Below are 72,089 nucleotides of genomic sequence, written 5' to 3'. Positions count from 1 at the left end.
GCAGTAATGCACATCTGAATGTGTTAGAAGAGTTTTGCATGAATTATTATGTTAGAGTCTCAAAGCTCTGAAAACAGCGTTTCTGCTACGGACAAACCTGGTTTGATGCAATGTTACTGAAACTCCGTCAAACATTAAAAAATTGTCAAGTGCATTAATAAAATGCTGTTTGCAATGAAATAATGCACATCTGAAGGTGTTAGAAGAGATTTGCATGAATTATTATGTTAGACTCTCAAAGCTCTGAAAACAGCGTTTCTGCTCCGGACAAACCTGGTTTGATGCAATGTTACTCAAACTCTGTCAAACATTAAAAGTTTGTCATGTGCATGAATAAAATGCTGTTTGGCATGCAGTAATGCACATCTGGAGGTGTTAGAAGAGTTTTGCATGAATTATTATGTTAGAGTCTCAAAGCTCTGAAAACAGCGTTTCTGCTCCGGAGAAACCTTGTTTGATGCAATGTTACTGAAACTCTGTCAAACATTAAAAAATTGTCAAGTGCATGAATAAAATGCTGTTTGCAATGAAGTAATGCACATCTGAAGGTGTTAGAAGAGATTTGCATGAATTATTATGTTAGAGTCTCAAAGCTCTGAAAACAACGTTTCTGCTCCGGACAAACCTGGTTTGATGCAATGTTACTCAAACTCTGTCAAACATTAAAAGTTTGTCATGTGCATGAATAAAATGCTGTTTGGCATGCAGTAATGCACATCTGAAGGTGTTAGAAGAGTTTTGCATGAATTATTATGTTAGAGTGTCAAAGCTCTGAAAACAGCGTTTCTGCTCCGGACAAACCTGGTTTGATGCAATGTTACTCAAACTCTGTCAAACATTAAAAGTTTGTCATGTGCATGAATAAAATGCTGTTTGGCATGCAGTAATGCACATCTGAAGGTGTTAGAAGAGTTTTGCATGAATTATTATGTTAGAGTCTCAAAGCTCTGAAAACAGCGTTTCTGCTCCGGACAAACCTGGTTTGATGCAATGTTACTCAAACTCTGTCAAACATTAAAAAATTGTCAAGTGCATGAATAAAATGCTGTTTGCGATGCAGTAATGCACATCTGAAGGTGTTAGAAGACTTTTGCATGAATTATTATGTTAGAGTGTCAAAGCTCTGAAAACAGCGTTTCTGCTCCGGACAAACCTGGTTTGATGCAATGTTACTCAAACTCTGTCAAACATTAAAAGTTTGTCATGTGCATGAATAAAATGCTGTTTGGCATGCAGTAATGCACATCTGAAGGTGTTAGAAGAGTTTTGCATGAATTATTATGTTAGAGTCTCAAAGCTCTGAAAACAGCGTTTTTGCTCCGGACAAACCTGGTTTGATGCAATGTTACTCAAACTCTTTCAAACATTAAAAAATTGTCAAGTGCATGAATAAAATGCTGTTTGCAATGAAGTAATGCACATCTGAAGGTGTTAGAAGAGATTTGCATGAATTATTATGTTAGAGTCTCAAAGCTCTGAAAACAGCGTTTCTGCTCCGGACAAACCTGGTTTGATGCAATGTTACTCAAACTCTGTCAAACATTAAAAGTTTGTCATGTGCATGAATAAAATGCTGTTTGGCATGCAGTAATGCACATCTGAAGGTGTTAGAAGAGTTTTGCATGAATTATTATGTTAGAGTCTCAAAGCTCTGAAAACAGCGTTTTTGCTCCGGACAAACCTGGTTTGATGCAATGTTACTCAAACTCTTTCAAACATTAAAAAATTGTCAAGTGCATGAATAAAATGCTGTTTGCAATGAAGTAATGCACATCTGAAGGTGTTAGAAGAGATTTGCATGAATTATTATGTTAGAGTCTCAAAGCTCTGAAAACAGCGTTTCTGCTCCGGACAAACCTGGTTTGATGCAATGTTACTCAAACTCTGTCAAACATTAAAAGTTTGTCATGTGCATGAATAAAATGGTGTTTGGCATGCAGTAATGCACATCTGAATGTGTTAGAAGAGTTTTGCATGAATTATTATGTTAGAGTCTCAAAGCTCTGAAAACAGCGTTTCTGCTACGGACAAACCTGGTTTGATGCAATGTTACTCAAACTCTTTCAAACATTAAAAAATTGTCAAGTGCATGAATAAAATGCTGTTTGCAATGAAGTAATGCACATCTGAAGGTGTTAGAAGAGATTTGCATGAATTATTATGTTAGAGTCTCAAAGCTCTGAAAACAGCGTTTCTGCTCCGGACAAACCTGGTTTGATGCAATGTTACTCAAACTCTGTCAAACATTAAAAGTTTGTCATGTGCATGAATAAAATGCTGTTTGGCATGCAGTAATGCACATCTGAAGGTGTTAGAAGAGTTTTGCATGAATTATTATGTTAGAGTCTCAAAGCTCTGAAAACAGCGTTTCTGCTCCGGACAGACCTGGTTTGATGCAATGTTACTCAAACTCTGTCAAACATTAAAAGTTTGTCATGTGCATGAATAAAATGGTGTTTGGCATGCAGTAATGCACATCTGAATGTGTTAGAAGAGTTTTGCATGAATTATTATGTTAGAGTCTCAAAGCTCTGAAAACAGCGTTTCTGCTACGGACAAACCTGGTTTGATGCAATGTTACTGAAACTCCGTCAAACATTAAAAAATTGTCAAGTGCATTAATAAAATGCTGTTTGCAATGAAATAATGCACATCTGAAGGTGTTAGAAGAGATTTGCATGAATTATTATGTTAGACTCTCAAAGCTCTGAAAACAGCGTTTCTGCTCCGGACAAACCTGGTTTGATGCAATGTTACTCAAACTCTGTCAAACATTAAAAGTTTGTCATGTGCATGAATAAAATGCTGTTTGGCATGCAGTAATGCACATCTGGAGGTGTTAGAAGAGTTTTGCATGAATTATTATGTTAGAGTCTCAAAGCTCTGAAAACAGCGTTTCTGCTCCGGAGAAACCTTGTTTGATGCAATGTTACTGAAACTCTGTCAAACATTAAAAAATTGTCAAGTGCATGAATAAAATGCTGTTTGCAATGAAGTAATGCACATCTGAAGGTGTTAGAAGAGATTTGCATGAATTATTATGTTAGAGTCTCAAAGCTCTGAAAACAACGTTTCTGCTCCGGACAAACCTGGTTTGATGCAATGTTACTCAAACTCTGTCAAACATTAAAAGTTTGTCATGTGCATGAATAAAATGCTGTTTGGCATGCAGTAATGCACATCTGAAGGTGTTAGAAGAGTTTTGCATGAATTATTATGTTAGAGTGTCAAAGCTCTGAAAACAGCGTTTCTGCTCCGGACAAACCTGGTTTGATGCAATGTTACTCAAACTCTGTCAAACATTAAAAGTTTGTCATGTGCATGAATAAAATGCTGTTTGGCATGCAGTAATGCACATCTGAAGGTGTTAGAAGAGTTTTGCATGAATTATTATGTTAGAGTCTCAAAGCTCTGAAAACAGCGTTTCTGCTCCGGACAAACCTGGTTTGATGCAATGTTACTCAAACTCTGTCAAACATTAAAAAATTGTCAAGTGCATGAATAAAATGCTGTTTGCGATGCAGTAATGCACATCTGAAGGTGTTAGAAGACTTTTGCATGAATTATTATGTTAGAGTGTCAAAGCTCTGAAAACAGCGTTTCTGCTCCGGACAAACCTGGTTTGATGCAATGTTACTCAAACTCTGTCAAACATTAAAAGTTTGTCATGTGCATGAATAAAATGCTGTTTGGCATGCAGTAATGCACATCTGAAGGTGTTAGAAGAGTTTTGCATGAATTATTATGTTAGAGTCTCAAAGCTCTGAAAACAGCGTTTTTGCTCCGGACAAACCTGGTTTGATGCAATGTTACTCAAACTCTTTCAAACATTAAAAAATTGTCAAGTGCATGAATAAAATGCTGTTTGCAATGAAGTAATGCACATCTGAAGGTGTTAGAAGAGATTTGCATGAATTATTATGTTAGAGTCTCAAAGCTCTGAAAACAGCGTTTCTGCTCCGGACAAACCTGGTTTGATGCAATGTTACTCAAACTCTGTCAAACATTAAAAGTTTGTCATGTGCATGAATAAAATGCTGTTTGGCATGCAGTAATGCACATCTGAAGGTGTTAGAAGAGTTTTGCATGAATTATTATGTTAGAGTCTCAAAGCTCTGAAAACAGCGTTTCTGCTCCGGACAGACCTGGTTTGATGCAATGTTACTCAAACTCTGTCAAACATTAAAAGTTTGTCATGTGCATGAATAAAATGGTGTTTGGCATGCAGTAATGCACATCTGAATGTGTTAGAAGAGTTTTGCATGAATTATTATGTTAGAGTCTCAAAGCTCTGAAAACAGCGTTTCTGCTCCGGACAAACCTGGTTTGATGCAATGTTACTGAAACTCTGTCAAACATTAAAAAATTGTCAAATGCATGAATAAAATGCTGTTTGCAATGCAGTAATGCACATCTGAAGGTGTTAGAAGACTTTTGCATGAATTATTATGTTAGAGTGTCAAAGCTCTGAAAACAGCGTTTCTGCTCCGGACAAACCTGGTTTGATGCAATGTTACTCAAACTCTTTCAAACATTAAAAAATTGTCAAGTGCATGAATAAAATGCTGTTTGCAATGAAGTAATGCACATCTGAAGGTGTTAGAAGAGATTTGCATGAATTATTATGTTAGAGTGTCAAAGCTCTGAAAACAGCGTTTCTGCTCCGGACAAACCTGGTTTGATGCAATGTTACTCAAACTCTGTCAAACATTAAAAGTTTGTCATGTGCATGAATAAAATGCTGTTTGGCATGCAGTAATGTACATCTGAAGGTGTTAGAAGAGTTTTGCATGAATTATTATGTTAGAGTGTCAAAGCTCTGAAAACAGCGTTTCTGCTCCGGACAAACCTGGTTTGATGCAATGTTACTCAAACTCTGTCAAACATTAAAAGTTTGTCATGTGCATGAATAAAATGCTGTTTGGCATGCAGTAATGCACATCTGAAGGTGTTAGAAGAGTTTTGCATGAATTATTATGTTAGAGTCTCAAAGCTCTGAAAACAGCGTTTCTGCTCCGGACAAACCTGGTTTGATGCAATGTTACTCAAACTCTGTCAAACATTAAAAAATTGTCAAGTGCATGAATAAAATGCTGTTTGCGATGCAGTAATGCACATCTGAAGGTGTTAGAAGAGTTTTTCATAAATTATTATGTTAGAGTCTCAAAGCTCTGAAAACAGCGTTTCTGCTCCAGACAAACCTGGTTTGATGCAATGTTACTCAAACTCTGTCAAACATTAAAAGTTTGTCATGTGCATGAATAAAATGCTGTTTGGCATGCAGTAATGCACATCTGAAGGTGTTAGAAGAGTTTTGCATGAATTATTATGTTAGAGTCTCAAAGCTCTGAAAACAGCGTTTTTGCTCCGGACAAACCTGGTTTGATGCAATGTTACTCAAACTCTTTCAAACATTAAAAAATTGTCAAGTGCATGAATAAAATGCTGTTTGCAATGAAATAATGCACATCTGAAGGTGTTAGAAGAGTTTTGCATGAATTATTATGTTAGAATCTCAACGCTCTGAAAACAGCGTTTCTGCTCCGGACAAACCTGGTTTGATGCAATGTTACTGAAACTCTGTCAAACATTAAAAAATTGTCAAGTGCATGAATAAAATGCTGTTTGGCATGCAGTAATGCACATCTGAAGGTGTTAGAAGAGTTTTGCATGAATTTAATATGTTAGAGTCTCAAAGCTCTGAAAACAGCGTTTCTGCTCCGGACAAACCTGGTTTGATGCAATGTTACTGAAACTCTGTCAAACATTAAAAAATTGTCAAATGCATGAATAAAATGCTGTTTGCAATGCAGTAATGCACATCTGAAGGTGTTAGAAGACTTTTGCATGAATTATTATGTTAGAGTGTCAAAGCTCTGAAAACAGCGTTTCTGCTCCGGACAAACCTGGTTTGATGCAATGTTACTCAAACTCTGTCAAACATTAAAAGTTTGTCATGTGCATGAATAAAATGCTGTTTGGTATGCAGTAATGCACATCTGAAGGTGTTAGAAGAGTTTTGCATGAATTATTATGTTAGAGTGTCAAAGCTCTGAAAACAGCGTTTCTGCTCCGGACAAACCTGGTTTGATGCAATGTTACTCAAACTCTGTCAAACATTAAAAGTTTGTCATGTGCATGAATAAAATGCTGTTTGGCATGCAGTAATGCACATCTGAAGGTGTTAGAAAAGTTTTGCATGAATTATTATGTTAGAGTCTCAAAGCTCTGAAAACAGCGTTTTTGCTCCGGACAAACCTGGTTTGATGCAATGTTACTCAAACTCTTTCAAACATTAAAAAATTGTCAAGTGCATGAATAAAATGCTGTTTGCAATGAAGTAATGCACATCTGAAGGTGTTAGAAGAGATTTGCATGAATTATTATGTTAGAGTCTCAAAGCTCTGAAAACAGCGTTTCTGCTCCGGACAAACCTGGTTTGATGCAATGTTACTCAAACTCTGTCAAACATTAAAAGTTTGTCATGTGCATGAATAAAATGGTGTTTGGCATGCAGTAATGCACATCTGAATGTGTTAGAAGAGTTTTGCATGAATTATTATGTTAGAGTCTCAAAGCTCTGAAAACAGCGTTTCTGCTACGGACAAACCTGGTTTGATGCAATGTTACTCAAACTCTTTCAAACATTAAAAAATTGTCAAGTGCATGAATAAAATGCTGTTTGCAATGAAGTAATGCACATCTGAAGGTGTTAGAAGAGATTTGCATGAATTATTATGTTAGAGTCTCAAAGCTCTGAAAACAGCGTTTCTGCTCCGGACAAACCTGGTTTGATGCAATGTTACTCAAACTCTGTCAAACATTAAAAGTTTGTCATGTGCATGAATAAAATGCTGTTTGGCATGCAGTAATGCACATCTGAAGGTGTTAGAAGAGTTTTGCATGAATTATTATGTTAGAGTCTCAAAGCTCTGAAAACAGCGTTTCTGCTCCGGACAGACCTGGGTTTGATGCAATGTTACTCAAACTCTGTCAAACATTAAAAGTTTGTCATGTGCATGAATAAAATGGTGTTTGGCATGCAGTAATGCACATCTGAATGTGTTAGAAGAGTTTTGCATGAATTATTATGTTAGAGTCTCAAAGCTCTGAAAACAGCGTTTCTGCTACGGACAAACCTGGTTTGATGCAATGTTACTGAAACTCCGTCAAACATTAAAAAATTGTCAAGTGCATTAATAAAATGCTGTTTGCAATGAAATAATGCACATCTGAAGGTGTTAGAAGAGATTTGCATGAATTATTATGTTAGACTCTCAAAGCTCTGAAAACAGCGTTTCTGCTCCGGACAAACCTGGTTTGATGCAATGTTACTCAAACTCTGTCAAACATTAAAAGTTTGTCATGTGCATGAATAAAATGCTGTTTGGCATGCAGTAATGCACATCTGAAGGTGTTAGAAGAGTTTTGCATGAATTATTATGTTAGAGTCTCAAAGCTCTGAAAACAGCGTTTCTGCTCCGGACAAACCTGGTTTAATGCAATGTTACTGAAACTCTGTCAAACATTAAAAAATTGTCAAATGCATGAATAAAATGCTGTTTGCAATGCAGTAATGCACATCTGAAGGTGTTAGAAGAGTTTTGCATGAATTATTATGTTAGAGTGTCAAAGCTCTGAAAACAGCGTTTCTGCTCCTTACAAGCCTGGTTTGATGCAATGTTACTCAAACTCTGTCAAACATTAAAAGTTTGTCATGTGCATGAATAAAATGCTGTTTGGCATGCAGTAATGCACATCTGAAGGTGTTAGAAGAGTTTTGCATGAATTATTATGTTAGAGTCTCAAAGCTCTGAAAACAGCGTTTTTGCTCCGGACAAAGCTGGTTTGATGCAATGTTACTCAAACTCTTTCAAACATTAAAAAATTGTCAAGTGCATGAATAAAATGCTGTTTGCAATGAAGTAATGCACATCTGAAGGTGTTAGAAGAGTTTTGCATGAAATATTATGTTAGAGTCTCAAAGCTCTGAAAACAGCGTTTCTGCTCCGGAGAAACCTTGTTTGATGCAATGTTACTGAAACTCTGTCAAACATTAAAAAATTGTCAAGTGCATGAATAAAATGCTGTTTGCAATGAAGTAATGCACATCTGAAGGTGTTAGAAGAGATTTGCATGAATTATTATGTTAGAGTCTCAAAGCTCTGAAAACAACGTTTCTGCTCCGGACAAACCTGGTTTAATGCAATGTTACTCAAGCTCTGTCAAACATTAAAAGTTTGTCATGTGCATGAATAAAATGCTGTTTGGCATGCAGTAATGCACATCTGAAGGTGTTAGAAGAGTTTTGCATGAATTATTATGTTAGAGTGTCAAAGCTCTGAAAACAGCGTTTCTGCTCCGGACAAACCTGGTTTGATGCAATGTTACTCAAACTCTGTCAAACATTAAAAGTTTGTCATGTGCATGAATAAAATGCTGTTTGGCATGGAGTAATGCACATCTGAAGGTGTTAGAAGAGTTTTGCATGAATTATTATGTTAGAGTCTCAAAGCTCTGAAAACAGCGTTTCTGCTCCGGACAAACCTGGTTTGATGCAATGTTACTCAAACTCTGTCAAACATTAAAAAATTGTCAAGTGCATGAATAAAATGCTGTTTGCGATGCAGTAATGCACATCTGAAGGTGTTAGAAGACTTTTGCATGAATTATTATGTTAGAGTGTCAAAGCTCTGAAAACAGCGTTTCTGCTCCGGACAAACCTGGTTTGATGCAATGTTACTCAAACTCTGTCAAACATTAAAAGTTTGTCATGTGCATGAATAAAATGCTGTTTGGCATGCAGTAATGCACATCTGAAGGTGTTAGAAGAGTTTTGCATGAATTATTATGTTAGAGTCTCAAAGCTCTGAAAACAGCGTTTTTGCTCCGGACAAACCTGGTTTGATGCAATGTTACTCAAACTCTTTCAAACATTAAAAAATTGTCAAGTGCATGAATAAAATGCTGTTTGCAATGAAGTAATGCACATCTGAAGGTGTTAGAAGAGATTTGCATGAATTATTATTTTAGAGTCTCAAAGCTCTGAAAACAGCGTTTCTGCTCCGGACAGACCTGGTTTGATGCAATGTTACTCAAACTCTGTCAAACATTAAAAGTTTGTCATGTGCATGAATAAAATGGTGTTTGGCATGCAGTAATGCACATCTGAATGTGTTTGAAGAGTTTTGCATGAATTATTATGTTAGAGTCTCAAAGCTCTGAAAACAGCGTTTCTGCTCCGGACAAACCTGGTTTGATGCAATGTTACTGAAACTCTGTCAAACATTAAAAAATTTTCAAATGCATGAATAAAATGCTGTTTGCAATGCAGTAATGCACATCTGAAGGTGTTAGAAGACTTTTGCATGAATTATTATGTTAGAGTGTCAAAGCTCTGAAAACAGCGTTTCTGCTCCGGACAAACCTGGTTTGATGCAATGTTACTCAAACTCTGTCAAACATTAAAAGTTTGTCATGTGCATGAATAAAATGCTGTTTGGCATGCAGTAATGCACATCTGAAGGTGTTAGAAGAGTTTTGCATGAATTATTATGTTAGAGTCTCAAAGCTCTGAAAACAGCGTTTTTGCTCCGGACAAACCTGGTTTGATGCAATGTTACTCAAACTCTTTCAAACATTAAAAAATTGTCAAGTGCATGAATAAAATGCTGTTTGCAATGAAGTAATGCACATCTGAAGGTGTTAGAAGAGATTTGCATGAATTATTATGTTAGAGTCTCAAAGCTCTGAAAACAGCGTTTCTGCTCCGGACAAACCTGGTTTGATGCAATGTTACTCAAACTCTGTCAAACATTAAAAGTTTGTCATGTGCATGAATAAAATGCTGTTTGGCATGCAGTAATGCACATCTGAAGGTGTTAGAAGAGTTTTGCATGAATTATTATGTTAGAGTCTCAAAGCTCTGAAAACAGCGTTTCTGCTCCGGACAGACCTGGTTTGATGCAATGTTACTCAAACTCTGTCAAACATTAAAAGTTTGTCATGTGCATGAATAAAATGGTGTTTGGCATGCAGTAATGCACATCTGAATGTGTTAGAAGAGTTTTGCATGAATTATTATGTTAGAGTCTCAAAGCTCTGAAAACAGCGTTTCTGCTCCGGACAAACCTGGTTTGATGCAATGTTACTGAAACTCTGTCAAACATTAAAAAATTGTCAAATGCATGAATAAAATGCTGTTTGCAATGCAGTAATGCACATCTGAAGGTGTTAGAAGACTTTTGCATGAATTATTATGTTAGAGTGTCAAAGCTCTGAAAACAGCGTTTCTGCTCCGGACAAACCTGGTTTGATGCAATGTTACTCAAACTCTGTCAAACATTAAAAGTTTGTCATGTGCATGAATAAAATGCTGTTTGGCATGCAGTAATGCACATCTGAAGGTGTTAGAAGAGTTTTGCATGAATTATTATGTTAGAGTGTCAAAGCTCTGAAAACAGCGTTTCTGCTCCGGACAAACCTGGTTTGATGCAATGTTACTCAAACTCTGTCAAACATTAAAAGTTTGTCATGTGCATGAATAAAATGCTGTTTGGCATGCAGTAATGCACATCTGAAGGTGTTAGAAGAGTTTTGCATGAATTATTATGTTAGAGTCTCAAAGCTCTGAAAACAGCGTTTTTGCTCCGGACAAACCTGGTTTGATGCAATGTTACTCAAACTCTTTCAAACATTAAAAAATTGTCAAGTGCATGAATAAAATGCTGTTTGCAATGAAGTAATGCACATCTGAAGGTGTTAGAAGAGATTTGCATGAATTATTATGTTAGAGTGTCAAAGCTCTGAAAACAGCGTTTCTGCTCCGGACAAACCTGGTTTGATGCAATGTTACTCAAACTCTGTCAAACATTAAAAGTTTGTCATGTGCATGAATAAAATGCTGTTTGGCATGCAGTAATGTACATCTGAAGGTGTTAGAAGAGTTTTGCATGAATTATTATGTTAGAGTGTCAAAGCTCTGAAAACAGCGTTTCTGCTCCGGACAAACCTGGTTTGATGCAATGTTACTCAAACTCTGTCAAACATTAAAAGTTTGTCATGTGCATGAATAAAATGCTGTTTGGCATGCAGTAATGCACATCTGAAGGTGTTAGAAGAGTTTTGCATGAATTATTATGTTAGAGTCTCAAAGCTCTGAAAACAGCGTTTCTGCTCCGGACAGACCTGGTTTGATGCAATGTTACTCAAACTCTGTCAAACATTAAAAGTTTGTCATGTGCATGAATAAAATGGTGTTTGGCATGCAGTAATGCACATCTGAATGTGTTAGAAGAGTTTTGCATGAATTATTATGTTAGAGTCTCAAAGCTCTGAAAACAGCGTTTCTGCTACGGACAAACCTGGTTTGATGCAATGTTACTGAAACTCCGTCAAACATTAAAAAATTGTCAAGTGCATTAATAAAATGCTGTTTGCAATGAAATAATGCACATCTGAAGGTGTTAGAAGAGATTTGCATGAATTATTATGTTAGACTCTCAAAGCTCTGAAAACAGCGTTTCTGCTCCGGACAAACCTGGTTTGATGCAATGTTACTCAAACTCTGTCAAACATTAAAAGTTTGTCATGTGCATGAATAAAATGCTGTTTGGCATGCAGTAATGCACATCTGAAGGTGTTAGAAGAGTTTTGCATGAATTATTATGTTAGAGTCTCAAAGCTCTGAAAACAGCGTTTCTGCTCCGGACAAACCTGGTTTAATGCAATGTTACTGAAACTCTGTCAAACATTAAAAAATTGTCAAATGCATGAATAAAATGCTGTTTGCAATGCAGTAATGCACATCTGAATGTGTTAGAAGAGTTTTGCATGAATTATTATGTTAGAGTGTCAAAGCTCTGAAAACAGCGTTTCTGCTCCTTACAAGCCTGGTTTGATGCAATGTTACTCAAACTCTGTCAAACATTAAAAGTTTGTCATGTGCATGAATAAAATGCTGTTTGGCATGCAGTAATGCACATCTGAAGGTGTTAGAAGAGTTTTGCATGAATTATTATGTTAGAGTCTCAAAGCTCTGAAAACAGCGTTTTTGCTCCGGACAAAGCTGGTTTGATGCAATGTTACTCAAACTTTTTCAAACATTAAAAAATTGTCAAGTGCATGAATAAAATGCTGTTTGCAATGAAGTAATGCACATCTGAAGGTGTTAGAAGAGATTTGCATGAATTATTATGTTAGAATCTCAAAGCTCTGAAAACAGCGTTTCTGCTCCGGACAAACCTGGTTTGATGCAATGTTACTGAAACTCTGTCAAACATTAAAAAATTGTCAAGTGCATGAATAAAATGCTGTTTGGCATGCAGTAATGCACATCTGAAGGTGTTAGAAGAGTTTTGCATGAATTTAATATGTTAGAGTCTCAAAGCTCTGAAAACAGCGTTTCTGCTCCGGACAAACCTGGTTTGATGCAATGTTACTGAAACTCTGTCAAACATTAAAAAATTGTCAAGTGCATGAATAAAATGCTGTTTGGCATGCAGTAATGCACATCTGAAGGTGTTAGAAGAGTTTTGCATGAATTTAATATGTTAGAGTCTCAAAGCTCTGAAAACAGCGTTTCTGCTCCGGACAAACCTGGTTTGATGCAATGTTACTGAAACTCTGTCAAACATTAAAAAATTGTCAAATGCATGAATAAAATGCTGTTTGCAATGCAATAATGCACATCTGAAGGTGTTAGAAGACTTTTGCATGAATTATTATGTTAGAGTGTCAAAGCTCTGAAAACAGCGTTTCTGCTCCGGACAAACCTGGTTTGATGCAATGTTACTCAAACTCTGTCAAACATTAAAAGTTTGTCATGTGCATGAATAAAATGCTGTTTGGTATGCAGTAATGCACATCTGAAGGTGTTAGAAGAGTTTTGCATGAATTATTATGTTAGAGTGTCAAAGCTCTGAAAACAGCGTTTCTGCTCCGGACAAACCTGGTTTGATGCAATGTTACTCAAACTCTGTCAAACATTAAAAGTTTGTCATGTGCATGAATAAAATGCTGTTTGGCATGCAGTAATGCACATCTGAAGGTGTTAGAAGAGTTTTGCATGAATTATTATGTTAGAGTCTCAAAGCTCTGAAAACAGCGTTTCTGCTCCGGACAAACCTGGTTTAATGCAATGTTACTGAAACTCTGTCAAACATTAAAAAATTGTCAAATGCATGAATAAAATGCTGTTTGCAATGCAGTAATGCACATCTGAATGTGTTAGAAGAGTTTTGCATGAATTATTATGTTAGAGTGTCAAAGCTCTGAAAACAGCGTTTCTGCTCCTTACAAGCCTGGTTTGATGCAATGTTACTCAAACTCTGTCAAACATTAAAAGTTTGTCATGTGCATGAATAAAATGCTGTTTGGCATGCAGTAATGCACATCTGAAGGTGTTAGAAGAGTTTTGCATGAATTATTATGTTAGAGTCTCAAAGCTCTGAAAACAGCGTTTTTGCTCCGGACAAAGCTGGTTTGATGCAATGTTACTCAAACTCTTTCAAACATTAAAAAATTGTCAAGTGCATGAATAAAATGCTGTTTGCAATGAAGTAATGCACATCTGAAGGTGTTAGAAGAGATTTGCATGAATTATTATGTTAGAATCTCAAAGCTCTGAAAACAGCGTTTCTGCTCCGGACAAACCTGGTTTGATGCAATGTTACTGAAACTCTGTCAAACATTAAAAAATTGTCAAGTGCATGAATAAAATGCTGTTTGGCATGCAGTAATGCACATCTGAAGGTGTTAGAAGAGTTTTGCATGAATTTAATATGTTAGAGTCTCAAAGCTCTGAAAACAGCGTTTCTGCTCCGGACAAACCTGGTTTGATGCAATGTTACTGAAACTCTGTCAAACATTAAAAAATTGTCAAGTGCATGAATAAAATGCTGTTTGGCATGCAGTAATGCACATCTGAAGGTGTTAGAAGAGTTTTGCATGAATTTAATATGTTAGAGTCTCAAAGCTCTGAAAACAGCGTTTCTGCTCCGGACAAACCTGGTTTGATGCAATGTTACTGAAACTCTGTCAAACATTAAAAAATTGTCAAATGCATGAATAAAATGCTGTTTGCAATGCAATAATGCACATCTGAAGGTGTTAGAAGACTTTTGCATGAATTATTATGTTAGAGTGTCAAAGCTCTGAAAACAGCGTTTCTGCTCCGGACAAACCTGGTTTGATGCAATGTTACTCAAACTCTGTCAAACATTAAAAGTTTGTCATGTGCATGAATAAAATGCTGTTTGGTATGCAGTAATGCACATCTGAAGGTGTTAGAAGAGTTTTGCATGAATTATTATGTTAGAGTGTCAAAGCTCTGAAAACAGCGTTTCTGCTCCGGACAAACCTGGTTTGATGCAATGTTACTCAAACTCTGTCAAACATTAAAAGTTTGTCATGTGCATGAATAAAATGCTGTTTGGCATGCAGTAATGCACATCTGAAGGTGTTAGAAGAGTTTTGCATGAATTATTATGTTAGAGTCTCAAAGCTCTGAAAACAGCGTTTTTGCTCCGGACAAACCTGGTTTGATGCAATGTTACTCAAACTCTTTCAAACATTAAAAAATTGTCAAGTGCATGAATAAAATGCTGTTTGCAATGAAGTAATGCACATCTGAAGGTGTTAGAAGAGATTTGCATGAATTATTATGTTAGAGTCTCAAAGCTCTGAAAACAGCGTTTCTGCTCCGGACAAACCTGGTTTGATGCAATGTTACTCAAACTCTGTCAAACATTAAAAGTTTGTCATGTGCATGAATAAAATGGTGTTTGGCATGCAGTAATGCACATCTGAATGTGTTAGAAGAGTTTTGCATGAATTATTATGTTAGAGTCTCAAAGCTCTGAAAACAGCGTTTCTGCTACGGACAAACCTGGTTTGATGCAATGTTACTCAAACTCTTTCAAACATTAAAAAATTGTCAAGTGCATGAATAAAATGCTGTTTGCAATGAAGTAATGCACATCTGAAGGTGTTAGAAGAGATTTGCATGAATTATTATGTTAGAGTCTCAAAGCTCTGAAAACAGCGTTTCTGCTCCGGACAAACCTGGTTTGATGCAATGTTACTCAAACTCTTTCAAACATTAAAAAATTGTCAAGTGCATGAATAAAATGCTGTTTGCAATGAAGTAATGCACATCTGAAGGTGTTAGAAGAGATTTGCATGAATTATTATGTTAGAGTCTCAAAGCTCTGAAAACAGCGTTTCTGCTCCGGACAAACCTGGTTTGATGCAATGTTACTCAAACTCTGTCAAACATTAAAAGTTTGTCATGTGCATGAATAAAATGGTGTTTGGCATGCAGTAATGCACATCTGAATGTGTTAGAAGAGTTTTGCATGAATTATTATGTTAGAGTCTCAAAGCTCTGAAAACAGCGTTTCTGCTACGGACAAACCTGGTTTGATGCAATGTTACTCAAACTCTTTCAAACATTAAAAAATTGTCAAGTGCATGAATAAAATGCTGTTTGCAATGAAGTAATGCACATCTGAAGGTGTTAGAAGAGATTTGCATGAATTATTATGTTAGAGTCTCAAAGCTCTGAAAACAGCGTTTCTGCTCCGGACAAACCTGGTTTGATGCAATGTTACTCAAACTCTGTCAAACATTAAAAGTTTGTCATGTGCATGAATAAAATGCTGTTTGGCATGCAGTAATGCACATCTGAAGGTGTTAGAAGAGTTTTGCATGAATTATTATGTTAGAGTCTCAAAGCTCTGAAAACAGCGTTTCTGCTCCGGACAGACCTGGTTTGATGCAATGTTACTCAAACTCTGTCAAACATTAAAAGTTTGTCATGTGCATGAATAAAATGGTGTTTGGCATGCAGTAATGCACATCTGAATGTGTTAGAAGAGTTTTGCATGAATTATTATGTTAGAGTCTCAAAGCTCTGAAAACAGCGTTTCTGCTACGGACAAACCTGGTTTGATGCAATGTTACTGAAACTCCGTCAAACATTAAAAAATTGTCAAGTGCATTAATAAAATGCTGTTTGCAATGAAATAATGCACATCTGAAGGTGTTAGAAGAGATTTGCATGAATTATTATGTTAGACTCTCAAAGCTCTGAAAACAGCGTTTCTGCTCCGGACAAACCTGGTTTGATGCAATGTTACTCAAACTCTGTCAAACATTAAAAGTTTGTCATGTGCATGAATAAAATGCTGTTTGGCATGCAGTAATGCACATCTGAAGGTGTTAGAAGAGTTTTGCATGAATTATTATGTTAGAGTCTCAAAGCTCTGAAAACAGCGTTTCTGCTCCGGACAAACCTGGTTTAATGCAATGTTACTGAAACTCTGTCAAACATTAAAAAATTGTCAAATGCATGAATAAAATGCTGTTTGCAATGCAGTAATGCACATCTGAATGTGTTAGAAGAGTTTTGCATGAATTATTATGTTAGAGTGTCAAAGCTCTGAAAACAGCGTTTCTGCTCCTTACAAGCCTGGTTTGATGCAATGTTACTCAAACTCTGTCAAACATTAAAAGTTTGTCATGTGCATGAATAAAATGCTGTTTGGCATGCAGTAATGCACATCTGAAGGTGTTAGAAGAGTTTTGCATGAATTATTATGTTAGAGTCTCAAAGCTCTGAAAACAGCGTTTTTGCTCCGGACAAAGCTGGTTTGATGCAATGTTACTCAAACTCTTTCAAACATTAAAAAATTGTCAAGTGCATGAATAAAATGCTGTTTGCAATGAAGTAATGCACATCTGAAGGTGTTAGAAGAGATTTGCATGAATTATTATGTTAGAGTCTCAAAGCTCTGAAAACAGCGTTTCTGCTCCGGACAAACCTGGTTTGATGCAATGTTACTCAAACTCTGTCAAACATTAAAAGTTTGTCATGTGCATGAATAAAATGTTGTTTGGCATGCAGTAATGCACATCTGAAGGTGTTAGAAGAGTTTTGCATGAATTATTATGTTAGAGTCTCAAAGCTCTGAAAACAGCGTTTCTGCTCCGGACAGACCTGGTTTGATGCAATGTTACTCAAACTCTGTCAAACATTAAAAGTTTGTCATGTGCATGAATAAAATGCTGTTTGGCATGCAGTAATGCACATCTGGAGGTGTTAGAAGAGTTTTGCATGAATTATTATGTTAGAGTCTCAAAGCTCTGAAAACAGCGTTTCTGCTCCGGAGAAACCTTGTTTGATGCAATGTTACTGAAACTCTGTCAAACATTAAAAAATTGTCAAGTGCATGAATAAAATGCTGTTTGCAATGAAGTAATGCACATCTGAAGGTGTTAGAAGAGATTTGCATGAATTATTATGTTAGAGTCTCAAAGCTCTGAAAACAACGTTTCTGCTCCGGACAAACCTGGTTTGATGCAATGTTACTCAAACTCTGTCAAACATTAAAAGTTTGTCATGTGCATGAATAAAATGCTGTTTGGCATGCAGTAATGCACATCTGAAGGTGTTAGAAGAGTTTTGCATGAATTATTATGTTAGAGTGTCAAAGCTCTGAAAACAGCGTTTCTGCTCCGGACAAACCTGGTTTGATGCAATGTTACTCAAACTCTGTCAAACATTAAAAGTTTGTCATGTGCATGAATAAAATGCTGTTTGGCATGCAGTAATGCACATCTGAAGGTGTTAGAAGAGTTTTGCATGAATTATTATGTTAGAGTCTCAAAGCTCTGAAAACAGCGTTTCTGCTCCGGACAAACCTGGTTTGATGCAATGTTACTCAAACTCTGTCAAACATTAAAAAATTGTCAAGTGCATGAATAAAATGCTGTTTGCGATGCAGTAATGCACATCTGAAGGTGTTAGAAGACTTTTGCATGAATTATTATGTTAGAGTGTCAAAGCTCTGAAAACAACGTTTCTGCTCCGGACAAACCTGGTTTGATGCAATGTTACTCAAACTCTGTCAAACATTAAAAGTTTGTCATGTGCATGAATAAAATGGTGTTTGGCATGCAGTAATGCACATCTGAATGTGTTAGAAGAGTTTTGCATGGATTATTATGTTAGAGTCTCAAAGCTCTGAAAACAGCGTTTCTGCTACGGACAAACCTGGTTTGATGCAATGTTACTGAAACTCTGTCAAACATTAAAAAATTGTCAAGTGCATTAATAAAATGCTGTTTGCAATGAAATAATGCACATCTGAAGGTGTTAGAAGAGATTTGCATGAATTATTATGTTAGACTCTCAAAGCTCTGAAAACAGCCTTTCTGCTCCGGACAAACCTGGTTTAATGCAATGTTACTCAAACTCTGTCAAACATTAAAAGTTTGTCATGTGCATGAATAAAATGCTGTTTGGCATGCAGTAATGCACATCTGGAGGTGTTAGAAGAGTTTTGCATGAATTATTATGTTAGAGTCTCAAAGCTCTGAAAACAGCGTTTCTGCTCCGGAGAAACCTTGTTTGATGCAATGTTACTGAAACTCTGTCAAACATTAAAAAATTGTCAAGTGCATGAATAAAATGCTGTTTGCAATGAAGTAATGCACATCTGAAGGTGTTAGAAGAGATTTGCATGAATTATTATGTTAGAGTCTCAAAGCTCTGAAAACAACGTTTCTGCTCCGGACAAACCTGGTTTGATGCAATGTTACTCAAACTCTGTCAAACATTAAAAGTTTGTCATGTGCATGAATAAAATGCTGTTTGGCATGCAGTAATGCACATCTGAAGGTGTTAGAAGAGTTTTGCATGAATTATTATGTTAGAGTGTCAAAGCTCTGAAAACAGCGTTTCTGCTCCGGACAAACCTGGTTTGATGCAATGTTACTCAAACTCTGTCAAACATTAAAAGTTTGTCATGTGCATGAATAAAATGCTGTTTGGCATGCAGTAATGCACATCTGAAGGTGTTAGAAGAGTTTTGCATGAATTATTATGTTAGAGTCTCAAAGCTCTGAAAACAGCGTTTCTGCTCCGGACAAACCTGGTTTGATGCAATGTTACTCAAACTCTGTCAAACATTAAAAAATTGTCAAGTGCATGAATAAAATGCTGTTTGCGATGCAGTAATGCACATCTGAAGGTGTTAGAAGACTTTTGCATGAATTATTATGTTAGAGTGTCAAAGCTCTGAAAACAGCGTTTCTGCTCCGGACAAACCTGGTTTGATGCAATGTTACTCAAACTCTGTCAAACATTAAAAGTTTGTCATGTGCATGAATAAAATGCTGTTTGGCATGCAGTAATGCACATCTGAAGGTGTTAGAAGAGTTTTGCATGAATTATTATGTTAGAGTCTCAAAGCTCTGAAAACAGCGTTTCTGCTCCGGACAGACCTGGTTTGATGCAATGTTACTCAAACTCTGTCAAACATTAAAAGTTTGTCATGTGCATGAATAAAATGGTGTTTGGCATGCAGTAATGCACATCTGAATGTGTTAGAAGAGTTTTGCATGAATTATTATGTTAGAGTCTCAAAGCTCTGAAAACAGCGTTTCTGCTCCGGACAAACCTGGTTTGATGCAATGTTACTGAAACTCTGTCAAACATTAAAAAATTGTCAAATGCATGAATAAAATGCTGTTTGCAATGCAGTAATGCACATCTGAAGGTGTTAGAAGACTTTTGCATGAATTATTATGTTAGAGTGTCAAAGCTCTGAAAACAGCGTTTCTGCTCCGGACAAACCTGGTTTGATGCAATGTTACTCAAACTCTGTCAAACATTAAAAGTTTGTCATGTGCATGAATAAAATGGTGTTTGGCATGCAGTAATGCACATCTGAATGTGTTAGAAGAGTTTTGCATGAATTATTATGTTAGAGTCTCAAAGCTCTGAAAACAGCGTTTCTGCTACGGACAAACCTGGTTTGATGCAATGTTACTGAAACTCTGTCAAACATTAAAAAATTGTCAAGTGCATTAATAAAATGCTGTTTGCAATGAAATAATGCACATCTGAAGGTGTTAGAAGAGATTTGCATGAATTATTATGTTAGACTCTCAAAGCTCTGAAAACAGCGTTTCTGCTCCGGACAAACCTGGTTTGATGCAATGTTACTCAAACTCTGTCAAACATTAAAAGTTTGTCATGTGCATGAATAAAATGCTGTTTGGCATGCAGTAATGCACATCTGAAGGTGTTAGAAGAGTTTTGCATGAATTATTATGTTAGAGTCTCAAAGCTCTGAAAACAGCGTTTTTGCTCCGGACAAACCTGGTTTGATGCAATGTTACTCAAACTCTTTCAAACATTAAAAAATTGTCAAGTGCATGAATAAAATGCTGTTTGCAATGAAGTAATGCACATCTGAAGGTGTTAGAAGAGATTTGCATGAATTATTATGTTAGAGTCTCAAAGCTCTGAAAACAGCGTTTCTGCTCCGGACAAACCTGGTTTGATGCAATGTTACTCAAACTCTGTCAAACATTAAAAGTTTGTCATGTGCATGAATAAAATGGTGTTTGGCATGCAGTAATGCACATCTGAATGTGTTAGAAGAGTTTTGCATGAATTATTATGTTAGAGTCTCAAAGCTCTGAAAACAGCGTTTCTGCTACGGACAAACCTGGTTTGATGCAATGTTACTCAAACTCTTTCAAACATTAAAAAATTGTCAAGTGCATGAATAAAATGCTGTTTGCAATGAAGTAATGCACATCTGAAGGTGTTAGAAGAGATTTGCATGAATTATTATGTTAGAGTCTCAAAGCTCTGAAAACAGCGTTTCTGCTCCGGACAAACCTGGTTTGATGCAATGTTACTCAAACTCTGTCAAACATTAAAAGTTTGTCATGTGCATGAATAAAATGCTGTTTGGCATGCAGTAATGCACATCTGAAGGTGTTAGAAGAGTTTTGCATGAATTATTATGTTAGAGTCTCAAAGCTCTGAAAACAGCGTTTCTGCTCCGGACAGACCTGGTTTGATGCAATGTTACTCAAACTCTGTCAAACATTAAAAGTTTGTCATGTGCATGAATAAAATGGTGTTTGGCATGCAGTAATGCACATCTGAATGTGTTAGAAGAGTTTTGCATGAATTATTACGTTAGAGTCTCAAAGCTCTGAAAACAGCGTTTCTGCTACGGACAAACCTGGTTTGATGCAATGTTACTCAAACTCTTTCAAACATTAAAAAATTGTCAAGTGCATGAATAAAATGCTGTTTGCAATGAAGTAATGCACATCTGAAGGTGTTAGAAGAGATTTGCATGAATTATTATGTTAGAGTCTCAAAGCTCTGAAAACAGCGTTTCTGCTCCGGACAAACCTGGTTTGATGCAATGTTACTCAAACTCTGTCAAACATTAAAAGTTTGTCATGTGCATGAATAAAATGCTGTTTGGCATGCAGTAATGCACATCTGAAGGTGTTAGAAGAGTTTTGCATGAATTATTATGTTAGAGTCTCAAAGCTCTGAAAACAGCGTTTCTGCTCCGGACAGACCTGGTTTGATGCAATGTTACTCAAACTCTGTCAAACATTAAAAGTTTGTCATGTGCATGAATAAAATGGTGTTTGGCATGCAGTAATGCACATCTGAATGTGTTAGAAGAGTTTTGCATGAATTATTATGTTAGAGTCTCAAAGCTCTGAAAACAGCGTTTCTGCTACGGACAAACCTGGTTTGATGCAATGTTACTGAAACTCCGTCAAACATTAAAAAATTGTCAAGTGCATTAATAAAATGCTGTTTGCAATGAAATAATGCACATCTGAAGGTGTTAGAAGAGATTTGCATGAATTATTATGTTAGACTCTCAAAGCTCTGAAAACAGCGTTTCTGCTCCGGACAAACCTGGTTTGATGCAATGTTACTCAAACTCTGTCAAACATTAAAAGTTTGTCATGTGCATGAATAAAATGCTGTTTGGCATGCAGTAATGCACATCTGAAGGTGTTAGAAGAGTTTTGCATGAATTATTATGTTAGAGTCTCAAAGCTCTGAAAACAGCGTTTCTGCTCCGGACAAACCTGGTTTAATGCAATGTTACTGAAACTCTGTCAAACATTAAAAAATTGTCAAATGCATGAATAAAATGCTGTTTGCAATGCAGTAATGCACATCTGAATGTGTTAGAAGAGTTTTGCATGAATTATTATGTTAGAGTGTCAAAGCTCTGAAAACAGCGTTTCTGCTCCTTACAAGCCTGGTTTGATGCAATGTTACTCAAACTCTGTCAAACATTAAACGTTTGTCATGTGCATGAATAAAATGCTGTTTGGCATGCAGTAATGCACATCTGAAGGTGTTAGAAGAGTTTTGCATGAATTATTATGTTAGAGTCTCAAAGCTCTGAAAACAGCGTTTCTGCTCCGGACAAACCTGGTTTGATGCAATGTTACTCAAACTCTGTCAAACATTAAAAGTTTGTCATGTGCATGAATAAAATATTGTTTGGCATGCAGTAATGCACATCTGAAGGTGTTAGAAGAGTTTTGCATGAATTATTATGTTAGAGTCTCAAAGCTCTGAAAACAGCGTTTCTGCTCCGGACAGACCTGGTTTGATGCAATGTTACTCAAACTCTGTCAAACATTAAAAGTTTGTCATGTGCATGAATAAAATGGTGTTTGGCATGCAGTAATGCACATCTGAATGTGTTAGAAGAGTTTTGCATGGATTATTATGTTAGAGTCTCAAAGCTCTGAAAACAGCGTTTCTGCTACGGACAAACCTGGTTTGATGCAATGTTACTGAAACTCTGTCAAACATTAAAAAATTGTCAAGTGCATTAATAAAATGCTGTTTGCAATGAAATAATGCACATCTGAAGGTGTTAGAAGAGATTTGCATGAATTATTATGTTAGACTCTCAAAGCTCTGAAAACAGCCTTTCTGCTCCGGACAAACCTGGTTTGATGCAATGTTACTCAAACTCTGTCAAACATTAAAAGTTTGTCATGTGCATGAATAAAATGCTGTTTGGCATGCAGTAATGCACATCTGGAGGTGTTAGAAGAGTTTTGCATGAATTATTATGTTAGAGTCTCAAAGCTCTGAAAACAGCGTTTCTGCTCCGGAGAAACCTTGTTTGATGCAATGTTACTGAAACTCTGTCAAACATTAAAAAATTGTCAAGTGCATGAATAAAATGCTGTTTGCAATGAAGTAATGCACATCTGAAGGTGTTAGAAGAGATTTGCATGAATTATTATGTTAGAGTCTCAAAGCTCTGAAAACAACGTTTCTGCTCCGGACAAACCTGGTTTGATGCAATGTTACTCAAACTCTGTCAAACATTAAAAGTTTGTCATGTGCATGAATAAAATGCTGTTTGGCATGCAGTAATGCACATCTGAAGGTGTTAGAAGAGTTTTGCATGAATTATTATGTTAGAGTGTCAAAGCTCTGAAAACAGCGTTTCTGCTCCGGACAAACCTGGTTTGATGCAATGTTACTCAAACTCTGTCAAACATTAAAAGTTTGTCATGTGCATGAATAAAATGCTGTTTGGCATGCAGTAATGCACATCTGAAGGTGTTAGAAGAGTTTTGCATGAATTATTATGTTAGAGTCTCAAAGCTCTGAAAACAGCGTTTCTGCTCCGGACAAACCTGGTTTGATGCAATGTTACTCAAACTCTGTCAAACATTAAAAAATTGTCAAGTGCATGAATAAAATGCTGTTTGCGATGCAGTAATGCACATCTGAAGGTGTTAGAAGACTTTTGCATGAATTATTATGTTAGAGTGTCAAAGCTCTGAAAACAGCGTTTCTGCTCCGGACAAACCTGGTTTGATGCAATGTTACTCAAACTCTGTCAAACATTAAAAGTTTGTCATGTGCATGAATAAAATGGTGTTTGGCATGCAGTAATGCACATCTGAATGTGTTAGAAGAGTTTTGCATGAATTATTATGTTAGAGTCTCAAAGCTCTGAAAACAGCGTTTCTGCTCCGGACAAACCTGGTTTGATGCAATGTTACTGAAACTCTGTCAAACATTAAAAAATTGTCAAATGCATGAATAAAATGCTGTTTGCAATGCAGTAATGCACATCTGAAGGTGTTAGAAGACTTTTGGATGAATTATTATGTTAGAGTGTCAAAGCTCTGAAAACAGCGTTTCTGCTCCGGACAAACCTGGTTTGATGCAATGTTACTCAAACTCTGTCAAACATTAAAAGTTTGTCATGTGCATGAATAAAATGGTGTTTGGCATGCAGTAATGCACATCTGAATGTGTTAGAAGAGTTTTGCATGAATTATTATGTTAGAGTCTCAAAGCTCTGAAAACAGCGTTTCTGCTACGGACAAACCTGGTTTGATGCAATGTTACTGAAACTCTGTCAAACATTAAAAAATTGTCAAGTGCATTAATAAAATGCTGTTTGCAATGAAATAATGCACATCTGAAGGTGTTAGAAGAGATTTGCATGAATTATTATGTTAGACTCTCAAAGCTCTGAAAACAGCGTTTCTGCTCCGGACAAACCTGGTTTGATGCAATGTTACTCAAACTCTGTCAAACATTAAAAGTTTGTCATGTGCATGAATAAAATGCTGTTTGGCATGCAGTAATGCACATCTGGAGGTGTTAGAAGAGTTTTGCATGAATTATTATGTTAGAGTCTCAAAGCTCTGAAAACAGCGTTTCTGCTCCGGAGAAACCTTGTTTGATGCAATGTTACTGAAACTCTGTCAAACATTAAAAAATTGTCAAGTGCATGAATAAAATGCTGTTTGCAATGAAGTAATGCACATCTGAAGGTGTTAGAAGAGATTTGCATGAATTATTATGTTAGAGTCTCAAAGCTCTGAAAACAACGTTTCTGCTCCGGACAAACCTGGTTTGATGCAATGTTACTCAAACTCTGTCAAACATTAAAAGTTTGTCATGTGCATGAATAAAATGCTGTTTGGCATGCAGTAATGCACATCTGAAGGTGTTAGAAGAGTTTTGCATGAATTATTATGTTAGAGTGTCAAAGCTCTGAAAACAGCGTTTCTGCTCCGGACAAACCTGGTTTGATGCAATGTTACTGAAACTCTGTCAAACATTAAAAAATTGTCAAGTGCATGAATAAAATGCTGTTTGGCATGCAGTAATGCACATCTGAAGGTGTTAGAAGACTTTTGCATGAATTATTATGTTAGAGTGTCAAAGCTCTGAAAACAGCGTTTCTGCTCCGGACAAACCTGGTTTGATGCAATGTTACTCAAACTCTGTCAAACATTAAAAGTTTGTCATGTGCATGAATAAAATGCTGTTTGGCATGCAGTAATGCACATCTGAAGGTGTTAGAAGAGTTTTGCATGAATTATTATCTTAGAGTCTCAAAGCTCTGAAAACAGCGTTTCTGCTCCGGACAAACCTGGTTTGATGCAATGTTACTGAAACTCTGTCAAACATTAAAAAATTGTCAAATGCATGAATAAAATGCTGTTTGCAATGCAGTAATGCACATCTGAAGGTGTTAGAAGAGTTTTGCATGAATTATTATGTTAGAGTGTCAAAGCTCTGAAAACAGCGTTTCTGCTCCTTACAAGCCTGGTTTGATGCAATGTTACTCAAACTCTGTCAAACATTAAAAGTTTGTCATGTGCATGAATAAAATGCTGTTTGGCATGCAGTAATGCACATCTGAAGGTGTTAGAAGAGTTTTGCATGAATTATTATGTTAGAGTGTCAAAGCTCTGAAAACAGCTTTTCTGCTCCGGACAAACCTGGTTTGATGCAATGTTACTCAAACTCTGTCAAACATTAAAAGTTTGTCATGTGCATGAATAAAATGCTGTTTGGCATGCAGTAATGCACATCTGAAGGTGTTAGAAGAGTTTTGCATGAATTATTATGTTAGAGTGTCAAAGCTCTGAAAACAGCTTTTCTGCTCCGGACAAACCTGGTTTGATGCAATGTTACTCAAACTCTGTCAAACATTAAAAGTTTGTCATGTGCATGAATAAAATGCTGTTTGGCATGCAGTAATGCACATCTGAAGGTGTTAGAAGAGATTTGCATGAATTATTATGTTAGACTCTCAAAGCTCTGAAAACAGCGTTTCTGCTCCGGACAAACCTGGTTTGATGCAATGTTACTCAAACTCTGTCAAACATTAAAAGTTTGTCATGTGCATGAATAAAATGCTGTTTGGCATGCAGTAATGCACATCTGGAGGTGTTAGAAGAGTTTTGCATGAATTATTATGTTAGAGTCTCAAAGCTCTGAAAACAGCGTTTCTGCTCCGGAGAAACCTTGTTTGATGCAATGTTACTGAAACTCTGTCAAACATTAAAAAATTGTCAAGTGCATGAATAAAATGCTGTTTGCAATGAAGTAATGCACATCTGAAGGTGTTAGAAGAGATTTGCATGAATTATTATGTTAGAGTCTCAAAGCTCTAAAAAACAACCTTTCTGCTCCGGACAAACCTGGTTTGATGCAATGTTACTCAAACTCTGTCAAACATTAAAAGTTTGTCATGTGCATGAATAAAATGCTGTTTGGCATGCAGTAATGCACATCTGAAGGTGTTAGAAGAGTTTTGCATGAATTATTATGTTAGAGTGTCAAAGCTCTGAAAACAGCGTTTCTGCTCCGGACAAACCTGGTTTGATGCAATGTTACTCAAACTCTGTCAAACATTAAAAGTTTGTCATGTGCATGAATAAAATGCTGTTTGGCATGCAGTAATGCACATCTGAAGGTGTTAGAAGAGTTTTGCATGAATTATTATGTTAGAGTGTCAAAGCTCTGAAAACAGCGTTTCTGCTCCGGACAAACCTGGTTTGATGCAATGTTACTCAAACTCTGTCAAACATTAAAAGTTTGTCATGTGCATGAATAAAATGCTGTTTGGCATGCAGTAATGCACATCTGAAGGTGTTAGAAGAGTTTTGCATGAATTATTATGTTAGAGTCTCAAAGCTCTGAAAACAGCGTTTTTGCTCCGGACAAACCTGGTTTGATGCAATGTTACTCAAACTCTTTCAAACATTAAAAAATTGTCAAGTGCATGAATAAAATGCTGTTTGCAATGAAGTAATGCACATCTGAAGGTGTTAGAAGAGATTTGCATGAATTATTATGTTAGAGTCTCAAAGCTCTGAAAACAGCGTTTCTGCTCCGGACAAACCTGGTTTGATGCAATGTTACTCAAACTCTGTCAAACATTAAAAAATTGTCAAGTGCATGAATAAAATGATGTTTGGCATGCAGTAATGCACATCTGAAGGTGTTAGAAGAGTTTTGCATGAATTATTATGTTAGAGTCTCAAAGCTCTGAAAACAGCGTTTTTGCTCCGGACAAACCTGGTTTGATGCAATGTTACTCAAACTCTTTCAAACATTAAAAAATTGTCAAGTGCATGAATAAAATGCTGTTTGCAATGAAGTAATGCACATCTGAAGGTGTTAGAAGAGTTTTGCATGAATTATTATGTTAGAGTCTCAAAGCTCTGAAAACAGCGTTTCTGCTCCGGACAGACCTGGTTTGATGCAATGTTACTCAAACTCTGTCAAACATTAAAAGTTTGTCATGTGCATGAATAAAATGGTGTTTGGCATGCAGTAATGCACATCTGAATGTGTTAGAAGAGTTTTGCATGAATTATTATGTTAGAGTCTCAAAGCTCTGAAAACAGCGTTTCTGCTCCGGACAAACCTGGTTTGATGCAATGTTACTGAAACTCTGTCAAACATTAAAAAATTGTCAAATGCATGAATAAAATGCTGTTTGCAATGCAGTAATGCACATCTGAAGGTGTTAGAAGACTTTTGCATGAATTATTATGTTAGAGTGTCAAAGCTCTGAAAACAGCGTTTCTGCTCCGGACAAACCTGGTTTGATGCAATGTTACTCAAACTCTGTCAAACATTAAAAGTTTGTCATGTGCATGAATAAAATGGTGTTTGGCATGCAGTAATGCACATCTGAATGTGTTAGAAGAGTTTTGCATGAATTATTATGTTAGAGTCTCAAAGCTCTGAAAACAGCGTTTCTGCTACGGACAAACCTGGTTTGATGCAATGTTACTGAAACTCTGTCAAACATTAAAAAATTGTCAAGTGCATTAATAAAATGCTGTTTGCAATGAAATAATGCACATCTGAAGGTGTTAGAAGAGATTTGCATGAATTATTATGTTAGACTCTCAAAGCTCTGAAAACAGCGTTTCTGCTCCGGACAAACCTGGTTTGATGCAATGTTACTCAAACTCTGTCAAACATTAAAAGTTTGTCATGTGCATGAATAAAATGCTGTTTGGCATGCAGTAATGCACATCTGAAGGTGTTAGAAGAGTTTTGCATGAATTATTATGTTAGAGTCTCAAAGCTCTGAAAACAGCGTTTTTGCTCCGGACAAACCTGGTTTGATGCAATGTTACTCAAACTCTTTCAAACATTAAAAAATTGTCAAGTGCATGAATAAAATGCTGTTTGCAATGAAGTAATGCACATCTGAAGGTGTTAGAAGAGATTTGCATGAATTATTATGTTAGAGTCTCAAAGCTCTGAAAACAGCGTTTCTGCTCCGGACAAACCTGGTTTGATGCAATGTTACTCAAACTCTGTCAAACATTAAAAGTTTGTCATGTGCATGAATAAAATGGTGTTTGGCATGCAGTAATGCACATCTGAATGTGTTAGAAGAGTTTTGCATGAATTATTATGTTAGAGTCTCAAAGCTCTGAAAACAGCGTTTCTGCTACGGACAAACCTGGTTTGATGCAATGTTACTCAAACTCTTTCAAACATTAAAAAATTGTCAAGTGCATGAATAAAATGCTGTTTGCAATGAAGTAATGCACATCTGAAGGTGTTAGAAGAGATTTGCATGAATTATTATGTTAGAGTCTCAAAGCTCTGAAAACAGCGTTTCTGCTCCGGACAAACCTGGTTTGATGCAATGTTACTGAAACTCCGTCAAACATTAAAAAATTGTCAAGTGCATTAATAAAATGCTGTTTGCAATGAAATAATGCACATCTGAAGGTGTTAGAAGAGATTTGCATGAATTATTATGTTAGACTCTCAAAGCTCTGAAAACAGCGTTTCTGCTCCGGACAAACCTGGTTTGATGCAATGTTACTCAAACTCTGTCAAACATTAAAAGTTTGTCATGTGCATGAATAAAATGCTGTTTGGCATGCAGTAATGCACATCTGGAGGTGTTAGAAGAGTTTTGCATGAATTATTATGTTAGAGTCTCAAAGCTCTGAAAACAGCGTTTCTGCTCCGGAGAAACCTTGTTTGATGCAATGTTACTGAAACTCTGTCAAACATTAAAAAATTGTCAAGTGCATGAATAAAATGCTGTTTGCAATGAAGTAATGCACATCTGAAGGTGTTAGAAGAGATTTGCATGAATTATTATGTTAGAGTCTCAAAGCTCTGAAAACAACGTTTCTGCTCCGGACAAACCTGGTTTGATGCAATGTTACTCAAACTCTGTCAAACATTAAAAGTTTGTCAAGTGCATGAATAAAATGCTGTTTGGCATGCAGTAATGCACATCTGAAGGTGTTAGAAGAGTTTTGCATGAATTATTATGTTAGAGTGTCAAAGCTCTGAAAACAGCGTTTCTGCTCCGGACAAACCTGGTTTGATGCAATGTTACTCAAACTCTGTCAAACATTAAAAGTTTGTCATGTGCATGAATAAAATGCTGTTTGACATGCAGTAATGCACATCTGAAGGTGTTAGAAGAGTTTTGCATGAATTATTATGTTAGAGTCTCAAAGCTCTGAAAACAGCGTTTTTGCTCCGGACAAACCTGGTTTGATGCAATGTTACTCAAACTCTTTCAAACATTAAAAAATTGTCAAGTGCATGAATAAAATGCTGTTTGCAATGAAGTAATGCACATCTGAAGGTGTTAGAAGAGATTTGCATGAATTATTATGTTAGAGTCTCAAAGCTCTGAAAACAGCGTTTCTGCTCCGGACAAACCTGGTTTGATGCAATGTTACTCAAACTCTGTCAAACATTAAAAGTTTGTCATGTGCATGAATAAAATGCTGTTTGGCATGCAGTAATGCACATCTGAAGGTGTTAGAAGAGTTTTGCATGAATTATTATGTTAGAGTCTCAAAGCTCTGAAAACAGCGTTTCTGCTCCGGACAGACCTGGTTTGATGCAATGTTACTCAAACTCTGTCAAACATTAAAAGTTTGTCATGTGCATGAATAAAATGGTGTTTGGCATGCAGTAATGCACATCTGAATGTGTTAGAAGAGTTTTGCATGAATTATTATGTTAGAGTCTCAAAGCTCTGAAAACAGCGTTTCTGCTCCGGACAAACCTGGTTTGATGCAATGTTACTGAAACTCTGTCAAACATTAAAAAATTGTCAAATGCATGAATAAAATGCTGTTTGCAATGCAGTAATGCACATCTGAAGGTGTTAGAAGACTTTTGCATGAATTATTATGTTAGAGTGTCAAAGCTCTGAAAACAGCGTTTCTGCTCCGGACAAACCTGGTTTGATGCAATGTTACTCAAACTCTTTCAAACATTAAAAAATTGTCAAGTGCATGAATAAAATGCTGTTTGCAATGAAGTAATGCACATCTGAAGGTGTTAGAAGAGATTTGCATGAATTATTATGTTAGAGTGTCAAAGCTCTGAAAACAGCGTTTCTGCTCCGGACAAACCTGGTTTGATGCAATGTTACTCAAACTCTGTCAAACATTAAAAGTTTGTCATGTGCATGAATAAAATGCTGTTTGGCATGCAGTAATGTACATCTGAAGGTGTTAGAAGAGTTTTGCATGAATTATTATGTTAGAGTGTCAAAGCTCTGAAAACAGCGTTTCTGCTCCGGACAAACCTGGTTTGATGCAATGTTACTCAAACTCTGTCAAACATTAAAAGTTTGTCATGTGCATGAATAAAATGCTGTTTGGCATGCAGTAATGCACATCTGAAGGTGTTAGAAGAGTTTTGCATGAATTATTATGTTAGAGTCTCAAAGCTCTGAAAACAGCGTTTCTGCTCCGGACAAACCTGGTTTGATGCAATGTTACTCAAACTCTGTCAAACATTAAAAAATTGTCAAGTGCATGAATAAAATGCTGTTTGCGATGCAGTAATGCACATCTGAAGGTGTTAGAAGAGTTTTTCATAAATTATTATGTTAGAGTCTCAAAGCTCTGAAAACAGCGTTTCTGCTCCAGACAAACCTGGTTTGATGCAATGTTACTCAAACTCTGTCAAACATTAAAAGTTTGTCATGTGCATGAATAAAATGCTGTTTGGCATGCAGTAATGCACATCTGAAGGTGTTAGAAGAGTTTTGCATGAATTATTATGTTAGAGTCTCAAAGCTCTGAAAACAGCGTTTTTGCTCCGGACAAACCTGGTTTGATGCAATGTTACTCAAACTCTTTCAAACATTAAAAAATTGTCAAGTGCATGAATAAAATGCTGTTTGCAATGAAATAATGCACATCTGAAGGTGTTAGAAGAGTTTTGCATGAATTATTATGTTAGAATCTCAACGCTCTGAAAACAGCGTTTCTGCTCCGGACAAACCTGGTTTGATGCAATGTTACTGAAACTCTGTCAAACATTAAAAAATTGTCAAGTGCATGAATAAAATGCTGTTTGGCATGCAGTAATGCACATCTGAAGGTGTTAGAAGAGTTTTGCATGAATTTAATATGTTAGAGTCTCAAAGCTCTGAAAACAGCGTTTCTGCTCCGGACAAACCTGGTTTGATGCAATGTTACTGAAACTCTGTCAAACATTAAAAAATTGTCAAATGCATGAATAAAATGCTGTTTGCAATGCAGTAATGCACATCTGAAGGTGTTAGAAGACTTTTGCATGAATTATTATGTTAGAGTGTCAAAGCTCTGAAAACAGCGTTTCTGCTCCGGACAAACCTGGTTTGATGCAATGTTACTCAAACTCTGTCAAACATTAAAAGTTTGTCATGTGCATGAATAAAATGCTGTTTGGTATGCAGTAATGCACATCTGAAGGTGTTAGAAGAGTTTTGCATGAATTATTATGTTAGAGTGTCAAAGCTCTGAAAACAGCGTTTCTGCTCCGGACAAACCTGGTTTGATGCAATGTTACTCAAACTCTGTCAAACATTAAAAGTTTGTCATGTGCATGAATAAAATGCTGTTTGGCATGCAGTAATGCACATCTGAAGGTGTTAGAAAAGTTTTGCATGAATTATTATGTTAGAGTCTCAAAGCTCTGAAAACAGCGTTTTTGCTCCGGACAAACCTGGTTTGATGCAATGTTACTCAAACTCTTTCAAACATTAAAAAATTGTCAAGTGCATGAATAAAATGCTGTTTGCAATGAAGTAATGCACATCTGAAGGTGTTAGAAGAGATTTGCATGAATTATTATGTTAGAGTCTCAAAGCTCTGAAAACAGCGTTTCTGCTCCGGACAAACCTGGTTTGATGCAATGTTACTCAAACTCTGTCAAACATTAAAAGTTTGTCATGTGCATGAATAAAATGGTGTTTGGCATGCAGTAATGCACATCTGAATGTGTTAGAAGAGTTTTGCATGAATTATTATGTTAGAGTCTCAAAGCTCTGAAAACAGCGTTTCTGCTACGGACAAACCTGGTTTGATGCAATGTTACTCAAACTCTTTCAAACATTAAAAAATTGTCAAGTGCATGAATAAAATGCTGTTTGCAATGAAGTAATGCACATCTGAAGGTGTTAGAAGAGATTTGCATGAATTATTATGTTAGAGTCTCAAAGCTCTGAAAACAGCGTTTCTGCTCCGGACAAACCTGGTTTGATGCAATGTTACTCAAACTCTGTCAAACATTAAAAGTTTGTCATGTGCATGAATAAAATGCTGTTTGGCATGCAGTAATGCACATCTGAAGGTGTTAGAAGAGTTTTGCATGAATTATTATGTTAGAGTCTCAAAGCTCTGAAAACAGCGTTTCTGCTCCGGACAGACCTGGGTTTGATGCAATGTTACTCAAACTCTGTCAAACATTAAAAGTTTGTCATGTGCATGAATAAAATGGTGTTTGGCATGCAGTAATGCACATCTGAATGTGTTAGAAGAGTTTTGCATGAATTATTATGTTAGAGTCTCAAAGCTCTGAAAACAGCGTTTCTGCTACGGACAAACCTGGTTTGATGCAATGTTACTGAAACTCCGTCAAACATTAAAAAATTGTCAAGTGCATTAATAAAATGCTGTTTGCAATGAAATAATGCACATCTGAAGGTGTTAGAAGAGATTTGCATGAATTATTATGTTAGACTCTCAAAGCTCTGAAAACAGCGTTTCTGCTCCGGACAAACCTGGTTTGATGCAATGTTACTCAAACTCTGTCAAACATTAAAAGTTTGTCATGTGCATGAATAAAATGCTGTTTGGCATGCAGTAATGCACATCTGAAGGTGTTAGAAGAGTTTTGCATGAATTATTATGTTAGAGTCTCAAAGCTCTGAAAACAGCGTTTCTGCTCCGGACAAACCTGGTTTAATGCAATGTTACTGAAACTCTGTCAAACATTAAAAAATTGTCAAATGCATGAATAAAATGCTGTTTGCAATGCAGTAATGCACATCTGAAGGTGTTAGAAGAGTTTTGCATGAATTATTATGTTAGAGTGTCAAAGCTCTGAAAACAGCGTTTCTGCTCCTTACAAGCCTGGTTTGATGCAATGTTACTCAAACTCTGTCAAACATTAAAAGTTTGTCATGTGCATGAATAAAATGCTGTTTGGCATGCAGTAATGCACATCTGAAGGTGTTAGAAGAGTTTTGCATGAATTATTATGTTAGAGTCTCAAAGCTCTGAAAACAGCGTTTTTGCTCCGGACAAAGCTGGTTTGATGCAATGTTACTCAAACTCTTTCAAACATTAAAAAATTGTCAAGTGCATGAATAAAATGCTGTTTGCAATGAAGTAATGCACATCTGAAGGTGTTAGAAGAGTTTTGCATGAAATATTATGTTAGAGTCTCAAAGCTCTGAAAACAGCGTTTCTGCTCCGGAGAAACCTTGTTTGATGCAATGTTACTGAAACTCTGTCAAACATTAAAAAATTGTCAAGTGCATGAATAAAATGCTGTTTGCAATGAAGTAATGCACATCTGAAGGTGTTAGAAGAGATTTGCATGAATTATTATGTTAGAGTCTCAAAGCTCTGAAAACAACGTTTCTGCTCCGGACAAACCTGGTTTAATGCAATGTTACTCAAGCTCTGTCAAACATTAAAAGTTTGTCATGTGCATGAATAAAATGCTGTTTGGCATGCAGTAATGCACATCTGAAGGTGTTAGAAGAGTTTTGCATGAATTATTATGTTAGAGTGTCAAAGCTCTGAAAACAGCGTTTCTGCTCCGGACAAACCTGGTTTGATGCAATGTTACTCAAACTCTGTCAAACATTAAAAGTTTGTCATGTGCATGAATAAAATGCTGTTTGGCATGGAGTAATGCACATCTGAAGGTGTTAGAAGAGTTTTGCATGAATTATTATGTTAGAGTCTCAAAGCTCTGAAAACAGCGTTTCTGCTCCGGACAAACCTGGTTTGATGCAATGTTACTCAAACTCTGTCAAACATTAAAAAATTGTCAAGTGCATGAATAAAATGCTGTTTGCGATGCAGTAATGCACATCTGAAGGTGTTAGAAGACTTTTGCATGAATTATTATGTTAGAGTGTCAAAGCTCTGAAAACAGCGTTTCTGCTCCGGACAAACCTGGTTTGATGCAATGTTACTCAAACTCTGTCAAACATTAAAAGTTTGTCATGTGCATGAATAAAATGCTGTTTGGCATGCAGTAATGCACATCTGAAGGTGTTAGAAGAGTTTTGCATGAATTATTATGTTAGAGTCTCAAAGCTCTGAAAACAGCGTTTTTGCTCCGGACAAACCTGGTTTGATGCAATGTTACTCAAACTCTTTCAAACATTAAAAAATTGTCAAGTGCATGAATAAAATGCTGTTTGCAATGAAGTAATGCACATCTGAAGGTGTTAGAAGAGATTTGCATGAATTATTATTTTAGAGTCTCAAAGCTCTGAAAACAGCGTTTCTGCTCCGGACAGACCTGGTTTGATGCAATGTTACTCAAACTCTGTCAAACATTAAAAGTTTGTCATGTGCATGAATAAAATGGTGTTTGGCATGCAGTAATGCACATCTGAATGTGTTTGAAGAGTTTTGCATGAATTATTATGTTAGAGTCTCAAAGCTCTGAAAACAGCGTTTCTGCTCCGGACAAACCTGGTTTGATGCAATGTTACTGAAACTCTGTCAAACATTAAAAAATTGTCAAATGCATGAAAAAAATGCTGTTTGCAATGCAGTAATGCACATCTGAAGGTGTTAGAAGACTTTTGCATGAATTATTATGTTAGAGTGTCAAAGCTCTGAAAACAGCGTTTCTGCTCCGGACAAACCTGGTTTGATGCAATGTTACTCAAACTCTGTCAAACATTAAAAGTTTGTCATGTGCATGAATAAAATGCTGTTTGGCATGCAGTAATGCACATCTGAAGGTGTTAGAAGAGTTTTGCATGAATTATTATGTTAGAGTCTCAAAGCTCTGAAAACAGCGTTTTTGCTCCGGACAAACCTGGTTTGATGCAATGTTACTCAAACTCTTTCAAACATTAAAAAATTGTCAAGTGCATGAATAAAATGCTGTTTGCAATGAAGTAATGCACATCTGAAGGTGTTAGAAGAGATTTGCATGAATTATTATGTTAGAGTCTCAAAGCTCTGAAAACAGCGTTTCTGCTCCGGACAAACCTGGTTTGATGCAATGTTACTCAAACTCTGTCAAACATTAAAAGTTTGTCATGTGCATGAATAAAATGCTGTTTGGCATGCAGTAATGCACATCTGAAGGTGTTAGAAGAGTTTTGCATGAATTATTATGTTAGAGTCTCAAAGCTCTGAAAACAGCGTTTCTGCTCCGGACAGACCTGGTTTGATGCAATGTTACTCAAACTCTGTCAAACATTAAAAGTTTGTCATGTGCATGAATAAAATGGTGTTTGGCATGCAGTAATGCACATCTGAATGTGTTAGAAGAGTTTTGCATGAATTATTATGTTAGAGTCTCAAAGCTCTGAAAACAGCGTTTCTGCTCCGGACAAACCTGGTTTGATGCAATGTTACTGAAACTCTGTCAAACATTAAAAAATTGTCAAATGCATGAATAAAATGCTGTTTGCAATGCAGTAATGCACATCTGAAGGTGTTAGAAGACTTTTGCATGAATTATTATGTTAGAGTGTCAAAGCTCTGAAAACAGCGTTTCTGCTCCGGACAAACCTGGTTTGATGCAATGTTACTCAAACTCTGTCAAACATTAAAAGTTTGTCATGTGCATGAATAAAATGCTGTTTGGCATGCAGTAATGCACATCTGAAGGTGTTAGAAGAGTTTTGCATGAATTATTATGTTAGAGTGTCAAAGCTCTGAAAACAGCGTTTCTGCTCCGGACAAACCTGGTTTGATGCAATGTTACTCAAACTCTGTCAAACATTAAAAGTTTGTCATGTGCATGAATAAAATGCTGTTTGGCATGCAGTAATGCACATCTGAAGGTGTTAGAAGAGTTTTGCATGAATTATTATGTTAGAGTCTCAAAGCTCTGAAAACAGCGTTTTTGCTCCGGACAAACCTGGTTTGATGCAATGTTACTCAAACTCTTTCAAACATTAAAAAATTGTCAAGTGCATGAATAAAATGCTGTTTGCAATGAAGTAATGCACATCTGAAGGTGTTAGAAGAGATTTGCATGAATTATTATGTTAGAGTGTCAAAGCTCTGAAAACAGCGTTTCTGCTCCGGACAAACCTGGTTTGATGCAATGTTACTCAAACTCTGTCAAACATTAAAAGTTTGTCATGTGCATGAATAAAATGCTGTTTGGCATGCAGTAATGTACATCTGAAGGTGTTAGAAGAGTTTTGCATGAATTATTATGTTAGAGTGTCAAAGCTCTGAAAACAGCGTTTCTGCTCCGGACAAACCTGGTTTGATGCAATGTTACTCAAACTCTGTCAAACATTAAAAGTTTGTCATGTGCATGAATAAAATGCTGTTTGGCATGCAGTAATGCACATCTGAAGGTGTTAGAAGAGTTTTGCATTAATTATTATGTTAGAGTCTCAAAGCTCTGAAAACAGCGTTTCTGCTCCGGACAGACCTGGTTTGATGCAATGTTACTCAAACTCTGTCAAACATTAAAAGTTTGTCATGTGCATGAATAAAATGGTGTTTGGCATGCAGTAATGCACATCTGAATGTGTTAGAAGAGTTTTGCATGAATTATTATGTTAGAGTCTCAAAGCTCTGAAAACAGCGTTTCTGCTACGGACAAACCTGGTTTGATGCAATGTTACTGAAACTCCGTCAAACATTAAAAAATTGTCAAGTGCATTAATAAAATGCTGTTTGCAATGAAATAATGCACATCTGAAGGTGTTAGAAGAGATTTGCATGAATTATTATGTTAGACTCTCAAAGCTCTGAAAACAGCGTTTCTGCTCCGGACAAACCTGGTTTGATGCAATGTTACTCAAACTCTGTCAAACATTAAAAGTTTGTCATGTGCATGAATAAAATGCTGTTTGGCATGCAGTAATGCACATCTGAAGGTGTTAGAAGAGTTTTGCATGAATTATTATGTTAGAGTCTCAAAGCTCTGAAAACAGCGTTTCTGCTCCGGACAAACCTGGTTTAATGCAATGTTACTGAAACTCTGTCAAACATTAAAAAATTGTCAAATGCATGAATAAAATGCTGTTTGCAATGCAGTAATGCACATCTGAATGTGTTAGAAGAGTTTTGCATGAATTATTATGTTAGAGTGTCAAAGCTCTGAAAACAGCGTTTCTGCTCCTTACAAGCCTGGTTTGATGCAATGTTACTCAAACTCTGTCAAACATTAAAAGTTTGTCATGTGCATGAATAAAATGCTGTTTGGCATGCAGTAATGCACATCTGAAGGTGTTAGAAGAGTTTTGCATGAATTATTATGTTAGAGTCTCAAAGCTCTGAAAACAGCGTTTTTGCTCCGGACAAAGCTGGTTTGATGCAATGTTACTCAAACTCTTTCAAACATTAAAAAATTGTCAAGTGCATGAATAAAATGCTGTTTGCAATGAAGTAATGCACATCTGAAGGTGTTAGAAGAGATTTGCATGAATTATTATGTTAGAATCTCAAAGCTCTGAAAACAGCGTTTCTGCTCCGGACAAACCTGGTTTGATGCAATGTTACTGAAACTCTGTCAAACATTAAAAAATTGTCAAGTGCATGAATAAAATGCTGTTTGGCATGCAGTAATGCACATCTGAAGGTGTTAGAAGAGTTTTGCATGAATTTAATATGTTAGAGTCTCAAAGCTCTGAAAACAGCGTTTCTGCTCCGGACAAACCTGGTTTGATGCAATGTTACTGAAACTCTGTCAAACATTAAAAAATTGTCAAGTGCATGAATAAAATGCTGTTTGGCATGCAGTAATGCACATCTGAAGGTGTTAGAAGAGTTTTGCATGAATTTAATATGTTAGAGTCTCAAAGCTCTGAAAACAGCGTTTCTGCTCCGGACAAACCTGGTTTGATGCAATGTTACTGAAACTCTGTCAAACATTAAAAAATTGTCAAATGCATGAATAAAATGCTGTTTGCAATGCAATAATGCACATCTGAAGGTGTTAGAAGACTTTTGCATGAATTATTATGTTAGAGTGTCAAAGCTCTGAAAACAGCGTTTCTGCTCCGGACAAACCTGGTTTGATGCAATGTTACTCAAACTCTGTCAAACATTAAAAGTTTGTCATGTGCATGAATAAAATGCTGTTTGGTATGCAGTAATGCACATCTGAAGGTGTTAGAAGAGTTTTGCATGAATTATTATGTTAGAGTGTCAAAGCTCTGAAAACAGCGTTTCTGCTCCGGACAAACCTGGTTTGATGCAATGTTACTCAAACTCTGTCAAACATTAAAAGTTTGTCATGTGCATGAATAAAATGCTGTTTGGCATGCAGTAATGCACATCTGAAGGTGTTAGAAGAGTTTTGCATGAATTATTATGTTAGAGTCTCAAAGCTCTGAAAACAGCGTTTCTGCTCCGGACAAACCTGGTTTAATGCAATGTTACTGAAACTCTGTCAAACATTAAAAAATTGTCAAATGCATGAATAAAATGCTGTTTGCAATGCAGTAATGCACATCTGAATGTGTTAGAAGAGTTTTGCATGAATTATTATGTTAGAGTGTCAAAGCTCTGAAAACAGCGTTTCTGCTCCTTACAAGCCTGGTTTGATGCAATGTTACTCAAACTCTGTCAAACATTAAAAGTTTGTCATGTGCATGAATAAAATGCTGTTTGGCATGCAGTAATGCACATCTGAAGGTGTTAGAAGAGTTTTGCATGAATTATTATGTTAGAGTCTCAAAGCTCTGAAAACAGCGTTTTTGCTCCGGACAAAGCTGGTTTGATGCAATGTTACTCAAACTCTTTCAAACATTAAAAAATTGTCAAGTGCATGAATAAAATGCTGTTTGCAATGAAGTAATGCACATCTGAAGGTGTTAGAAGAGATTTGCATGAATTATTATGTTAGAATCTCAAAGCTCTGAAAACAGCGTTTCTGCTCCGGACAAACCTGGTTTGATGCAATGTTACTGAAACTCTGTCAAACATTAAAAAATTGTCAAGTGCATGAATAAAATGCTGTTTGGCATGCAGTAATGCACATCTGAAGGTGTTAGAAGAGTTTTGCATGAATTTAATATGTTAGAGTCTCAAAGCTCTGAAAACAGCGTTTCTGCTCCGGACAAACCTGGTTTGATGCAATGTTACTGAAACTCTGTCAAACATTAAAAAATTGTCAAGTGCATGAATAAAATGCTGTTTGGCATGCAGTAATGCACATCTGAAGGTGTTAGAAGAGTTTTGCATGAATTTAATATGTTAGAGTCTCAAAGCTCTGAAAACAGCGTTTCTGCTCCGGACAAACCTGGTTTGATGCAATGTTACTGAAACTCTGTCAAACATTAAAAAATTGTCAAATGCATGAATAAAATGCTGTTTGCAATGCAATAATGCACATCTGAAGGTGTTAGAAGACTTTTGCATGAATTATTATGTTAGAGTGTCAAAGCTCTGAAAACAGCGTTTCTGCTCCGGACAAACCTGGTTTGATGCAATGTTACTCAAACTCTGTCAAACATTAAAAGTTTGTCATGTGCATGAATAAAATGCTGTTTGGTATGCAGTAATGCACATCTGAAGGTGTTAGAAGAGTTTTGCATGAATTATTATGTTAGAGTGTCAAAGCTCTGAAAACAGCGTTTCTGCTCCGGACAAACCTGGTTTGATGCAATGTTACTCAAACTCTGTCAAACATTAAAAGTTTGTCATGTGCATGAATAAAATGCTGTTTGGCATGCAGTAATGCACATCTGAAGGTGTTAGAAGAGTTTTGCATGAATTATTATGTTAGAGTCTCAAAGCTCTGAAAACAGCGTTTTTGCTCCGGACAAACCTGGTTTGATGCAATGTTACTCAAACTCTTTCAAACATTAAAAAATTGTCAAGTGCATGAATAAAATGCTGTTTGCAATGAAGTAATGCACATCTGAAGGTGTTAGAAGAGATTTGCATGAATTATTATGTTAGAGTCTCAAAGCTCTGAAAACAGCGTTTCTGCTCCGGACAAACCTGGTTTGATGCAATGTTACTCAAACTCTGTCAAACATTAAAAGTTTGTCATGTGCATGAATAAAATGGTGTTTGGCATGCAGTAATGCACATCTGAATGTGTTAGAAGAGTTTTGCATGAATTATTATGTTAGAGTCTCAAAGCTCTGAAAACAGCGTTTCTGCTACGGACAAACCTGGTTTGATGCAATGTTACTCAAACTCTTTCAAACATTAAAAAATTGTCAAGTGCATGAATAAAATGCTGTTTGCAATGAAGTAATGCACATCTGAAGGTGTTAGAAGAGATTTGCATGAATTATTATGTTAGAGTCTCAAAGCTCTGAAAACAGCGTTTCTGCTCCGGACAAACCTGGTTTGATGCAATGTTACTCAAACTCTGTCAAACATTAAAAGTTTGTCATGTGCATGAATAAAATGCTGTTTGGCATGCAGTAATGCACATCTGAAGGTGTTAGAAGAGTTTTGCATGAATTATTATGTTAGAGTCTCAAAGCTCTGAAAACAGCGTTTCTGCTCCGGACAGACCTGGTTTGATGCAATGTTACTCAAACTCTGTCAAACATTAAAAGTTTGTCATGTGCATGAATAAAATGGTGTTTGGCATGCAGTAATGCACATCTGAATGTGTTAGAAGAGTTTTGCATGAATTATTATGTTAGAGTCTCAAAGCTCTGAAAACAGCGTTTCTGCTACGGACAAACCTGGTTTGATGCAATGTTACTGAAACTCCGTCAAACATTAAAAAATTGTCAAGTGCATTAATAAAATGCTGTTTGCAATGAAATAATGCACATCTGAAGGTGTTAGAAGAGATTTGCATGAATTATTATGTTAGACTCTCAAAGCTCTGAAAACAGCGTTTCTGCTCCGGACAAACCTGGTTTGATGCAATGTTACTCAAACTCTGTCAAACATTAAAAGTTTGTCATGTGCATGAATAAAATGCTGTTTGGCATGCAGTAATGCACATCTGAAGGTGTTAGAAGAGTTTTGCATGAATTATTATGTTAGAGTCTCAAAGCTCTGAAAACAGCGTTTCTGCTCCGGACAAACCTGGTTTAATGCAATGTTACTGAAACTCTGTCAAACATTAAAAAATTGTCAAATGCATGAATAAAATGCTGTTTGCAATGCAGTAATGCACATCTGAATGTGTTAGAAGAGTTTTGCATGAATTATTATGTTAGAGTGTCAAAGCTCTGAAAACAGCGTTTCTGCTCCTTACAAGCCTGGTTTGATGCAATGTTACTCAAACTCTGTCAAACATTAAAAGTTTGTCATGTGCATGAATAAAATGCTGTTTGGCATGCAGTAATGCACATCTGAAGGTGTTAGAAGAGTTTTGCATGAATTATTATGTTAGAGTCTCAAAGCTCTGAAAACAGCGTTTTTGCTCCGGACAAAGCTGGTTTGATGCAATGTTACTCAAACTCTTTCAAACATTAAAAAATTGTCAAGTGCATGAATAAAATGCTGTTTGCAATGAAGTAATGCACATCTGAAGGTGTTAGAAGAGATTTGCATGAATTATTATGTTAGAGTCTCAAAGCTCTGAAAACAGCGTTTCTGCTCCGGACAAACCTGGTTTGATGCAATGTTACTCAAACTCTGTCAAACATTAAAAGTTTGTCATGTGCATGAATAAAATGTTGTTTGGCATGCAGTAATGCACATCTGAAGGTGTTAGAAGAGTTTTGCATGAATTATTATGTTAGAGTCTCAAAGCTCTGAAAACAGCGTTTCTGCTCCGGACAGACCTGGTTTGATGCAATGTTACTCAAACTCTGTCAAACATTAAAAGTTTGTCATGTGCATGAATAAAATGGTGTTTGGCATGCAGTAATGCACATCTGAATGTGTTAGAAGAGTTTTGCATGGATTATTATGTTAGAGTCTCAAAGCTCTGAAAACAGCGTTTCTGCTACGGACAAACCTGGTTTGATGCAATGTTACTGAAACTCTGTCAAACATTAAAAAATTGTCAAGTGCATTAATAAAATGCTGTTTGCAATGAAATAATGCACATCTGAAGGTGTTAGAAGAGATTTGCATGAATTATTATGTTAGACTCTCAAAGCTCTGAAAACAGCCTTTCTGCTCCGGACAAACCTGGTTTGATGCAATGTTACTCAAACTCTGTCAAACATTAAAAGTTTGTCATGTGCATGAATAAAATGCTGTTTGGCATGCAGTAATGCACATCTGAAGGTGTTAGAAGAGTTTTGCATGAATTATTATGTTAGAGTCTCAAAGCTCTGAAAACAACGTTTCTGCTCCGGACAAACCTGGTTTGATGCAATGTTACTCAAACTCTGTCAAACATTAAAAGTTTGTCATGTGCATGAATAAAATGCTGTTTGGCATGCAGTAATGCACATCTGAAGGTGTTAGAAGAGTTTTGCATGAATTATTATGTTAGAGTGTCAAAGCTCTGAAAACAGCGTTTCTGCTCCGGACAAACCTGGTTTGATGCAATGTTACTCAAACTCTGTCAAACATTAAAAGTTTGTCATGTGCATGAATAAAATGCTGTTTGGCATGCAGTAATGCACATCTGAAGGTGTTAGAAGAGTTTTGCATGAATTATTATGTTAGAGTCTCAAAGCTCTGAAAACAGCGTTTCTGCTCCGGACAAACCTGGTTTGATGCAATGTTACTCAAACTCTGTCAAACATTAAAAAATTGTCAAGTGCATGAATAAAATGCTGTTTGCGATGCAGTAATGCACATCTGAAGGTGTTAGAAGACTTTTGCATGAATTATTATGTTAGAGTGTCAAAGCTCTGAAAACAACGTTTCTGCTCCGGACAAACCTGGTTTGATGCAATGTTACTCAAACTCTGTCAAACATTAAAAGTTTGTCATGTGCATGAATAAAATGGTGTTTGGCATGCAGTAATGCACATCTGAATGTGTTAGAAGAGTTTTGCATGGATTATTATGTTAGAGTCTCAAAGCTCTGAAAACAGCGTTTCTGCTACGGACAAACCTGGTTTGATGCAATGTTACTGAAACTCTGTCAAACATTAAAAAATTGTCAAGTGCATTAATAAAATGCTGTTTGCAATGAAATAATGCACATCTGAAGGTGTTAGAAGAGATTTGCATGAATTATTATGTTAGACTCTCAAAGCTCTGAAAACAGCCTTTCTGCTCCGGACAAACCTGGTTTGATGCAATGTTACTCAAACTCTGTCAAACATTAAAAGTTTGTCATGTGCATGAATAAAATGCTGTTTGGCATGCAGTAATGCACATCTGGAGGTGTTAGAAGAGTTTTGCATGAATTATTATGTTAGAGTCTCAAAGCTCTGAAAACAGCGTTTCTGCTCCGGAGAAACCTTGTTTGATGCAATGTTACTGAAACTCTGTCAAACATTAAAAAATTGTCAAGTGCATGAATAAAATGCTGTTTGCAATGAAGTAATGCACATCTGAAGGTGTTAGAAGAGATTTGCATGAATTATTATGTTAGAGTCTCAAAGCTCTGAAAACAACGTTTCTGCTCCGGACAAACCTGGTTTGATGCAATGTTACTCAAACTCTGTCAAACATTAAAAGTTTGTCATGTGCATGAATAAAATGCTGTTTGGCATGCAGTAATGCACATCTGAAGGTGTTAGAAGAGTTTTGCATGAATTATTATGTTAGAGTGTCAAAGCTCTGAAAACAGCGTTTCTGCTCCGGACAAACCTGGTTTGATGCAATGTTACTCAAACTCTGTCAAACATTAAAAGTTTGTCATGTGCATGAATAAAATGCTGTTTGGCATGCAGTAATGCACATCTGAAGGTGTTAGAAGAGTTTTGCATGAATTATTATGTTAGAGTCTCAAAGCTCTGAAAACAGCGTTTCTGCTCCGGACAAACCTGGTTTGATGCAATGTTACTCAAACTCTGTCAAACATTAAAAAATTGTCAAGTGCATGAATAAAATGCTGTTTGCGATGCAGTAATGCACATCTGAAGGTGTTAGAAGACTTTTGCATGAATTATTATGTTAGAGTGTCAAAGCTCTGAAAACAGCGTTTCTGCTCCGGACAAACCTGGTTTGATGCAATGTTACTCAAACTCTGTCAAACATTAAAAGTTTGTCATGTGCATGAATAAAATGCTGTTTGGCATGCAGTAATGCACATCTGAAGGTGTTAGAAGAGTTTTGCATGAATTATTATGTTAGAGTCTCAAAGCTCTGAAAACAGCGTTTCTGCTCCGGACAGACCTGGTTTGATGCAATGTTACTCAAACTCTGTCAAACATTAAAAGTTTGTCATGTGCATGAATAAAATGGTGTTTGGCATGCAGTAATGCACATCTGAATGTGTTAGAAGAGTTTTGCATGAATTATTATGTTAGAGTCTCAAAGCTCTGAAAACAGCGTTTCTGCTCCGGACAAACCTGGTTTGATGCAATGTTACTGAAACTCTGTCAAACATTAAAAAATTGTCAAATGCATGAATAAAATGCTGTTTGCAATGCAGTAATGCACATCTGAAGGTGTTAGAAGACTTTTGCATGAATTATTATGTTAGAGTGTCAAAGCTCTGAAAACAGCGTTTCTGCTCCGGACAAACCTGGTTTGATGCAATGTTACTCAAACTCTGTCAAACATTAAAAGTTTGTCATGTGCATGAATAAAATGGTGTTTGGCATGCAGTAATGCACATCTGAATGTGTTAGAAGAGTTTTGCATGAATTATTATGTTAGAGTCTCAAAGCTCTGAAAACAGCGTTTCTGCTACGGACAAACCTGGTTTGATGCAATGTTACTGAAACTCTGTCAAACATTAAAAAATTGTCAAGTGCATTAATAAAATGCTGTTTGCAATGAAATAATGCACATCTGAAGGTGTTAGAAGAGATTTGCATGAATTATTATGTTAGACTCTCAAAGCTCTGAAAACAGCGTTTCTGCTCCGGACAAACCTGGTTTGATGCAATGTTACTCAAACTCTGTCAAACATTAAAAGTTTGTCATGTGCATGAATAAAATGCTGTTTGGCATGCAGTAATGCACATCTGAAGGTGTTAGAAGAGTTTTGCATGAATTATTATGTTAGAGTCTCAAAGCTCTGAAAACAGCGTTTTTGCTCCGGACAAACCTGGTTTGATGCAATGTTACTCAAACTCTTTCAAACATTAAAAAATTGTCAAGTGCATGAATAAAATGCTGTTTGCAATGAAGTAATGCACATCTGAAGGTGTTAGAAGAGATTTGCATGAATTATTATGTTAGAGTCTCAAAGCTCTGAAAACAGCGTTTCTGCTCCGGACAAACCTGGTTTGATGCAATGTTACTCAAACTCTGTCAAACATTAAAAGTTTGTCATGTGCATGAATAAAATGGTGTTTGGCATGCAGTAATGCACATCTGAATGTGTTAGAAGAGTTTTGCATGAATTATTATGTTAGAGTCTCAAAGCTCTGAAAACAGCGTTTCTGCTACGGACAAACCTGGTTTGATGCAATGTTACTCAAACTCTTTCAAACATTAAAAAATTGTCAAGTGCATGAATAAAATGCTGTTTGCAATGAAGTAATGCACATCTGAAGGTGTTAGAAGAGATTTGCATGAATTATTATGTTAGAGTCTCAAAGCTCTGAAAACAGCGTTTCTGCTCCGGACAAACCTGGTTTGATGCAATGTTACTCAAACTCTGTCAAACATTAAAAGTTTGTCATGTGCATGAATAAAATGCTGTTTGGCATGCAGTAATGCACATCTGAAGGTGTTAGAAGAGTTTTGCATGAATTATTATGTTAGAGTCTCAAAGCTCTGAAAACAGCGTTTCTGCTCCGGACAGACCTGGTTTGATGCAATGTTACTCAAACTCTGTCAAACATTAAAAGTTTGTCATGTGCATGAATAAAATGGTGTTTGGCATGCAGTAATGCACATCTGAATGTGTTAGAAGAGTTTTGCATGAATTATTATGTTAGAGTCTCAAAGCTCTGAAAACAGCGTTTCTGCTACGGACAAACCTGGTTTGATGCAATGTTACTGAAACTCCGTCAAACATTAAAAAATTGTCAAGTGCATTAATAAAATGCTGTTTGCAATGAAATAATGCACATCTGAAGGTGTTAGAAGAGATTTGCATGAATTATTATGTTAGACTCTCAAAGCTCTGAAAACAGCGTTTCTGCTCCGGACAAACCTGGTTTGATGCAATGTTACTCAAACTCTGTCAAACATTAAAAGTTTGTCATGTGCATGAATAAAATGCTGTTTGGCATGCAGTAATGCACATCTGAAGGTGTTAGAAGAGTTTTGCATGAATTATTATGTTAGAGTCTCAAAGCTCTGAAAACAGCGTTTCTGCTCCGGACAAACCTGGTTTAATGCAATGTTACTGAAACTCTGTCAAACATTAAAAAATTGTCAAATGCATGAATAAAATGCTGTTTGCAATGCAGTAATGCACATCTGAATGTGTTAGAAGAGTTTTGCATGAATTATTATGTTAGAGTGTCAAAGCTCTGAAAACAGCGTTTCTGCTCCTTACAAGCCTGGTTTGATGCAATGTTACTCAAACTCTGTCAAACATTAAACGTTTGTCATGTGCATGAATAAAATGCTGTTTGGCATGCAGTAATGCACATCTGAAGGTGTTAGAAGAGTTTTGCATGAATTATTATGTTAGAGTCTCAAAGCTCTGAAAACAGCGTTTCTGCTCCGGACAAACCTGGTTTGATGCAATGTTACTCAAACTCTGTCAAACATTAAAAGTTTGTCATGTGCATGAATAAAATATTGTTTGGCATGCAGTAATGCACATCTGAAGGTGTTAGAAGAGTTTTGCATGAATTATTATGTTAGAGTCTCAAAGCTCTGAAAACAGCGTTTCTGCTCCGGACAGACCTGGTTTGATGCAATGTTACTCAAACTCTGTCAAACATTAAAAGTTTGTCATGTGCATGAATAAAATGGTGTTTGGCATGCAGTAATGCACATCTGAATGTGTTAGAAGAGTTTTGCATGGATTATTATGTTAGAGTCTCAAAGCTCTGAAAACAGCGTTTCTGCTACGGACAAACCTGGTTTGATGCAATGTTACTGAAACTCTGTCAAACATTAAAAAATTGTCAAGTGCATTAATAAAATGCTGTTTGCAATGAAATAATGCACATCTGAAGGTGTTAGAAGAGATTTGCATGAATTATTATGTTAGACTCTCAAAGCTCTGAAAACAGCCTTTCTGCTCCGGACAAACCTGGTTTGATGCAATGTTACTCAAACTCTGTCAAACATTAAAAGTTTGTCATGTGCATGAATAAAATGCTGTTTGGCATGCAGTAATGCACATCTGGAGGTGTTAGAAGAGTTTTGCATGAATTATTATGTTAGAGTCTCAAAGCTCTGAAAACAGCGTTTCTGCTCCGGAGAAACCTTGTTTGATGCAATGTTACTGAAACTCTGTCAAACATTAAAAAATTGTCAAGTGCATGAATAAAATGCTGTTTGCAATGAAGTAATGCACATCTGAAGGTGTTAGAAGAGATTTGCATGAATTATTATGTTAGAGTCTCAAAGCTCTGAAAACAACGTTTCTGCTCCGGACAAACCTGGTTTGATGCAATGTTACTCAAACTCTGTCAAACATTAAAAGTTTGTCATGTGCATGAATAAAATGCTGTTTGGCATGCAGTAATGCACATCTGAAGGTGTTAGAAGAGTTTTGCATGAATTATTATGTTAGAGTGTCAAAGCTCTGAAAACAGCGTTTCTGCTCCGGACAAACCTGGTTTGATGCAATGTTACTCAAACTCTGTCAAACATTAAAAGTTTGTCATGTGCATGAATAAAATGCTGTTTGGCATGCAGTAATGCACATCTGAAGGTGTTAGAAGAGTTTTGCATGAATTATTATGTTAGAGTCTCAAAGCTCTGAAAACAGCGTTTCTGCTCCGGACAAACCTGGTTTGATGCAATGTTACTCAAACTCTGTCAAACATTAAAAAATTGTCAAGTGCATGAATAAAATGCTGTTTGCGATGCAGTAATGCACATCTGAAGGTGTTAGAAGACTTTTGCATGAATTATTATGTTAGAGTGTCAAAGCTCTGAAAACAGCGTTTCTGCTCCGGACAAACCTGGTTTGATGCAATGTTACTCAAACTCTGTCAAACATTAAAAGTTTGTCATGTGCATGAATAAAATGGTGTTTGGCATGCAGTAATGCACATCTGAATGTGTTAGAAGAGTTTTGCATGAATTATTATGTTAGAGTCTCAAAGCTCTGAAAACAGCGTTTCTGCTCCGGACAAACCTGGTTTGATGCAATGTTACTGAAACTCTGTCAAACATTAAAAAATTGTCAAATGCATGAATAAAATGCTGTTTGCAATGCAGTAATGCACATCTGAAGGTGTTAGAAGACTTTTGGATGAATTATTATGTTAGAGTGTCAAAGCTCTGAAAACAGCGTTTCTGCTCCGGACAAACCTGGTTTGATGCAATGTTACTCAAACTCTGTCAAACATTAAAAGTTTGTCATGTGCATGAATAAAATGGTGTTTGGCATGCAGTAATGCACATCTGAATGTGTTAGAAGAGTTTTGCATGAATTATTATGTTAGAGTCTCAAAGCTCTGAAAACAGCGTTTCTGCTACGGACAAACCTGGTTTGATGCAATGTTACTGAAACTCTGTCAAACATTAAAAAATTGTCAAGTGCATTAATAAAATGCTGTTTGCAATGAAATAATGCACATCTGAAGGTGTTAGAAGAGATTTGCATGAATTATTATGTTAGACTCTCAAAGCTCTGAAAACAGCGTTTCTGCTCCGGACAAACCTGGTTTGATGCAATGTTACTCAAACTCTGTCAAACATTAAAAGTTTGTCATGTGCATGAATAAAATGCTGTTTGGCATGCAGTAATGCACATCTGAAGGTGTTAGAAGAGATTTGCATGAATTATTATGTTAGACTCTCAAAGCTCTGAAAACAGCGTTTCTGCTCCGGACAAACCTGGTTTGATGCAATGTTACTCAAACTCTGTCAAACATTAAAAGTTTGTCATGTGCATGAATAAAATGCTGTTTGGCATGCAGTAATGCACATCTGGAGGTGTTAGAAGAGTTTTGCATGAATTATTATGTTAGAGTCTCAAAGCTCTGAAAACAGCGTTTCTGCTCCGGAGAAACCTTGTTTGATGCAATGTTACTGAAACTCTGTCAAACATTAAAAAATTGTCAAGTGCATGAATAAAATGCTGTTTGCAATGAAGTAATGCACATCTGAAGGTGTTAGAAGAGATTTGCATGAATTATTATGTTAGAGTCTCAAAGCTCTGAAAACAACGTTTCTGCTCCGGACAAACCTGGTTTGATGCAATGTTACTCAAACTCTGTCAAACATTAAAAGTTTGTCATGTGCATGAATAAAATGCTGTTTGGCATGCAGTAATGCACATCTGAAGGTGTTAGAAGAGTTTTGCATGAATTATTATGTTAGAGTGTCAAAGCTCTGAAAACAGCGTTTCTGCTCCGGACAAACCTGGTTTGATGCAATGTTACTGAAACTCTGTCAAACATTAAAAAATTGTCAAGTGCATGAATAAAATGCTGTTTGGCATGCAGTAATGCACATCTGAAGGTGTTAGAAGACTTTTGCATGAATTATTATGTTAGAGTGTCAAAGCTCTGAAAACAGCGTTTCTGCTCCGGACAAACCTGGTTTGATGCAATGTTACTCAAACTCTGTCAAACATTAAAAGTTTGTCATGTGCATGAATAAAATGCTGTTTGGCATGCAGTAATGCACATCTGAAGGTGTTAGAAGAGTTTTGCATGAATTATTATGTTAGAGTCTCAAAGCTCTGAAAACAGCGTTTCTGCTCCGGACAAACCTGGTTTGATGCAATGTTACTGAAACTCTGTCAAACATTAAAAAATTGTCAAATGCATGAATAAAATGCTGTTTGCAATGCAGTAATGCACATCTGAAGGTGTTAGAAGAGTTTTGCATGAATTATTATGTTAGAGTGTCAAAGCTCTGAAAACAGCGTTTCTGCTCCTTACAAGCCTGGTTTGATGCAATGTTACTCAAACTCTGTCAAACATTAAAAGTTTGTCATGTGCATGAATAAAATGCTGTTTGGCATGCAGTAATGCACATCTGAAGGTGTTAGAAGAGTTTTGCATGAATTATTATGTTAGAGTGTCAAAGCTCTGAAAACAGCTTTTCTGCTCCGGACAAACCTGGTTTGATGCAATGTTACTCAAACTCTGTCAAACATTAAAAGTTTGTCATGTGCATGAATAAAATGCTGTTTGGCATGCAGTAATGCACATCTGAAGGTGTTAGAAGAGTTTTGCATGAATTATTATGTTAGAGTGTCAAAGCTCTGAAAACAGCTTTTCTGCTCCGGACAAACCTGGTTTGATGCAATGTTACTCAAACTCTGTCAAACATTAAAAGTTTGTCATGTGCATGAATAAAATGCTGTTTGGCATGCAGTAATGCACATCTGAAGGTGTTAGAAGAGATTTGCATGAATTATTATGTTAGACTCTCAAAGCTCTGAAAACAGCGTTTCTGCTCCGGACAAACCTGGTTTGATGCAATGTTACTCAAACTCTGTCAAACATTAAAAGTTTGTCATGTGCATGAATAAAATGCTGTTTGGCATGCAGTAATGCACATCTGGAGGTGTTAGAAGAGTTTTGCATGAATTATTATGTTAGAGTCTCAAAGCTCTGAAAACAGCGTTTCTGCTCCGGAGAAACCTTGTTTGATGCAATGTTACTGAAACTCTGTCAAACATTAAAAAATTGTCAAGTGCATGAATAAAATGCTGTTTGCAATGAAGTAATGCACATCTGAAGGTGTTAGAAGAGATTTGCATGAATTATTATGTTAGAGTCTCAAAGCTCTAAAAAACAACCTTTCTGCTCCGGACAAACCTGGTTTGATGCAATGTTACTCAAACTCTGTCAAACATTAAAAGTTTGTCATGTGCATGAATAAAATGCTGTTTGGCATGCAGTAATGCACATCTGAAGGTGTTAGAAGAGTTTTGCATGAATTATTATGTTAGAGTGTCAAAGCTCTGAAAACAGCGTTTCTGCTCCGGACAAACCTGGTTTGATGCAATGTTACTCAAACTCTGTCAAACATTAAAAGTTTGTCATGTGCATGAATAAAATGCTGTTTGGCATGCAGTAATGCACATCTGAAGGTGTTAGAAGAGTTTTGCATGAATTATTATGTTAGAGTGTCAAAGCTCTGAAAACAGCGTTTCTGCTCCGGACAAACCTGGTTTGATGCAATGTTACTCAAACTCTGTCAAACATTAAAAGTTTGTCATGTGCATGAATAAAATGCTGTTTGGCATGCAGTAATGCACATCTGAAGGTGTTAGAAGAGTTTTGCATGAATTATTATGTTAGAGTCTCAAAGCTCTGAAAACAGCGTTTTTGCTCCGGACAAACCTGGTTTGATGCAATGTTACTCAAACTCTTTCAAACATTAAAAAATTGTCAAGTGCATGAATAAAATGCTGTTTGCAATGAAGTAATGCACATCTGAAGGTGTTAGAAGAGATTTGCATGAATTATTATGTTAGAGTCTCAAAGCTCTGAAAACAGCGTTTCTGCTCCGGACAAACCTGGTTTGATGCAATGTTACTCAAACTCTGTCAAACATTAAAAAATTGTCAAGTGCATGAATAAAATGATGTTTGGCATGCAGTAATGCACATCTGAAGGTGTTAGAAGAGTTTTGCATGAATTATTATGTTAGAGTGTCAAAGCTCTGAAAACAGCGTTTCTGCTCCGGACAAACCTGGTTTGATGCAATGTTACTCAAACTCTGTCAAACATTAAAAGTTTGTCATGTGCATGAATAAAATGCTGTTTGGCATGCAGTAATGCACATCTGAAGGTGTTAGAAGAGTTTTGCATGAATTATTATGTTAGAGTCTCAAAGCTCTGAAAACAGCGTTTCTGCTCCGGACAGACCTGGTTTGATGCAATGTTACTCAAACTCTGTCAAACATTAAAAGTTTGTCATGTGCATGAATAAAATGGTGTTTGGCATGCAGTAATGCACATCTGAATGTGTTAGAAGAGTTTTGCATGAATTATTATGTTAGAGTCTCAAAGCTCTGAAAACAGCGTTTCTGCTCCGGACAAACCTGGTTTGATGCAATGTTACTGAAACTCTGTCAAACATTAAAAAATTGTCAAATGCATGAATAAAATGCTGTTTGCAATGCAGTAATGCACATCTGAAGGTGTTAGAAGACTTTTGCATGAATTATTATGTTAGAGTGTCAAAGCTCTGAAAACAGCGTTTCTGCTCCGGACAAACCTGGTTTGATGCAATGTTACTCAAACTCTGTCAAACATTAAAAGTTTGTCATGTGCATGAATAAAATGGTGTTTGGCATGCAGTAATGCACATCTGAATGTGTTAGAAGAGTTTTGCATGAATTATTATGTTAGAGTCTCAAAGCTCTGAAAACAGCGTTTCTGCTACGGACAAACCTGGTTTGATGCAATGTTACTGAAACTCTGTCAAACATTAAAAAATTGTCAAGTGCATTAATAAAATGCTGTTTGCAATGAAATAATGCACATCTGAAGGTGTTAGAAGAGATTTGCATGAATTATTATGTTAGACTCTCAAAGCTCTGAAAACAGCGTTTCTGCTCCGGACAAACCTGGTTTGATGCAATGTTACTCAAACTCTGTCAAACATTAAAAGTTTGTCATGTGCATGAATAAAATGCTGTTTGGCATGCAGTAATGCACATCTGAAGGTGTTAGAAGAGTTTTGCATGAATTATTATGTTAGAGTCTCAAAGCTCTGAAAACAGCGTTTTTGCTCCGGACAAACCTGGTTTGATGCAATGTTACTCAAACTCTTTCAAACATTAAAAAATTGTCAAGTGCATGAATAAAATGCTGTTTGCAATGAAGTAATGCACATCTGAAGGTGTTAGAAGAGATTTGCATGAATTATTATGTTAGAGTCTCAAAGCTCTGAAAACAGCGTTTCTGCTCCGGACAAACCTGGTTTGATGCAATGTTACTCAAACTCTGTCAAACATTAAAAGTTTGTCATGTGCATGAATAAAATGGTGTTTGGCATGCAGTAATGCACATCTGAATGTGTTAGAAGAGTTTTGCATGAATTATTATGTTAGAGTCTCAAAGCTCTGAAAACAGCGTTTCTGCTACGGACAAACCTGGTTTGATGCAATGTTACTCAAACTCTTTCAAACATTAAAAAATTGTCAAGTGCATGAATAAAATGCTGTTTGCAATGAAGTAATGCACATCTGAAGGTGTTAGAAGAGATTTGCATGAATTATTATGTTAGAGTCTCAAAGCTCTGAAAACAGCGTTTCTGCTCCGGACAAACCTGGTTTGATGCAATGTTACTCAAACTCTGTCAAACATTAAAAGTTTGTCATGTGCATGAATAAAATGCTGTTTGGCATGCAGTAATGCACATCTGAAGGTGTTAGAAGAGTTTTGCATGAATTATTATGTTAGAGTCTCAAAGCTCTGAAAACAGCGTTTCTGCTCCGGACAGACCTGGTTTGATGCAATGTTACTCAAACTCTGTCAAACATTAAAAGTTTGTCATGTGCATGAATAAAATGGTGTTTGGCATGCAGTAATGCACATCTGAATGTGTTAGAAGAGTTTTGCATGAATTATTATGTTAGAGTCTCAAAGCTCTGAAAACAGCGTTTCTGCTACGGACAAACCTGGTTTGATGCAATGTTACTGAAACTCCGTCAAACATTAAAAAATTGTCAAGTGCATTAATAAAATGCTGTTTGCAATGAAATAATGCACATCTGAAGGTGTTAGAAGAGATTTGCATGAATTATTATGTTAGACTCTCAAAGCTCTGAAAACAGCGTTTCTGCTCCGGACAAACCTGGTTTGATGCAATGTTACTCAAACTCTGTCAAACATTAAAAGTTTGTCATGTGCATGAATAAAATGCTGTTTGGCATGCAGTAATGCACATCTGAAGGTGTTAGAAGAGTTTTGCATGAATTATTATGTTAGAGTCTCAAAGCTCTGAAAACAGCGTTTCTGCTCCGGAAAAACCTGGTTTAATGCAATGTTACTGAAACTCTGTCAAACATTAAAAAATTGTCAAATGCATGAATAAAATGCTGTTTGCAATGCAGTAATGCACATCTGAATGTGTTAGAAGAGTTTTGCATGAATTATTATGTTAGAGTGTCAAAGCTCTGAAAACAGCGTTTCTGCTCCTTACAAGCCTGGTTTGATGCAATGTTACTCAAACTCTGTCAAACATTAAACGTTTGTCATGTGCATGAATAAAATGCTGTTTGGCATGCAGTAATGCACATCTGAAGGTGTTAGAAGAGTTTTGCATGAATTATTATGTTAGAGTCTCAAAGCTCTGAAAACAGCGTTTCTGCTCCGGACAAACCTGGTTTGATGCAATGTTACTCAAACTCTGTCAAACATTAAAAGTTTGTCATGTGCATGAATAAAATGCTGTTTGGCATGCAGTAATGCACATCTGAAGGTGTTAGAAGAGTTTTGCATGAATTATTATGTTAGAGTCTCAAAGCTCTGAAAACAGCGTTTCTGCTCCGGACAGACCTGGTTTGATGCAATGTTACTCAAACTCTGTCAAACATTAAAAGTTTGTCATGTGCATGAATAAAATGGTGTTTGGCATGCAGTAATGCACATCTGAATGTGTTAGAAGAGTTTTGCATGGATTATTATGTTAGAGTCTCAAAGCTCTGAAAACAGCGTTTCTGCTACGGACAAACCTGGTTTGATGCAATGTTACTGAAACTCTGTCAAACATTAAAAAATTGTCAAGTGCATTAATAAAATGCTGTTTGCAATGAAATAATGCACATCTGAAGGTGTTAGAAGAGATTTGCATGAATTATTATGTTAGACTCTCAAAGCTCTGAAAACAGCCTTTCTGCTCCGGACAAACCTGGTTTGATGCAATGTTACTCAAACTCTGTCAAACATTAAAAGTTTGTCATGTGCATGAATAAAATGCTGTTTGGCATGCAGTAATGCACATCTGGAGGTGTTAGAAGAGTTTTGCATGAATTATTATGTTAGAGTCTCAAAGCTCTGAAAACAGCGTTTCTGCTCCGGAGAAACCTTGTTTGATGCAATGTTACTGAAACTCTGTCAAACATTAAAAAATTGTCAAGTGCATGAATAAAATGCTGTTTGCAATGAAGTAATGCACATCTGAAGGTGTTAGAAGAGATTTGCATGAATTATTATGTTAGAGTCTCAAAGCTCTGAAAACAACGTTTCTGCTCCGGACAAACCTGGTTTGATGCAATGTTACTCAAACTCTGTCAAACATTAAAAGTTTGTCATGTGCATGAATAAAATGCTGTTTGGCATGCAGTAATGCACATCTGAAGGTGTTAGAAGAGTTTTGCATGAATTATTATGTTAGAGTCTCAAAGCTCTGAAAACAGCGTTTCTGCTCCGGACAAACCTGGTTTGATGCAATGTTACTCAAACTCTGTCAAACATTAAAAAATTGTCAAGTGCATGAATAAAATGCTGTTTGCGATGCAGTAATGCACATCTGAAGGTGTTAGAAGACTTTTGCATGAATTATTATGTTAGAGTGTCAAAGCTCTGAAAACAGCGTTTCTGCTCCGGACAAACCTGGTTTGATGCAATGTTACTCAAACTCTGTCAAACATTAAAAGTTTGTCATGTGCATGAATAAAATGGTGTTTGGCATGCAGTAATGCACATCTGAATGTGTTAGAAGAGTTTTGCATGAATTATTATGTTAGAGTCTCAAAGCTCTGAAAACAGCGTTTCTGCTCCGGACAAACCTGGTTTGATGCAATGTTACTGAAACTCTGTCAAACATTAAAAAATTGTCAAATGCATGAATAAAATGCTGTTTGCAATGCAGTAATGCACATCTGAAGGTGTTAGAAGACTTTTGGATGAATTATTATGTTAGAGTGTCAAAGCTCTGAAAACAGCGTTTCTGCTCCGGACAAACCTGGCTTGATGCAATGTTACTCAAACTCTGTCAAACATTAAAAGTTTGTCATGTGCATGAATAAAATGGTGTTTGGCATGCAGTAATGCACATCTGAATGTGTTAGAAGAGTTTTGCATGAATTATTATGTTAGAGTCTCAAAGCTCTGAAAACAGCGTTTCTGCTACGGACAAACCTGGTTTGATGCAATGTTACTGAAACTCTGTCAAACATTAAAAAATTGTCAAGTGCATTAATAAAATGCTGTTTGCAATGAAATAATGCACATCTGAAGGTGTTAGAAGAGATTTGCATGAATTATTATGTTAGACTCTCAAAGCTCTGAAAACAGCGTTTCTGCTCCGGACAAACCTGGTTTGATGCAATGTTACTCAAACTCTGTCAAACATTAAAAGTTTGTCATGTGCATGAATAAAATGCTGTTTGGCATGCAGTAATGCACATCTGGAGGTGTTAGAAGAGTTTTGCATGAATTATTATGTTAGAGTCTCAAAGCTCTGAAAACAGCGTTTCTGCTCCGGAGAAACCTTGTTTGATGCAATGTTACTGAAACTCTGTCAAACATTAAAAAATTGTCAAGTGCATGAATAAAATGCTGTTTGCAATGAAGTAATGCACATCTGAAGGTGTTAGAAGAGATTTGCATGAATTATTATGTTAGAGTCTCAAAGCTCTGAAAACAACGTTTCTGCTCCGGACAAACCTGGTTTGATGCAATGTTACTCAAACTCTGTCAAACATTAAAAGTTTGTCATGTGCATGAATAAAATGCTGTTTGGCATGCAGTAATGCACATCTGAAGGTGTTAGAAGAGTTTTGCATGAATTAATATGTTAGAGTCTCAAAGCTCTGAAAACAGCGTTTCTGCTCCGGACAGACCTGGTTTGATGCAATGTTACTCAAACTCTGTCAAACATTAAAAGTTTGTCATGTGCATGAATAAAATGGTGTTTGGCATGCAGTAATGCACATCTGAATGTGTTAGAAGAGTTTTGCATGAATTATTATGTTAGAGTCTCAAAGCTCTGAAAACAGCGTTTCTGCTACGGACAAACCTGGTTTGATGCAATGTTACTGAAACTCCGTCAAACATTAAAAAATTGTCAAGTGCATTAATAAAATGCTGTTTGCAATGAAATAATGCACATCTGAAGGTGTTAGAAGAGATTTGCATGAATTATTATGTTAGACTCTCAAAGCTCTGAAAACAGCGTTTCTGCTCCGGACAAACCTGGTTTGATGCAATGTTACTCAAACTCTGTCAAACATTAAAAGTTTGTCATGTGCATGAATAAAATGCTGTTTGGCATGCAGTAATGCACATCTGGAGGTGTTAGAAGAGTTTTGCATGAATTATTATGTTAGAGTCTCAAAGCTCTGAAAACAGCGTTTCTGCTCCGGAGAAACCTTGTTTGATGCAATGTTACTGAAACTCTGTCAAACATTAAAAAATTGTCAAGTGCATGAATAAAATGCTGTTTGCAATGAAGTAATGCACATCTGAAGGTGTTAGAAGAGATTTGCATGAATTATTATGTTAGAGTCTCAAAGCTCTGAAAACAACGTTTCTGCTCCGGACAAACCTGGTTTGATGCAATGTTACTCAAACTCTGTCAAACATTAAAAGTTTGTCATGTGCATGAATAAAATGCTGTTTGGCATGCAGTAATGCACATCTGAAGGTGTTAGAAGAGTTTTGCATGAATTATTATGTTAGAGTGTCAAAGCTCTGAAAACAGCGTTTCTGCTCCGGACAAACCTGGTTTGATGCAATGTTACTGAAACTCTGTCAAACATTAAAAAATTGTCAAGTGCATGAATAAAATGCTGTTTGGCATGCAGTAATGCACATCTGAAGGTGTTAGAAGACTTTTGCATGAATTATTATGTTAGAGTGTCAAAGCTCTGAAAACAGCGTTTCTGCTCCGGACAAACCTGGTTTGATGCAATGTTACTCAAACTCTGTCAAACATTAAAAGTTTGTCATGTGCATGAATAAAATGCTGTTTGGCATGCAGTAATGCACATCTGAAGGTGTTAGAAGAGTTTTGCATGAATTATTATGTTAGAGTCTCAAAGCTCTGAAAACAGCGTTTCTGCTCCGGACAAACCTGGTTTGATGCAATGTTACTGAAACTCTGTCAAACATTAAAAAATTGTCAAATGCATGAATAAAATGCTGTTTGCAATGCAGTAATGCACATCTGAAGGTGTTAGAAGAGTTTTGCATGAATTATTATGTTAGAGTGTCAAAGCTCTGAAAACAGCGTTTCTGCTCCTTACAAGCCTGGTTTGATGCAATGTTACTCAAACTCTGTCAAACATTAAAAGTTTGTCATGTGCATGAATAAAATGCTGTTTGGCATGCAGTAATGCACATCTGAAGGTGTTAGAAGAGTTTTGCATGAATTATTATGTTAGAGTGTCAAAGCTCTGAAAACAGCTTTTCTGCTCCGGACAAACCTGGTTTGATGCAATGTTACTCAAACTCTGTCAAACATTAAAAGTTTGTCATGTGCATGAATAAAATGCTGTTTGGCATGCAGTAATGCACATCTGAAGGTGTTAGAAGAGTTTTGCATGAATTATTATGTTAGAGTGTCAAAGCTCTGAAAACAGCTTTTCTGCTCCGGACAAACCTGGTTTGATGCAATGTTACTCAAACTCTGTCAAACATTAAAAGTTTGTCATGTGCATGAATAAAATGCTGTTTGGCATGCAGTAATGCACATCTGAAGGTGTTAGAAGAGATTTGCATGAATTATTATGTTAGACTCTCAAAGCTCTGAAAACAGCGTTTCTGCTCCGGACAAACCTGGTTTGATGCAATGTTACTCAAACTCTGTCAAACATTAAAAGTTTGTCATGTGCATGAATAAAATGCTGTTTGGCATGCAGTAATGCACATCTGGAGGTGTTAGAAGAGTTTTGCATGAATTATTATGTTAGAGTCTCAAAGCTCTGAAAACAGCGTTTCTGCTCCGGAGAAACCTTGTTTGATGCAATGTTACTGAAACTCTGTCAAACATTAAAAAATTGTCAAGTGCATGAATAAAATGCTGTTTGCAATGAAGTAATGCACATCTGAAGGTGTTAGAAGAGATTTGCATGAATTATTATGTTAGAGTCTCAAAGCTCTAAAAAACAACCTTTCTGCTCCGGACAAACCTGGTTTGATGCAATGTTACTCAAACTCTGTCAAACATTAAAAGTTTGTCATGTGCATGAATAAAATGCTGTTTGGCATGCAGTAATGCACATCTGGAGGTGTTAGAAGAGTTTTGCATGAATTATTATGTTAGAGTCTCAAAGCTCTGAAAACAGCGTTTCTGCTCCGGAGAAACCTTGTTTGATGCAATGTTACTGAAACTCTGTCAAACATTAAAAAATTGTCAAGTGCATGAATAAAATGCTGTTTGCAATGAAGTAATGCACATCTGAAGGTGTTAGAAGAGATTTGCATGAATTATTATGTTAGAGTCTCAAAGCTCTAAAAAACAACCTTTCTGCTCCGGACAAACCTGGTTTGATGCAATGTTACTCAAACTCTGTCAAACATTAAAAGTTTGTCATGTGCATGAATAAAATGCTGTTTGGCATGCAGTAATGCACATCTGAAGGTGTTAGAAGAGTTTTGCATGAATTATTATGTTAGAGTGTCAAAGCTCTGAAAACAGCGTTTCTGCTCCGGACAAACCTGGTTTGATGCAATGTTACTCAAACTCTGTCAAACATTAAAAGTTTGTCATGTGCATGAATAAAATGCTGTTTGGCATGCAGTAATGCACATCTGAAGGTGTTAGAAGAGTTTTGCATGAATTATTATGTTAGAGTGTCAAAGCTCTGAAAACAGCGTTTCTGCTCCGGACAAACCTGGTTTGATGCAATGTTACTCAAACTCTGTCAAACATTAAAAGTTTGTCATGTGCATGAATAAAATGCTGTTTGGCATGCAGTAATGCACATCTGAAGGTGTTAGAAGAGTTTTGCATGAATTATTATGTTAGAGTCTCAAAGCTCTGAAAACAGCGTTTCTGCTCCGGACAGACCTGGTTTGATGCAATGTTACTCAAACTCTGTCAAACATTAAAAGTTTGTCATGTGCATGAATAAAATGGTGTTTGGCATGCAGTAATGCACATCTGAATGTGTTAGAAGAGTTTTGCATGAATTATTATGTTAGAGTCTCAAAGCTCTGAAAACAGCGTTTCTGCTCCGGACAAACCTGGTTTGATGCAATGTTACTGAAACTCTGTCAAACATTAAAAAATTGTCAAATGCATGAATAAAATGCTGTTTGCAATGCAGTAATGCACATCTGAAGGTGTTAGAAGACTTTTGCATGAATTATTATGTTAGAGTGTCAAAGCTCTGAAAACAGCGTTTCTGCTCCGGACAAACCTGGTTTGATGCAATGTTACTCAAACTCTGTCAAACATTAAAAGTTTGTCATGTGCATGAATAAAATGGTGTTTGGCATGCAGTAATGCACATCTGAATGTGTTAGAAGAGTTTTGCATGAATTATTATGTTAGAGTCTCAAAGCTCTGAAAACAGCGTTTCTGCTACGGACAAACCTGGTTTGATGCAATGTTACTGAAACTCTGTCAAACATTAAAAAATTGTCAAGTGCATTAATAAAATGCTGTTTGCAATGAAATAATGCACATCTGAAGGTGTTAGAAGAGATTTGCATGAATTATTATGTTAGACTCTCAAAGCTCTGAAAACAGCGTTTCTGCTCCGGACAAACCTGGTTTGATGCAATGTTACTCAAACTCTGTCAAACATTAAAAGTTTGTCATGTGCATGAATAAAATGCTGTTTGGCATGCAGTAATGCACATCTGAAGGTGTTAGAAGAGTTTTGCATGAATTATTATGTTAGAGTCTCAAAGCTCTGAAAACAGCGTTTTTGCTCCGGACAAACCTGGTTTGATGCAATGTTACTCAAACTCTTTCAAACATTAAAAAATTGTCAAGTGCATGAATAAAATGCTGTTTGCAATGAAGTAATGCACATCTGAAGGTGTTAGAAGAGTTTTGCATGAATTATTATGTTAGAGTCTCAAAGCTCTGAAAACAGCGTTTCTGCTCCGGACAGACCTGGTTTGATGCAATGTTACTCAAACTCTGTCAAACATTAAAAGTTTGTCATGTGCATGAATAAAATGGTGTTTGGCATGCAGTAATGCACATCTGAATGTGTTAGAAGAGTTTTGCATGAATTATTATGTTAGAGTCTCAAAGCTCTGAAAACAGCGTTTCTGCTACGGACAAACCTGGTTTGATGCAATGTTACTCAAACTCCGTCAAACATTAAAAAATTGTCAAGTGCATTAATAAAATGCTGTTTGCAATGAAATAATGCACATCTGAAGGTGTTAGAAGAGATTTGCATGAATTATTATGTTAGACTCTCAAAGCTCTGAAAACAGCGTTTCTGCTCCGGACAAACCTGGTTTGATGCAATGTTACTCAAACTCTGTCAAACATTAAAAGTTTGTCATGTGCATGAATAAAATGCTGTTTGGCATGCAGTAATGCACATCTGAAGGTGTTAGAAGAGTTTTGCATGAATTATTATGTTAGAGTCTCAAAGCTCTGAAAACAGCGTTTCTGCTCCGGAAAAACCTGGTTTAATGCAATGTTACTGAAACTCTGTCAAACATTAAAAAATTGTCAAATGCATGAATAAAATGCTGTTTGCAATGCAGTAATGCACATCTGAATGTGTTAGAAGAGTTTTGCATGAATTATTATGTTAGAGTGTCAAAGCTCTGAAAACAGCGTTTCTGCTCCTTACAAGCCTGGTTTGATGCAATGTTACTCAAACTCTGTCAAACATTAAACGTTTGTCATGTGCATGAATAAAATGCTGTTTGGCATGCAGTAATGCACATCTGAAGGTGTTAGAAGAGTTTTGCATGAATTATTATGTTAGAGTCTCAAAGCTCTGAAAACAGCGTTTCTGCTCCGGACAAACCTGGTTTGATGCAATGTTACTCAAACTCTGTCAAACATTAAAAGTTTGTCATGTGCATGAATAAAATGTTGTTTGGCATGCAGTAATGCACATCTGAAGGTGTTAGAAGAGTTTTGCATGAATTATTATGTTAGAGTCTCAAAGCTCTGAAAACAGCGTTTCTGCTCCGGACAGACCTGGTTTGATGCAATGTTACTCAAACTCTGTCAAACATTAAAAGTTTGTCATGTGCATGAATAAAATGGTGTTTGGCATGCAGTAATGCACATCTGAATGTGTTAGAAGAGTTTTGCATGGATTATTATGTTAGAGTCTCAAAGCTCTGAAAACAGCGTTTCTGCTACGGACAAACCTGGTTTGATGCAATGTTACTGAAACTCTGTCAAACATTAAAAAATTGTCAAGTGCATTAATAAAATGCTGTTTGCAATGAAATAATGCACATCTGAAGGTGTTAGAAGAGATTTGCATGAATTATTATGTTAGACTCTCAAAGCTCTGAAAACAGCCTTTCTGCTCCGGACAAACCTGGTTTGATGCAATGTTACTCAAACTCTGTCAAACATTAAAAGTTTGTCATGTGCATGAATAAAATGCTGTTTGGCATGCAGTAATGCACATCTGGAGGTGTTAGAAGAGTTTTGCATGAATTATTATGTTAGAGTCTCAAAGCTCTGAAAACAGCGTTTCTGCTCCGGAGAAACCTTGTTTGATGCAATGTTACTGAAACTCTGTCAAACATTAAAAAATTGTCAAGTGCATGAATAAAATGCTGTTTGCAATGAAGTAATGCACATCTGAAGGTGTTAGAAGAGATTTGCATGAATTATTATGTTAGAGTCTCAAAGCTCTGAAAACAACGTTTCTGCTCCGGACAAACCTGGTTTGATGCAATGTTACTCAAACTCTGTCAAACATTAAAAGTTTGTCATGTGCATGAATAAAATGCTGTTTGGCATGCAGTAATGCACATCTGAAGGTGTTAGAAGAGTTTTGCATGAATTATTATGTTAGAGTCTCAAAGCTCTGAAAACAGCGTTTCTGCTCCGGACAAACCTGGTTTGATGCAATGTTACTCAAACTCTGTCAAACATTAAAAAATTGTCAAGTGCATGAATAAAATGCTGTTTGCGATGCAGTAATGCACATCTGAAGGTGTTAGAAGACTTTTGCATGAATTATTATGTTAGAGTGTCAAAGCTCTGAAAACAGCGTTTCTGCTCCGGACAAACCTGGTTTGATGCAATGTTACTCAAACTCTGTCAAACATTAAAAGTTTGTCATGTGCATGAATAAAATGGTGTTTGGCATGCAGTAATGCACATCTGAATGTGTTAGAAGAGTTTTGCATGAATTATTATGTTAGAGTCTCAAAGCTCTGAAAACAGCGTTTCTGCTCCGGACAAACCTGGTTTGATGCAATGTTACTGAAACTCTGTCAAACATTAAAAAATTGTCAAATGCATGAATAAAATGCTGTTTGCAATGCAGTAATGCACATCTGAAGGTGTTAGAAGACTTTTGGATGAATTATTATGTTAGAGTGTCAAAGCTCTGAAAACAGCGTTTCTGCTCCGGACAAACCTGGCTTGATGCAATGTTACTCAAACTCTGTCAAACATTAAAAGTTTGTCATGTGCATGAATAAAATGGTGTTTGGCATGCAGTAATGCACATCTGAATGTGTTAGAAGAGTTTTGCATGAATTATTATGTTAGAGTCTCAAAGCTCTGAAAACAGCGTTTCTGCTACGGACAAACCTGGTTTGATGCAATGTTACTGAAACTCTGTCAAACATTAAAAAATTGTCAAGTGCATTAATAAAATGCTGTTTGCAATGAAATAATGCACATCTGAAGGTGTTAGAAGAGATTTGCATGAATTATTATGTTAGACTCTCAAAGCTCTGAAAACAGCGTTTCTGCTCCGGACAAACCTGGTTTGATGCAATGTTACTCAAACTCTGTCAAACATTAAAAGTTTGTCATGTGCATGAATAAAATGCTGTTTGGCATGCAGTAATGCACATCTGGAGGTGTTAGAAGAGTTTTGCATGAATTATTATGTTAGAGTCTCAAAGCTCTGAAAACAGCGTTTCTGCTCCGGAGAAACCTTGTTTGATGCAATGTTACTGAAACTCTGTCAAACATTAAAAAATTGTCAAGTGCATGAATAAAATGCTGTTTGCAATGAAGTAATGCACATCTGAAGGTGTTAGAAGAGATTTGCATGAATTATTATGTTAGAGTCTCAAAGCTCTGAAAACAACGTTTCTGCTCCGGACAAACCTGGTTTGATGCAATGTTACTCAAACTCTGTCAAACATTAAAAGTTTGTCATGTGCATGAATAAAATGCTGTTTGGCATGCAGTAATGCACATCTGAAGGTGTTAGAAGAGTTTTGCATGAATTAATATGTTAGAGTCTCAAAGCTCTGAAAACAGCGTTTCTGCTCCGGACAGACCTGGTTTGATGCAATGTTACTCAAACTCTGTCAAACATTAAAAGTTTGTCATGTGCATGAATAAAATGGTGTTTGGCATGCAGTAATGCACATCTGAATGTGTTAGAAGAGTTTTGCATGAATTATTATGTTAGAGTCTCAAAGCTCTGAAAACAGCGTTTCTGCTACGGACAAACCTGGTTTGATGCAATGTTACTGAAACTCCGTCAAACATTAAAAAATTGTCAAGTGCATTAATAAAATGCTGTTTGCAATGAAATAATGCACATCTGAAGGTGTTAGAAGAGATTTGCATGAATTATTATGTTAGACTCTCAAAGCTCTGAAAACAGCGTTTCTGCTCCGGACAAACCTGGTTTGATGCAATGTTACTCAAACTCTGTCAAACATTAAAAGTTTGTCATGTGCATGAATAAAATGCTGTTTGGCATGCAGTAATGCACATCTGGAGGTGTTAGAAGAGTTTTGCATGAATTATTATGTTAGAGTCTCAAAGCTCTGAAAACAGCGTTTCTGCTCCGGAGAAACCTTGTTTGATGCAATGTTACTGAAACTCTGTCAAACATTAAAAAATTGTCAAGTGCATGAATAAAATGCTGTTTGCAATGAAGTAATGCACATCTGAAGGTGTTAGAAGAGATTTGCATGAATTATTATGTTAGAGTCTCAAAGCTCTGAAAACAACGTTTCTGCTCCGGACAAACCTGGTTTGATGCAATGTTACTCAAACTCTGTCAAACATTAAAAGTTTGTCATGTGCATGAATAAAATGCTGTTTGGCATGCAGTAATGCACATCTGAAGGTGTTAGAAGAGTTTTGCATGAATTATTATGTTAGAGTGTCAAAGCTCTGAAAACAGCGTTTCTGCTCCGGACAAACCTGGTTTGATGCAATGTTACTGAAACTCTGTCAAACATTAAAAAATTGTCAAGTGCATGAATAAAATGCTGTTTGGCATGCAGTAATGCACATCTGAAGGTGTTAGAAGACTTTTGCATGAATTATTATGTTAGAGTGTCAAAGCTCTGAAAACAGCGTTTCTGCTCCGGACAAACCTGGTTTGATGCAATGTTACTCAAACTCTGTCAAACATTAAAAGTTTGTCATGTGCATGAATAAAATGCTGTTTGGCATGCAGTAATGCACATCTGAAGGTGTTAGAAGAGTTTTGCATGAATTATTATGTTAGAGTCTCAAAGCTCTGAAAACAGCGTTTCTGCTCCGGACAAACCTGGTTTGATGCAATGTTACTGAAACTCTGTCAAACATTAAAAAATTGTCAAATGCATGAATAAAATGCTGTTTGCAATGCAGTAATGCACATCTGAAGGTGTTAGAAGAGTTTTGCATGAATTATTATGTTAGAGTGTCAAAGCTCTGAAAACAGCGTTTCTGCTCCTTACAAGCCTGGTTTGATGCAATGTTACTCAAACTCTGTCAAACATTAAAAGTTTGTCATGTGCATGAATAAAATGCTGTTTGGCATGCAGTAATGCACATCTGAAGGTGTTAGAAGAGTTTTGCATGAATTATTATGTTAGAGTGTCAAAGCTCTGAAAACAGCTTTTCTGCTCCGGACAAACCTGGTTTGATGCAATGTTACTCAAACTCTGTCAAACATTAAAAGTTTGTCATGTGCATGAATAAAATGCTGTTTGGCATGCAGTAATGCACATCTGAAGGTGTTAGAAGAGTTTTGCATGAATTATTATGTTAGAGTGTCAAAGCTCTGAAAACAGCTTTTCTGCTCCGGACAAACCTGGTTTGATGCAATGTTACTCAAACTCTGTCAAACATTAAAAGTTTGTCATGTGCATGAATAAAATGCTGTTTGGCATGCAGTAATGCACATCTGAAGGTGTTAGAAGAGATTTGCATGAATTATTATGTTAGACTCTCAAAGCTCTGAAAACAGCGTTTCTGCTCCGGACAAACCTGGTTTGATGCAATGTTACTCAAACTCTGTCAAACATTAAAAGTTTGTCATGTGCATGAATAAAATGCTGTTTGGCATGCAGTAATGCACATCTGGAGGTGTTAGAAGAGTTTTGCATGAATTATTATGTTAGAGTCTCAAAGCTCTGAAAACAGCGTTTCTGCTCCGGAGAAACCTTGTTTGATGCAATGTTACTGAAACTCTGTCAAACATTAAAAAATTGTCAAGTGCATGAATAAAATGCTGTTTGCAATGAAGTAATGCACATCTGAAGGTGTTAGAAGAGATTTGCATGAATTATTATGTTAGAGTCTCAAAGCTCTAAAAAACAACCTTTCTGCTCCGGACAAACCTGGTTTGATGCAATGTTACTCAAACTCTGTCAAACATTAAAAGTTTGTCATGTGCATGAATAAAATGCTGTTTGGCATGCAGTAATGCACATCTGAAGGTGTTAGAAGAGTTTTGCATGAATTATTATGTTAGAGTGTCAAAGCTCTGAAAACAGCGTTTCTGCTCCGGACAAACCTGGTTTGATGCAATGTTACTCAAACTCTGTCAAACATTAAAAGTTTGTCATGTGCATGAATAAAATGCTGTTTGGCATGCAGTAATGCACATCTGAAGGTGTTAGAAGAGTTTTGCATGAATTATTATGTTAGAGTGTCAAAGCTCTGAAAACAGCGTTTCTGCTCCGGACAAACCTGGTTTGATGCAATGTTACTCAAACTCTGTCAAACATTAAAAGTTTGTCATGTGCATGAATAAAATGCTGTTTGGCATGCAGTAATGCACATCTGAAGGTGTTAGAAGAGTTTTGCATGAATTATTATGTTAGAGTCTCAAAGCTCTGAAAACAGCGTTTTTGCTCCGGACAAACCTGGTTTGATGCAATGTTACTCAAACTCTTTCAAACATTAAAAAATTGTCAAGTGCATGAATAAAATGCTGTTTGCAATGAAGTAATGCACATCTGAAGGTGTTAGAAGAGATTTGCATGAATTATTATGTTAGAGTCTCAAAGCTCTGAAAACAGCGTTTCTGCTCCGGACAAACCTGGTTTGATGCAATGTTACTCAAACTCTGTCAAACATTAAAAAATTGTCAAGTGCATGAATAAAATGATGTTTGGCATGCAGTAATGCACATCTGAAGGTGTTAGAAGAGTTTTGCATGAATTATTATGTTAGAGTCTCAAAGCTCTGAAAACAGCGTTTTTGCTCCGGACAAACCTGGTTTGATGCAATGTTACTCAAACTCTTTCAAACATTAAAAAATTGTCAAGTGCATGAATAAAATGCTGTTTGCAATGAAGTAATGCACATCTGAAGGTGTTAGAAGAGTTTTGCATGAATTATTATGTTAGAGTGTCAAAGCTCTGAAAACAGCGTTTCTGCTCCGGACAAACCTGGTTTGATGCAATGTTACTCAAACTCTGTCAAACATTAAAAGTTTGTCATGTGCATGAATAAAATGCTGTTTGGCATGCAGTAATGCACATCTGAAGGTGTTAGAAGAGTTTTGCATGAATTATTATGTTAGAGTCTCAAAGCTCTGAAAACAGCGTTTCTGCTCCGGACAGACCTGGTTTGATGCAATGTTACTCAAACTCTGTCAAACATTAAAAGTTTGTCATGTGCATGAATAAAATGGTGTTTGGCATGCAGTAATGCACATCTGAATGTGTTAGAAGAGTTTTGCATGAATTATTATGTTAGAGTCTCAAAGCTCTGAAAACAGCGTTTCTGCTCCGGACAAACCTGGTTTGATGCAATGTTACTGAAACTCTGTCAAACATTAAAAAATTGTCAAATGCATGAATAAAATGCTGTTTGCAATGCAGTAATGCACATCTGAAGGTGTTAGAAGACTTTTGCATGAATTATTATGTTAGAGTGTCAAAGCTCTGAAAACAGCGTTTCTGCTCCGGACAAACCTGGTTTGATGCAATGTTACTCAAACTCTGTCAAACATTAAAAGTTTGTCATGTGCATGAATAAAATGGTGTTTGGCATGCAGTAATGCACATCTGAATGTGTTAGAAGAGTTTTGCATGAATTATTATGTTAGAGTCTCAAAGCTCTGAAAACAGCGTTTCTGCTACGGACAAACCTGGTTTGATGCAATGTTACTGAAACTCTGTCAAACATTAAAAAATTGTCAAGTGCATTAATAAAATGCTGTTTGCAATGAAATAATGCACATCTGAAGGTGTTAGAAGAGATTTGCATGAATTATTATGTTAGACTCTCAAAGCTCTGAAAACAGCGTTTCTGCTCCGGACAAACCTGGTTTGATGCAATGTTACTCAAACTCTGTCAAACATTAAAAGTTTGTCATGTGCATGAATAAAATGCTGTTTGGCATGCAGTAATGCACATCTGAAGGTGTTAGAAGAGTTTTGCATGAATTATTATGTTAGAGTCTCAAAGCTCTGAAAACAGCGTTTTTGCTCCGGACAAACCTGGTTTGATGCAATGTTACTCAAACTCTTTCAAACATTAAAAAATTGTCAAGTGCATGAATAAAATGCTGTTTGCAATGAAGTAATGCACATCTGAAGGTGTTAGAAGAGATTTGCATGAATTATTATGTTAGAGTCTCAAAGCTCTGAAAACAGCGTTTCTGCTCCGGACAAACCTGGTTTGATGCAATGTTACTCAAACTCTGTCAAACATTAAAAGTTTGTCATGTGCATGAATAAAATGGTGTTTGGCATGCAGTAATGCACATCTGAATGTGTTAGAAGAGTTTTGCATGAATTATTATGTTAGAGTCTCAAAGCTCTGAAAACAGCGTTTCTGCTACGGACAAACCTGGTTTGATGCAATGTTACTCAAACTCTTTCAAACATTAAAAAATTGTCAAGTGCATGAATAAAATGCTGTTTGCAATGAAGTAATGCACATCTGAAGGTGTTAGAAGAGATTTGCATGAATTATTATGTTAGAGTCTCAAAGCTCTGAAAACAGCGTTTCTGCTCCGGACAAACCTGGTTTGATGCAATGTTACTCAAACTCTGTCAAACATTAAAAGTTTGTCATGTGCATGAATAAAATGCTGTTTGGCATGCAGTAATGCACATCTGAAGGTGTTAGAAGAGTTTTGCATGAATTATTATGTTAGAGTCTCAAAGCTCTGAAAACAGCGTTTCTGCTCCGGACAGACCTGGTTTGATGCAATGTTACTCAAACTCTGTCAAACATTAAAAGTTTGTCATGTGCATGAATAAAATGGTGTTTGGCATGCAGTAATGCACATCTGAATGTGTTAGAAGAGTTTTGCATGAATTATTATGTTAGAGTCTCAAAGCTCTGAAAACAGCGTTTCTGCTACGGACAAACCTGGTTTGATGCAATGTTACTGAAACTCCGTCAAACATTAAAAAATTGTCAAGTGCATTAATAAAATGCTGTTTGCAATGAAATAATGCACATCTGAAGGTGTTAGAAGAGATTTGCATGAATTATTATGTTAGACTCTCAAAGCTCTGAAAACAGCGTTTCTGCTCCGGACAAACCTGGTTTGATGCAATGTTACTCAAACTCTGTCAAACATTAAAAGTTTGTCATGTGCATGAATAAAATGCTGTTTGGCATGCAGTAATGCACATCTGAAGGTGTTAGAAGAGTTTTGCATGAATTATTATGTTAGAGTCTCAAAGCTCTGAAAACAGCGTTTCTGCTCCGGAAAAACCTGGTTTAATGCAATGTTACTGAAACTCTGTCAAACATTAAAAAATTGTCAAATGCATGAATAAAATGCTGTTTGCAATGCAGTAATGCACATCTGAATGTGTTAGAAGAGTTTTGCATGAATTATTATGTTAGAGTGTCAAAGCTCTGAAAACAGCGTTTCTGCTCCTTACAAGCCTGGTTTGATGCAATGTTACTCAAACTCTGTCAAACATTAAACGTTTGTCATGTGCATGAATAAAATGCTGTTTGGCATGCAGTAATGCACATCTGAAGGTGTTAGAAGAGTTTTGCATGAATTATTATGTTAGAGTCTCAAAGCTCTGAAAACAGCGTTTCTGCTCCGGACAAACCTGGTTTGATGCAATGTTACTCAAACTCTGTCAAACATTAAAAGTTTGTCATGTGCATGAATAAAATGCTGTTTGGCATGCAGTAATGCACATCTGAAGGTGTTAGAAGAGTTTTGCATGAATTATTATGTTAGAGTCTCAAAGCTCTGAAAACAGCGTTTCTGCTCCGGACAGACCTGGTTTGATGCAATGTTACTCAAACTCTGTCAAACATTAAAAGTTTGTCATGTGCATGAATAAAATGGTGTTTGGCATGCAGTAATGCACATCTGAATGTGTTAGAAGAGTTTTGCATGGATTATTATGTTAGAGTCTCAAAGCTCTGAAAACAGCGTTTCTGCTACGGACAAACCTGGTTTGATGCAATGTTACTGAAACTCTGTCAAACATTAAAAAATTGTCAAGTGCATTAATAAAATGCTGTTTGCAATGAAATAATGCACATCTGAAGGTGTTAGAAGAGATTTGCATGAATTATTATGTTAGACTCTCAAAGCTCTGAAAACAGCCTTTCTGCTCCGGACAAACCTGGTTTGATGCAATGTTACTCAAACTCTGTCAAACATTAAAAGTTTGTCATGTGCATGAATAAAATGCTGTTTGGCATGCAGTAATGCACATCTGGAGGTGTTAGAAGAGTTTTGCATGAATTATTATGTTAGAGTCTCAAAGCTCTGAAAACAGCGTTTCTGCTCCGGAGAAACCTTGTTTGATGCAATGTTACTGAAACTCTGTCAAACATTAAAAAATTGTCAAGTGCATGAATAAAATGCTGTTTGCAATGAAGTAATGCACATCTGAAGGTGTTAGAAGAGATTTGCATGAATTATTATGTTAGAGTCTCAAAGCTCTGAAAACAACGTTTCTGCTCCGGACAAACCTGGTTTGATGCAATGTTACTCAAACTCTGTCAAACATTAAAAGTTTGTCATGTGCATGAATAAAATGCTGTTTGGCATGCAGTAATGCACATCTGAAGGTGTTAGAAGAGTTTTGCATGAATTATTATGTTAGAGTCTCAAAGCTCTGAAAACAGCGTTTCTGCTC

The sequence above is a fragment of the Garra rufa genome, unplaced genomic scaffold, assembly GCF_049309525.1.
Source record: "Garra rufa unplaced genomic scaffold, GarRuf1.0 hap1_unplaced_001, whole genome shotgun sequence".
Classification (NCBI taxonomy): domain Eukaryota; kingdom Metazoa; phylum Chordata; class Actinopteri; order Cypriniformes; family Cyprinidae; genus Garra; species Garra rufa.
Note: the sequence above shows the minus strand (reverse complement) of the source record.